The sequence below is a fragment of the Alosa sapidissima genome, chromosome 17 (genome assembly GCF_018492685.1).
Source record: "Alosa sapidissima isolate fAloSap1 chromosome 17, fAloSap1.pri, whole genome shotgun sequence".
In the NCBI taxonomy this organism is placed as follows: Eukaryota; Metazoa; Chordata; class Actinopteri; order Clupeiformes; family Clupeidae; genus Alosa; species Alosa sapidissima.
This window is the reverse complement of record NC_055973.1, coordinates 15,497,046-15,569,134: the sequence shown is the minus strand read 5'-3', so window position 1 is coordinate 15,569,134 and position 72,089 is coordinate 15,497,046. Positions and strand designations below refer to the sequence as shown.

Below are 72,089 nucleotides of genomic sequence, written 5' to 3'. Positions count from 1 at the left end.
CTCAGTTAACCTTTTTCAAACCTTTTCTAACAGGCTGGTTTGTGGCATATGGCCAGATGTGGCGGAAAATGACCCAACAAGATAGTCCTGTCACTTGCAAAATGACCATCATAAACTGTAAGTGAAAGTTTTTAGTTATTTTGAATATATAAACAGACAACTTCCAGTTCTTACAATTTATAATGCCAGTTTCTCATACAAGGATTAAACCTAAACATAGACTAAACATATATTTTCAATGGAGATCTTCATAGGCCTATGTTCAATCCATCTTGACATTGACATTAACTGTGACACTGACAAAAATGGATGAATTTTAACTTTCATGTTGACTTTAGTGTGTTATTGTTATTGTCACAGCTGACCCAAGCTCCAGCTACCCTGTCCCAGTTGAAGGGTCCCTTGAGAGTCAAGCTGGAGATGATCTTCAAACTACTGATTCATGCCCAGTTGACTTTGTATGGGAATAGAGTAGATGTAAAACTGCTCATTCATGCCCAATTAACTTTTTTCAAACCTTCTCTAACAGGCTGGATTGTGGCTAATGCCCAGATGTGGTAGAAAATGGCTCAAGATGGCCCTGTCGTCTACACAATTCCCTTCATGAACTGTAAGTTAAACTTCCTTTGAAGATACAATTTGGACAAATGGGTGAATGTTGAATGATACAACTTGACTTGAGTGTGTCATTATTATTGTCCCAGCTGAAGGGTTCCTCATCACTCAGGCTGGAGAGGAGCTTCAGGCTAATAAACTAGATTTTCATCCTGATGACATTAGTTTTTATAATTAAATATGACTTCCTGCCATGGCCAACCAATTGTACAGTAGAGAGAGAGAGAGAGAGAGAGAGAGAGAGAGAGAGAGAGAGAGGACGTGACCGTGGGTGAAATATGAATTGGCATGATATTTATTCAAAAAGGGTATGACAACTATTTTTTGGACACCATGGAACACCACCAAACCTCATTTCTGTGTGTTTTATTTTCTGTCCAAGCCACAATTTCTACAACCATTGAAATTCATAGATAAACACAACGTTGATTCGAAACATACATTTCAGTTATGTGAAATGGTAAAATTATCCATACCACCCAAGGAGGCAACAGTGCAAACCTACTCACTTAACTTAAGTACTGTATATTATTATGGGCCTAGAAAAGGTCATACACTATGCCATCATTTGAAATAATAAATAGTATCATATTAATTTAAATAAGTCAATGTATTTACAACCAGATAAAAATACCGAAAAATAGATCTATGGACACACAAATGTGCACTTCACAATTTTAACCAATCAGTTTTCCAGCCATGGCGGTCACAATCCAGACCCTTCTGTTGTTGACTGGTCAGTTCTGAATGCTGAACTCGGTGTTGGGGAAGTGAGGCGAGTCAGTAGTGTGGAGGCTGTGGATGCCCTCGTCCTCCTCAGGTTAGTCCTGAAAACGCAAGCAAACATAAAATGGTTCATATCATTATCAATATCTAAGTTTTTTAAATATCTAGATATGGCTAATATTATCTTTCAGAATAATATGGTATCTGTGGCTAATACAAGCTTTTGTTTTTTAATGATGAACTCAAAAGCTTCACTTACACAAATTCTTCAATTTTCCTCTTCACCCAGGGGGAGAAAAGATTGCAGCAAAAGTGCTCATTCTTAACTGTGGTCAGGCTGAAAAGATAAACAGAACAGTTCAGTGTCAGCACACTGGTTTACACCATAATCATTCAATAATATGCATAAAGTTGTACCCCAATTCCCCATATCTATGAGTTAAGTACAGTGGAATTGAACAGGTTTTCTTACATTATTGCACGGACACAGGGTTTGTCTTCCTCCTGTATTTTGAAACCAATGATGTTGTCGTTCACCTCTGCATTAGACACTTGCTTACAGCAGGACACAGGCTTTTCTGCACCTGCAGAACACGGTGAAACATCAGTCTGTGCTGCAGTGACCACCACAGTACCAAACAGAACAGTGCAATATCACAAATAGCAACAATAATGTAAACAATAAGATAACAAACCACAAATGATCTACAGTACCTGCTTTTCCCCAATTGACTAATACAACAAGGACTATGATACTGGTAGACTGCATGTTCATTGATTCTCTGGTCTGATCTGGAAATAGCACTTCTCAGAGGAACGTTTGGCAGGAGTATTTAAAGTCCTCAGAAAGCAGAAGTGGGCTGCAACCTCCTTCCAAAACATCCCCTGCGTTCCATTAACTAAAGGCGCCCACTACCCACCTCTTCTCTTTAACTTGGCATGAAGTGAGATCATTAGTGTGCTGCCTTGTAAATTGTGGCCAAACCAGTCAAATGGAGGGAGGAATTGCTCCACTCCTTGACATGATTCAGTCTTCCACTGAAGATCCTGAGCTGTGTTATGTTTACGGTCTGCTAGTGATGAAATACATTTCTTGGAGTAGTTAGCATCTCTGAGCACAATGTCAACACTTTTGACTCAAACCTCTTTTTGTCTTACAGTACATGTCTATTTGTTTAACATCCGGGAAGCCTTACGATTTTGTGAAAGAGGAAGGAACTGAAGATGTATAAAAATAACGTCTCATCATGCTCTTGGTGTCTTGCTTCTGAAATAAATTGTGGGGAATGGTGACACAGCATTTGTTACATGACATGACGTGTTGAGATGGGGAGAATTCCGTGTGTCTCTTTCCATTTATCCACGTGTCCTGAGAGGAAATGTCCCTCCATGAAATAGACTTCACTGTCCTATCTAAATGAAGGCATCCCCCGCCCCCCAAAAAACATGTTAATGTAAAGCACATTGCAACAAGTCTCTTTTTTACATTTTTCACGATTTTATTATTGTGGAATTTTTATGGTAAATTAATTTCATTGTTAGAGGGTCATTTTTTTGGCCCCCTTGACCTTGGGCCTGGTGAGCACTGACCTGTTTCCAAACACCCTTTCCCAATTATTTATTTTCCCATTTGTTTAGATACATTTCTTGTGTTTATTTTATTACAAGAAACAGGACATATGGCCATATGGACGTTTTGGGATAGTTGCCTTTCTTCAGTGTACTGATTTCTAGCAATTTTTTCTAGCAATCCCTAGAAATGGAATATTCATGTTGTTTTATCCAATATTAGTTGGAACCATGAAAATGCTTTGTTCATAATAAATAAGGAAATTGTCAGGCTACACTGATAAATTCCTAATGAACATTCTTGGCTGCCAGTAATATTTGGTGTGAAGCCCTGGGCTCTATTTTTCATAAATTACATTTAGGCTCTAATTGTAAGGAGGAGTGTGGGAGTGTTTGTGTGTTTGTGAATGTGAAACATTTGTGAAAAGTGACCATGAGCAAGAACTGTTTGAACCTGTGATGTAATTTTAGCAGATTGAAGCATGAACAGCAATTAGCAAACAACGAACCACCAAAAAGAGGAGACACAAGGTACCTGAGAGCTAACCCATTTGCCCATCACACTCCACACCTGTGTTTATGTTTATCCCACACGTGATGAAATCACTGCACTCGATTACAACGTCACTACGGCTCTGTGTTTATGTTTGTCCACACGTGATTACCCAATGCAATCATTTAGGTTTACTGGGCCACCTATTACATACTGACAATAGATACAGCTTGACAAAGTCTGACCATGCACCACAAAGCAGTAGAGTGAATCAAAAGGTATCTCCAGATAACTTGTTCCCCATGAGAAAATGTTCAGAATCTGAAGTCTAAATCATGATGCCATGTTTTTTATATGATACATAATTTCACAGGGCCTCCTAGTTTCCATACATCATGTCAGAAATCAAGGTTCTCGCCCTTGACAGGTGATTGACATGCTGACAAGTCAATCAGGGCCCTGGTCACCTTGTCACCTGCCATTTTGTTGATTTTGTAGTCATTGTGATGTAATCATGTTTTGTGCACAAAGGAGATGTTGTAATGGTCCTGTCCCCTACAGTACATACAGTGTTCTGAACTGTACAGACATATCACATGAGTTTTTAGCAGACAGTGCAAAAAGTTTCTACCACAAAGTGCTGTATAGGCCTTTCTAACTGTCCAGACATGATGAACGATGTGTGATGAATAGGCCTTTTTCAATGGAAATTTACCACAATACCCTCAGCGATTATCGAGAGGTAATCAAGAGATAAATGATCATTTAGGGCTAATAACACTAATCAATGAAAGCGATAAAAGTGATAAAAATGCCACAAAGGTTTTTTTTATAATTAAATATGACTTCCTGCCATGGCCAACCAATTGTACAGTAATTGATTAGCTCAAGCAAAGCGATAACCTCATGTCATACTCAATGGAATGGATGTGTCAGTTGGTGGAAATATTGCGGAAGTGGACAAGAACCCACTTCTGCTTTCTGTGGCTGTTAAATACGGCGGTGAGAGTGTCCTCCACTTCACATTCTCCTTCGTCAGGCCACAGAGCAATAACAATGCAGTCTTCAAGGACATTCATCAGCAGCCTGGCCATCATGGCTATCATTGCTTCAGTTGTCTGGCAAAGAGCAGGTAAAATTGACTATCTATTTCTTGTGTTTTTTAACAGAAGATACATGTATCATAATTGTTACTACTACTTTGTTATTGTACATGTTGTAGTACAGTATTTCTTGACAATGTGGTGGTCAGTGCAGTGTGTGTTAATTCAAACAGCAACTGATGTATTAATTTCACATGCCCTCTAGATGCGCAACCAGAAAATTTTGTGTCCTGCTGCACGAGAGTGTCTAATGCAGAGGTGATGGACCCAATCATTGGATTCAAAGCACAGAGGCCAAACAATGTGACTGGATGTGTCGCTGCAGTGATGTAAGAAAAATCTCCCTCTTTCAGCTATTTCACATAGATGGCTCTGCTAAGAAAGAAGTGATGATGAATGGACCTCTGGAGTTTCAAAAATGTCCAATAAATAAAATGAAACAGTAACCAGCAGTCATATCAACTCTGTGGTCTCCATCAGTGTTGAACTCAACCTCTTCTGTATCTCCATGCAGTGTTAAGACGGATAAAAATGAACAGTTTTGCTGCTCTCCTCACGCTAAATGGTTGAAACCCAAGATTATGGAGTTCTTGTAAGTAACCCCAATCATCTACTACATTTTTCACAAAATTAAATGATCAGTTCAGGATGTCTTAATGAGGGAATATAAGTTAATGACATTGAAGCCATCTAGTTTAGTTGCGGTGGAGGAGAATCTTTCTCATGTTGATCTCATCTTCTCTTGTCTGGAATAGGAGGAAGTTGGACCGCGAGACACAGACTAAGCCCTCACTACTGTCTCGTATCACAACGTCCAGTCAAAGGGCTTAAAGAACCAAGATGCAACTCACAAAAAGATATGGTTTACGATCTTTTTAAAATGTTTTTTTTTTAATGTATTTTTTTCAGATTCATACAGAGCTTTATGTTATTCAAGTGATTTATATCGCACAAATTGCTCATTTAAACGAACGAAGTCACGGGATTGCGATCACATCATGGATTTTAACCATGATAACTATGTTTCCTTGTTTTACAAGATGTTCATGTAGGCTGTTTTGTCTGACGCTGCTTTTTCTGACAGAGGTTTTTCGGAGACCTGATGCTTTTCGTCTGAGTTCCTTTTGCCTGATGCAGTTTTATCTGACACAGATTTTCCTAACCCTTTCATATCTGATTGTGTGAATTCTATAAACATGACAGAGGTTTTCCTGAGACCTGATGCCTTTTCATCTGATGTCTGACACCTGACTCTGATATCTGAGGATGCCCTAATATATACACCGTATATGTCAGATTATAATTCATAGACATCCACATCCAGTGGATAGCCAAGAAAACGGTATCTCTAGTGCTGTTCTCTTTGAACTGAGAAGTCTTTATAATATGATACTTAGCCTACTTCTGGATGCATTGTAGCAGGATTAATGGTTGGAGTTCCTCATGGACCTTTCCGGTCTGTCAATCATAATAAAAAACAATCAAATTGTCCAATTTTCCTGAAGCTCCTCCTTATTGTCCCACAAACAGGGATAATCAGTTGTCTCAAATTCCCTCTGCACGCAATAGGACACCGGCAGCGCTATGAGTCCCATGCGTTTCCCACCAGTGGAGCTAGTTGGCTAGTTCAAATGTTTGCCAACTTAATAAAAGCTTAACTCGTGTCACATTGTTCGCCAACAGCAACATCCATCTTATTTGTTTTCAAGTAGCATGGAATTCAAGCCAAACCGTTGCAACTCTGCCATCAATCATTATGTTAAGCCCACCTAACGACTCTATACACGATTTCATTGGCCTGATTGAGTTTCGATTTCTGGAGCTCACAAGCCAACGGAGAGTTGCTAGACTAGCCCTGGCAGCAAATCTAATTTGCTGCCGCTAGGGGCGCGTCTAGATTTCTAGGCTAATAAAAACCTTGTAGCTGTATAGACAGAACAAATGTATTGATTTTGTTAATAATTCTGGGACATAATAGTCTTGAAATAGTCATAACAATTCTTAAATCAAACTCTTTGAATCCTGCAGGTAAAACACATTTATACACAGTGGCAAAAAAACATCATTGAGTGTAAGTAAGTAAGTAAGCAAGCAAGGTGATAGGCTCCTAGTTTAATTCTGAGAGAGTCTGTGTGTGTTGCTTGGAAACGTTGCATTGGTCACCCAGCCAATCACCTGCAGGGTTCACATGTAGCAGCAGGATGAGGCCTGTTAGCCTCATCATGCAGTGAGGACCGTACAATAGCTGCACTGCAAACCTCACCTCTGACACTCTCATAAACACACAGACACACTGTCTCTTTCTCTCTTTCTCTCTCTCTCCCCCCCCCCCCCCCTCTCTCTCTCTCTCACACTCACACACACACACACACACACTCATACATTCACACACACTCACACACACACACACACATACACACACCAAGAAAGCTTCATCCAGTAAAGTATGCAAAAATATTTATTTGATGTAGAATACTAATGAAATGCTCAGGGCAGCTTAACAGTTGTAGAATAGTAGCTGACTAGCTGAACCATTTCTCGGCTGTCCACAGTAATTTAATATGGAGTCCCATATAGATTTAGGAGGACATTTTTCCAGGATCCTCTGTGGAGTGGGTTGAGTCGTTCAACTTTAGTCCGTACTCAATTTCTAAAAAAGAATGTCCCCTAAGGTACAGTCTGATTGTGGTGAGGTTGTTGTATGGGCAGGAATAGTGAATGGCTCAATTCAAGCTATTTTGTTTTGTTTCCCATTTGCAGAGCTAGGTCTGTCTGAACACTGTATTTTGGGCACAGTACACACACAGAACAGAGTGCTTGAGGTGCAGCTCACTGAATTTGAAGTTGTATAGGATGTTCAGTCACAGAGTGCACCTTTTAAGGTCTTCCTCCTCAATTTGAATAGTGTATTGATGTATAGTGACAATATGAATAGCACATTCAAGACTGGCAGTACAACAGTCACCCATTTTTGTCAATGTCACTATTAATGTCAATTTATTATGACCGCCGCGCAGCGAAGCGGTGGTCACATAGGTTTAGTCTTTTTTTTTTTTTTTCGCATGCGCAATTTTCCGTCAAGGATTCCCGGGACACTGAAAGACCGGAGTGCACGAAACTTGGTGGCCATGTAACCCCACAAGGATAGCATGGAAAACCATTGTTTTTTGTTTTGATCTGTAGCTCCCAACCCCCCCCCCCCCCCCGAAAGGAGGGTAGGACGGACATAGTTTTCTGTGAATATCTCGAGAACCGTAGGGTTTAGGAGGACCACCTTTTTTTGTATGTTGATCTTAAGGGGCCATGCCAACCCATTCCATAACCACTCATTTCATGAGAAGCGCCACCTAGTTAAAAATGAAAAAGTAAAAATGAGGTGTTGTAATCGCAGGTTTCTGTGACCTGACATGGTCAAAACTGCACAAAATTGGAAGTGTACGATCATTATGACACCCTCTAAATGCACGCCAAGTTTTGTGGAATTCCGTTCATGGGGGGGGGGGGGCATACAATAAATTAATCTATGTTACTTTACACCAACTGGCCTGTAGGTGGCCAGACACAGTTTTCTGTGAATGTCTCAAGAACCGTAGGGCCTAGGAGGACCACCTTTTTTTGTATGTTGGTCTTAAGGGGCCATGTCAACCCATCCCATAACCACTCTTTTCATGTACAGTATAGTGCCACCTAGTTAAAAATGAAAAAGCAAAAAATTAGGTGTTGTAATCACAATATCTCTGGCTGACATGGTCAAAACTGCACGAAATTGAAAGTGTAGGATCATTATGACACCCTCTGAATGCATGCCAAGTTTCTTGGACTTTCGTTCATGGGGGGCCATACAATAAATTAATTTATGTGTACATTTAGGGACTGTACACCAAAAGAGTTTTCTGTGAATATCTTGAGAACCGTAGTGCCTAGGATGACCAATTTTTTGCATATGTTTGCCTCCAGGGGCCATGTTAACCCATTCCAATGATGGTGATTCACTAGTCCCCTACAGTATTTTGAAGGAAGGAACCTGTTCTGTATGCATTATTGGGTAACACTTTATTTTAATGTGTCACTGTTACAGTGTACCTACCTAATTAGGTACAGTGGTACAACCTGTGTAACAACATGTACTATCAGGTACTATCATTGTACTTGCATTATGTATTTGTGGGTACCTACATATAGTTGTTACATTGTAATACTGAGTGCTTTTACAAAAATTTGCCAATTTGCCTACATTTTCATCAGCGGCAAAGAGCTGACCTGAGACCTGCTGGATGGGGTAAATCTAGTCATGATAGATTTGATATACAAACCATTCTTAGCTCCAGTCAAGGCCTCATTGTCTTCAGTGTACATGTAACAGCTGTGCTGCTACAACCTTGTTACTCTTTGATACAGTGGAATAAACCTATTTAAGTGTACCAGTTAATTACTTACATGTACATATGACATGTATGTTGTGTCTTCGATGTCTTGGAACAGGTCTACTAATTCACATGTACTGTGTGGTGTAACAGCAGACACGTTTCAACACATCAATTACAGGATGCATGACATCATCGACAGGATGTATATAATATGTACATGTAAGTACTTAACTGGTACACTTTATTTTAATGGGTTTATTCCACTGTATCAAAAGAGTAATAAATGTGTACCAACACAGTTGATACATGTACTACAGTATGTAGGGTAATGGCAGACAAGTTCCAAGACACCAATGACACAACATACATGTAATATGTAATTGTAAGTATTTAACTGGTACACTTCATAGGTTTATTCCACTGTATCAAAGAGTAACAAGGTTGTAGCAGCACAGCTGTTACATGTACACTGAAGACAATGAGGCCTTGACTGGAGCTAAGAATGGTTTGTATATCAAATCTATCATGACCAGATTTACCCTATCCAGCAGGTCTCAGGTCAGCTCTTTGCCTCTGATGAAAATTTAGGCAAATTGGCAAAGTTTTGTAAAAGCACTCAGTATTACAATGTAACAACTATATGTAGGTACCCACAAATACATAATGCAAGTACAATGATAGTACCTGATAGTACATGTTGTTACACAGGTTGTACCACTGTACCTAATTAGGTAGGTACACTGTAACAGCGACACATTAAAATAAAGTGTTACCCATTATTGTAACAGATGGGCTATGTTATTGGTAAAGTGGTTGAATAGCATGCTACACATGCGCACACACATACATGCACACACACATACATGCATACACACGACACGCACAAACATGCACATAAACACACATACACACACACTCTCACACACATGCACTCACACATACAAACACACCTACATACACAAACACACACACACACACACAAACACACACACACAAAAACTAACTGACATGCAGGCACACACACTCAATAAACACACACAGAAGCACACATATTTAATTTAAATAATTTAATTTGTTGTTCTTATAGAGCGCCAAGACATTACACATGTATCATGGCGCTTTACAGAATGTAGGCAATCAGAGAAAAAGGAAAGAAAGGAAGAAAAGAAAAGAAAGAGAGAGAGGCCCATGGGTAACAGGGGCGAGGAAAAACTCCCTAGAATTGGAGATACATATAGGAAGAAACCTCGAGCAGATCCACGACTCAAGGGCCTGACCCATCTGCCTAGGGTCAATACAGGACAGTAAGGTCTGTATACATGACAAATGCATATGATAGTCAGGTGTAGAGAATAAGATATGGTGTTAAAAAGCACTTTAGCTGATAGTTACAAGAGGTGGGGTGATTATGTATCTGGTTTGATAATTCATTAATCCTGATTTAGTGACAGAAAGTTCAAATAGTCCAGCGTTGGATTTGTCCAGGGGAAGGGAGTTGTCAAGGGGCATGTGGTGGGTCGGCAGACGGTCCAGGAATCCGGGCAGAATTGTCGTAGGCAGGTGATGGGTCACTAGGCTGTACAGGCCAGGAATCCAGATAGGGTGACAGTAATAGGGCAGTCGAGGATGGGACTTCAGGTGAGATGGGTGAGAGGAGGGCCAACACATGGATGGTTGACTGGTGATGATATACTTCACAAGTGAGGTATAGCTCACTTGTATAGGTATATACTTCACAAGTGAGGTACACCACCCACCTCACCCGCAAGGCGACCAAAATTGTGAGTGATTCAAGTCACCCCGCTCACAATCTGTTTGATCTACTGCCCTCTGGGAAGAGGTACAGAAGCCTGCGCTCCCGCACTACCAGACTCACCAACAGCTTCATACACCAAGCTGTAAGGATGCTGAACTCTCTCCCTCCTCTCCCCCCTCCACCCTCAGCTACATAACATCCTGGACATTGGACCCACAATGGCCGCCTGCACTACTCCACTTGCACACTTGCACACTTGTACACTTTACAACTTGGTGTTGTTGTCCTGAAAACACAACACTTCTGCTGCTCTTACATAACTTGCACCACTATGCCACTTTCTTTATTACTTAGGTCAAACAGAACTACCCAAGCCTTTATTGGCCTGACTTTGCACTAGTATTTTATTGACTGTCCATGCACAATTTCAACCAAATTTTGCTGCTCTTATTTTTTCATTATTATATGTGCCCTCTTATTTACTTATTTACTTACTTTTTTGTTTACTTGAATGTTATGTTTGTCTGTGGACTTAAATTGGTAAAATATGTCTTGTCCTCACCGTGGGATAGTGAGAAACGTAATTTCGATCTCTTTGTATGTCTGGAACATGTGAAGAAATTGACAATAAAGCTGACTTTGACTTTGACTTTGACTTTGACTTTGTAAGGGGAAAGAAAGAGAGATGTAGAGTGGGTTAGTATTACTGAAAATCAAAATGGTTAATGTCAATAAGTAATCAGTGGTACTATATATTGTTACAGTATATCATAGTGAGAATAGGCAAGAGAGGGAGAGTTGAGAGAGAGAGAAGGGGAGATGGGGGGGTTGTACTGCGTGACACATGAAAAGTCCATGACAGCACTATGCTATAGCAGCATAACTAAGGCATGGTGAGGGGTAGTCGGCACCAGCGCAGGTATGGTACATATACACAAAAACAACCACACACTCTGCACACACTCAATAACAAACAAAAAAAGGAACAAAGCAGGAAATGAACACAATTTTACAAACGTGACTTATTTTTGTGGAAAAAATGTCCTGGACTGGGTGGCGGTCATATTTTGTACCGATCTGCGGTACATCTAGTTCATTAACAGTTGTTACATACTTGCTTATCTTTAAACTTGTTGTGCAATTGGATTAAAGGAAAAGCCTTGATTTAATCCAGGTTAAAACTTAATCCTTGTTGGTGCAACCCACCCATGATGTTTCTGTAACGTGGGATATTTGATACATTCTCTGATGAGATGTGCCCACATCCTCTGCTCTCAGATAACAGAGTTGCCTGGGGGATTTGGGGGTTTCCAGATGAATGCCATCTATATTTTAATATGTTAAGTTATTTTTAGATATAAGGGGAAGAATACAGATTCTCACTTTACTTTTGCCTTTTCTTTATTTGATTAATTGTTTTATCTGGTGTATTTGACATTCTAACTTTTTAACTTGTTAAGTTTAAGTTTAAGTTTGTTATTTTGCTAAGCTTACTTTGTTGTTGTTCTTTTGTTACATTGTTACAGTATATTGACCTATCTAGTTCTACCTTACATTCAATGTTAAGTGATATTGGTCTCATTGGTCTGGTTTGTCTCTATTTATGATTTACTGGTAATAAATTGTTAATTCACCCACCATTTATATATTTCTTCTTGTATGCCACTACTATATACAGTAGTTGATAAACTACTTGGTAGTTATTCAAGGTCGATTTCTTAATTTCTGTCTGTCTAATGTTCAATGCACGTTTAAACTTTTGATGGCCAATGCAATTCTCATCCTGAGGACACCTTACACATTCAGAATCCAAGGAATGGAAACTCAGACACCTAGATGCTTCTGTTCTGTGTCATCTTCAAATGTCTTCACTCCGCATGCAGTTTGTTTCTCTGCAGTCCTGACATGTTTATTTTGGAGGGTTATATGCTATACAGTGCAGTTGCAGATTCTCTCTCTCTTTTTCTCTGTGTGACGTGTGTGTGTGTGTGTGTGTGTGTGTGTGTGTGTGTGTGTGTGTGTGTGTGTGTGTGTGTGTGTGTGTGTATGTGTGTGTGTGTGTGTGTGTGTGTGTGAGAGAGAGAGGACGTGACCTTGGGTGAAATATGAATTGGCATGACATTTATTCAAAAAGGGTATGACAACTATTTTTTGGACACCATGGAACACCACCAAACCTCATTTCTGTGTGTTTTATTTTCTGTCCAAGCCACAATTTCTACAACCATTGAAATTCATAGATAAACACAACGTTGATTCGAAACATACATTTCAGTTATGTGAAATGGTAAAATTATCCATACCACCCAAGGAGGCAACAGTGCAAACCTACTCACTTAACTTAAGTACTGTATATTATTATGGGCCTAGAAAAGGTCATACACTATGCCATCATTTGAAATAATAAATAGTATCATATTAATTTAAATAAGTCAATGTATTTACAACCAGATAAAAATACCGAAAAATAGATCTATGGACACACAAATGTGCACTTCACAATTTTAACCAATCAGTTTTCCAGCCATGGCGGTCACAATCCAGACCCTTCTGTTGTTGACTGGTCAGTTCTGAATGCTGAACTCGGTGTTGGGGAAGTGAGGCGAGTCAGTAGTGTGGAGGCTGTGGATGCCCTCGTCCTCCTCAGGTTAGTCCTGAAAACGCAAGCAAACATAAAATGGTTCATATCATTATCAATATCTAAGTTTTTTAAATATCTAGATATGGCTAATATTATCTTTCAGAATAATATGGTATCTGTGGCTAATACAAGCTTTTGTTTTTTAATGATGAACTCAAAAGCTTCACTTACACAAATTCTTCAATTTTCCTCTTCACCCAGGGGGAGAAAAGATTGCAGCAAAAGTGCTCATTCTTAACTGTGGTCAGGCTGAAAAGATAAACAGAACAGTTCAGTGTCAGCACACTGGTTTACACCATAATCATTCAATAATATGCATAAAGTTGTACCCCAATTCCCCATATCTATGAGTTAAGTACAGTGGAATTGAACAGGTTTTCTTACATTATTGCACGGACACAGGGTTTGTCTTCCTCCTGTATTTTGAAACCAATGATGTTGTCGTTCACCTCTGCATTAGACACTTGCTTACAGCAGGACACAGGCTTTTCTGCACCTGCAGAACACGGTGAAACATCAGTCTGTGCTGCAGTGACCACCACAGTACCAAACAGAACAGTGCAATATCACAAATAGCAACAATAATGTAAACAATAAGATAACAAACCACAAATGATCTACAGTACCTGCTTTTCCCCAATTGACTAATACAACAAGGACTATGATACTGGTAGACTGCATGTTCATTGATTCTCTGGTCTGATCTGGAAATAGCACTTCTCAGAGGAACGTTTGGCAGGAGTATTTAAAGTCCTCAGAAAGCAGAAGTGGGCTGCAACCTCCTTCCAAAACATCCCCTGCGTTCCATTAACTAAAGGCGCCCACTACCCACCTCTTCTCTTTAACTTGGCATGAAGTGAGATCATTAGTGTGCTGCCTTGTAAATTGTGGCCAAACCAGTCAAATGGAGGGAGGAATTGCTCCACTCCTTGACATGATTCAGTCTTCCACTGAAGATCCTGAGCTGTGTTATGTTTACGGTCTGCTAGTGATGAAATACATTTCTTGGAGTAGTTAGCATCTCTGAGCACAATGTCAACACTTTTGACTCAAACCTCTTTTTGTCTTACAGTACATGTCTATTTGTTTAACATCCGGGAAGCCTTACAATTTTGTGAAAGAGGAAGGAACTGAAGATGTATAAAAATAACGTCTCATCATGCTCTTGTTGTCTTGCTTCTGAAACAAAGTGTGGGGAACACAGCATTTGTTACATGACATGACATGTGTTGAGATGGGGAGAATTCCGTGTGTCTCTTTCCATTTATCCACGTGTCCTGAGAGGAAATGTCCCTCCATGAAATAGACTTCACTGTCCTATCTAAATAAAGGCACCCCCCGCCCCCCAAAAAACATGTTAATGTAAAGCACATGGCATTGCAACAAGTCTCTTTTTTACATTTTTCACGATTTTATTATTGTGGAATTATTATGGTAAATTCATTTCATTGTTAGAGGGTCATTTTTTTGGCCCCCTTGACCTTGGGCCTGGTGAGCACTGACCTGTTTCCAAACACCCTTTCCCAATTATTTATTTTCCCATTTGTTTAGATACATTTCTTGTGTTTATTTTATTACAAGAAACAGGACAGCCTTTCAAATTCACTTTTTGTTGTCTAATGGCCATATGGACGTTTTGGGATAGTTGCCTTTCTTCAGTGTACTGATTTCACCCGTTGCTCTTTACCATTTTTTATTTTTGGACAGCTTAACTGTGGACTCTGAATGACTGTGAATAATATTGTAAAACTGCATTGATGATGTCATTCCAACTACTGTACTAAGTATTGCTTCTTAAAATGACCATATATGCTCTCAAAGCATGTGTGGAGTCTTGAACTATTTATAGTTTGCATTATGTCAGATGGTAAACTGTTGTCTATAATCATCATGACTACTTCCTCATTTTACTCTAAGAAATAACAAACTGAAAACATCAAGTTTAAGTAGTTTATTGTCATGTACATAAAAGGAATTATAAGTAATGAAATTGTTGTGCTCAGGAGAATAAACTAAAAGTAGTAATTGAAAAGGTATTGTGTGTGTGTGTATGGGAGGGAGTGGTGTGTGTATGTGTGTGTGTGTGGGGGGGAGGGTCATGTGGGGTGTGTGGGAGGGGGATGTTTAAATGGTATGTGGGGGGGGGGGGGGTGTAATGGTGCGTGTGTGTGTGGGGGGGGTGTAATGGTGCGTGTGTGTGTGTGTGTGTGTGTGTGTGTGTGTGTGTGTGAGGGATTATGGCGTAATGGTGTGTGAGTGAGAAGGATGTACCTGTTAGGGGGTGGGGATGGTTGGCAAGTGGCAAGAGAAAATAAATAAATAATTCATTCAATTCAATTATTAATGATAAAACAAATAAACCTTGACTGAACCTACTGATGGATGCCTTGCTGCTGTCATATAAGTATAAAAAGCTATTCATCCTTTCATTGAAATGTTCTCATCTTTGCGGATAGAGGGTCCTTCTTTATTCAGAAAGTCTTCATCTCAAACTTGGTATACTTACTCATTATAAGTGCTTGATGAACTGATAGGTATTCAAGGTCTTAAGGTCTAAGTAGGATAGTCTGCCGGGTCTAGTTTGAAATTCTCAAGAGGTATAGCAGAGCAATGTGGGTAATAGAGCCGTCCCACCCCTTCCCTGAGAGAGCAGGAACTCTGGCAGTAAGTTTCCCATTCATTTCTCCAATTAATGTCTGGACAATTGTAGCCTAATGTATAAGTGAAATTGTACTTAAATCTTGCGAGTGAAAATTTCTTATTTGTGAAAATTGTTCTACAGTTAGATGGTTGCTTATTTCAAGTATTTTCACCTAAATATATTCCTTTGACAGGTTATTTATCTTGCTTATATTTTGTTAAGACAATGGATCTTTGAGCTCTCACTGTGGCATACAGGGAAGCCAAATCTAATCAAGTGGCTGCAAACCTTTTATATTGTACCTCAAAAACTAAAATGGAGCTTAATAAACTTCTGCACAATATTCTAAAAATGTTCTTTTTTTAGTTGTTCTCAACCAAAAAAAACAATCAAACAGGACTGTTGTGTGGAGGTTACAGCGCAACCAGGATAATGTTTGTTCCCTCAACATTTAGGGAACGTTAGGCTTCTGCACAACCCAGAGGGAACGTTTCCTAAACGTTTGCTTTTGGTTTGGTTCTAACTAATCTTCAGAGAATCATATGCTAACGTTCCCGAACGTTCTGTTTTATTAGGGATGCATGAGAACTTTGCACTTTGCCCAGCATTTGCATTAGGGCCTTTGATCCTTATAAACAAACCCTTTTAGAACATTAATCATTACCGAAATATAATGCATGATCACACAGCACAACTTTAGTTTTTTCTTCTTTTTATTTTGTGGTCAAGGACACATATTCTTCAGTCAATGGTAAATTGTACACCGTGTAAAATATGAAAATCATTACTGAGGTACAAATCTTATAGAGCATCTCATGGATGAAAGAATGTTTCTCCAGTACACACCATTTCAAATGTGAAATAAATTAAAAATTCTTAAAAGAGTGCAATACAACTTGTATTGACACACATTATTCATTATCAAAATACTATCTCATCGATCTAACCACAGCATATGGGTCAGTTTCATAAATTCTGGTCTTGAACACTATACTTTTTGTGTTGTAATAAATTAGATAAATAAATAATTAAATTACACATTTGACCATATAAATCACTTGAATAATATAAAGCACTGTATGAATATGGAAAAAAACATTTTTAAAAGATAAACCAGACTGGTCATCTGGTGAGTTGCATCTTGGTTGTTTAAGCTTTTTGGCTGGACCTTGTGATACGAGACAGTAGTGAGGGCTTAGTCTGTGTCTCCCTGTCCAGCTTCCTCCTATTCCAGACAAGAGAAGAGAAAATGAGATCAACATGAGAGATTCTCTTCCACCGCAACTACACTAGGTGGCTTCAGTGTCATCACCTCATATTCCCTCATTAAGACAATCAGGAATTATTCATTTGAATTTGTGAAAATGGCATTAGATGATTGCGGTTACTTACTTGAACTCCATAATCTTGGGTTTCAACCATTTAGCGTGAGGAGAGCAGCAAAACTGTTCATTTTTATCCGTCTTAACACTGCATGGAGATACAGAAGAGATTGAGTTCAACACTGATGGAGACCACAGAGTTGATACTGTATGCTGCCATTTTATTTACTGTATGCTGCCATTTTATTTACTGTATGCTGCCATTTTATTTAACATTTCAGAAAATCCAGAGGTCCATGCATCACCACTTCTTTCTTAGCAGAGCTATCTATGTGAAATAGCTGAAAGAAAGAGATCTTCCTTACATCACTGCAGCAGCACAAAGTTTGTCTGGCCTCTGTACTTCCAATCCAATGATTGGATCCATCACCTCTTTTTTAGACACTCTCGTGCAACAGGACAGATACTTTTCTTGCGCATCTGGAGGACATGTGAAATATCAGTTGCTGTTTGAATTCACACAAACTGCACTGACCACTACATTGTCAGAAAATACTGTACTACAACATATACAATAACAAAGTAGTAGTAACAAAGTATGATATCTTGTGTTAAAAACCACAATGAAGAGATTCAATTTTACCTGCTCTTTGCCAGACAACTGAAGCAATGATAGCCATGATGGCCAGGCTGCTGATGAATGTCCTTGAAGACTGCATTGTTATTGCTCTGTGGCCTGATGTAGGAGAATGTGAAGCGGAGGACACTCTCACCGCCGTAATTAACAGCCACAGAAAGCAGAAGTGGGTTGTCATGCACTCCTGCAATATTTCCATTCTCCTTGCTGCCACCAACTCATACACCCCTTCCATGAGTATGACGTGAGGTCATCATTAGGTCTGCTTCAGCTAATCAATTACATGTGGTTGGCCAAGTCATATGTAATTATAAAAACTAACCTTTAAGGGCACTTTTTATCACTTGTATCGCTTTAATTAATTAGTGTTATTAGGCCTAAATGATCATTTACCTCTCTATCGCTGAGGGTATTAAAATATGTCAGTCAGTCAGTCACATGTGATCATTTGAGACACTATAATGTTGACCACAATGAAAACAAAATTGATAACTTATGTAGTAAGTCACTTTTTCTTTTTAGCAAGTTGCCTCCATCAAAGGGACTGAATTAATTAATTTAGATTTATTTCATTTAGATTAGTCTATTCCTTTACGGAACGTTCCCTGAAAATGATTTAAAAAAAAAAAAAAAAACGAACTGTCGAGTCCCTTTTTTTGCGTTCGCAGAGAGGCTGCCACAACCTAAAAGGCACAATTATTGAAAAAATAGTCTGTAATCAAGTTACCACCTTCTTAACATTAAATGGGTATTTTGATTACTTTCAGTCAGGTTTTCAGACAAATTACAGCACTGAAACATCTCTTAAGGTTTTAAATGATATACGCCTCAATACAGATGCAGATATACGCCTCAATACAGATGCAGGCAAAACATCAGTCAGAGGGCCCTATTATGACAGTTATCATCACTCGTCAAAAGCTTATTCAAATTTAGTAGGATGTCCAGTCCACATTGGGAGGGTTTTCGTCGAGCGCATGGCGCAACAAGGTGTTCCTAGGTTTTTTTAATCAGTCATGGGTGTGTTTGGGGCGTAACATCATTTAAACCAATGAGAATGACATCTGTCATTCCCTTTAACGGCGCAAAGTGCGATGTCAAATAAATGCATCGGTATTTTGACATTCAACGGCGCATTTGAAGGAGGCTGCTTGCGAGACCGTGGGCCCCATCATGACATTCTAAAGCGCATCGTCACTCGTCAAAAGCTTATTCAAATTTAGTAGGATGTCCAGTCCACATTGGGAGGGGTTTCGTAATCAAACGTCGAGCGCATGGCGCAACACGGTGTTCCTAGGTTTTTTTAATCAGTCATATGGGTGTGTTTGGGGCGTAACATCATTCAAACCAATGAGAATGACATCGGTCATTCCCTTTAATGGCACAAAGCGCGATGTCAAATAAATGCATCGGTATTTTGACATTCAGCGGTGCTTTTGAAGGAGGCTGCTTGCGAGACCGTATGGAATAGTCATTCCACTAAACCATGCTTTACCATGCTAGCATAGCCTTCACGCGTCTATTATTTGAACTCACTGGCAAAGAGAAACTAACTTCACCAAGGTGTCAGTCAACGACAAGACAGTTATACGCAGTTACTTTCACTATTAAATGACAATGGGTTACTATCGAAAACACAGGCTGAAAAAACCAACACTTACCCAAATATTGCTCAAATGACTGAACAAAACATTTATCCTGCAGAAGAGTTGCTTATATCTTGTGACAGTGCGTCTTCAGCTGTGCTCCATGCGTGTCTCTCGCCTCTCCCCTAATCACTTTTAACCGTCATTGCCAATTTGCAAATGATGGTGAATAATTACTCATCATGAGATGTACAGTATTTCGTAATATCTTTATTCTAATTATGTTTCCCATTGTAATCGTGCAATTTGTAATGTTTTGCATGGACATGCGCTGGTGTGCGTTCATGTATAATAGAAGGATGGTGCATGCACCTGCCAATATGACCGTTGACAATGCGCTCTTAAAATAACATAAACAACTCGCCAAAGACTTCTGACCAGGTGTACAATAGCGATTTTTAGACAATGTGCCAGGCCACACCCCTGAGTGCATTGTTTAAAAAATAAACGTGCAAATTACGGAATTAAACTTTGCGCCGGTGGAAAATGAGTTTTACGCCATGCGCCAGGGTGCAAAATACAGCCCCTAGTGTTATTGGACCTTAATGCAGCCTTGACAAAATTAACAATTGGATGTCTCAAAATGTTCTTCAGTTGAACAAAAAAAAAAAAAACTAATTATATTTGGATTTAGTGACATTTAGTGACAGTACACTCATTTGCCTGTAGATGGCAGTGTGCACACATATATACACACACACACAGGCACGCACATACTATCGGTATTAGAACGGCCGATACATAATTACAAATTCAGTAGGATTAAAAGAAAGCCAAATATTCATCATCATCATCATCATGGCTGCATTTCCAGTATTGGCGATACGTAGTCGTTTGTCCACTAGATGGCGCATCGTTGCAGTGAGACGTAATTTTGTTGGAAGTTAAGTGGGTTGGAAAAACAATGGACGCTTCCTACAAGGACTGTAGTTTACCGCAGAGAACGTCTAATAAGGATAGGACAATGTTCACATGAAATGTAATTCCCATTTCTTCTTGAAGCCGAAATAAATCTGAGAAACATGGACATGCTTGGTTTTTACTGCAGGTAGGCCTATGTTAATCTTATAATATCAATAAGGACCTATAGGTACAATAATGTTACCGTTGGCGTTGGTTGAGTGATGGAGGCAAATTTGATTGCATTTGTAGAAAACTATAAATGCGGTTATACCAAGCAAATTGATAGCAGCACTGTAATTGTATCTTTCGACTGTCATTTGTTGCACGTGCTACAAAAATCATTCTGTGCAATGGAAGATTTACCAACGTTACACCGGTCTGATACAGTTTTGCCTATACATGCGTGAGACTGAGACGCCTGTTTATTTTGTTTTAAGTGCGTGCATGGTGTGAGAGGGGAATCGATGTGCTTTGATTACAGCTTGGTAGTTGTAGTCTTGTGAAATTAAAAAGCACGTGTGTGTGAAGTATCCAAACAATGACACCTTCATTTCATTATGGCTGCTTTAGCAACACACCTTAAGCTACTGTGTAGTGGGTCCCATTTAGAAGTGGCTACTTCATTCGCGCTTTCCTTGACTCATGGAGCTGCTTGAATGTTATTACAATTTTTCGCCACGATATGACAGTTTAAGTCCGTTTGATACTGTAAGGCGTAAGCCATTGGTTTCCAAAGGAGATTTTATTTGTGTCGCCAGCATAGCCTATTGGCAATTTATGTTGTAAATAGGCCTACCTTATAATCCTACCTGTAGCTTAGGGAAGCTAACAGCTTTCTATTAGGATCTAGTTTGTTAGTTACCGTTTTGTCATAACTCCCTGATGCATTTTTGCATTTAGAATAGCCAGAGCGTGTATATCTCAATCGGAAAATTAAACAATATCGGGTGCCTATGGACTAGGCTGGGTGAACCCAGCCTGATCTGCCCGCTATTTATTTTTTGATTTCTTAAAAGATTGAGCTTGGTCTGATGAAAGCCAGACTAGCCATGGACCTCAGTTACACAATGCAAGGGAACATGAATCAGCCTATATTTGCACTAACAATAACGGACAAAAGCTCTTCAACTTTGGCCCGTTAAAATGTGTATGAACAGTCTAGCGACGCATTTCATCAAGGCCCATTTGGACATGTCAGTTATTTGCACCACTGGTTAGATGTAAAACAGCATTTCGTTTCAGACTACTGTTACTTAATTTGTGCATTGACAATAAAATATTACATGAACTAAAGATGACTAAAATCTTATGTAGAAGAAGAAACATTCACAAAAAATCCATCCATCCAAAAATGACCTTTTGTTTTTGATAGCTGTTGAAAACGGCATGGAACTGACAGAGATGTTTTTGTTTATAAATACATAAAAAATAAATAAATAAATAAATAAATAACATTATGCTGATACCTTTTGCTTTTCCCAAATACAATGTAGCCTACAGGTGTAAGTGACCTTTCATCAATCCAGTTGCAATGGATGAACTGTGATGAACTGCCCTACTTGTGATTGTTTAGAGATTTTAAAGGTTTTATAACAATGCTACATCTTCTTTGGCTATTCTACAATCTATTCACCTTTTCAGCACCAGTAGGCTACTTTCTGTGCAGCCGCACACACACACTCAGGCATGCCAAACAAGCATACACAAAAGTTTCAAGAGTGGGGGATGGAGTAAAATATGGAGACAAATTGAAGTGTGATTCATTTTCGCGGAACGGCTGTACAGGACTGAGCGGCGGTCATATGTTGTACCGCTATGCGGTACATCTAGTTTAGTGTGTTGTTTTGGGGGAATTGGTTGCCTACATAGACTATAAGAAGACTACTTTATTTCAAATGACATAATAATGTGGGGTTTTTTTTTTATCTGAACATGGATAATTGGCTGTTTAGACACTGTTTGAAAGTTGCTACATGCATTCAGCGGCAACAGACTTATTTTCAAAAGAAAATATTAAGAAATTAATTTCTAAAAAATGTATAAAATATTAAAACTAATTCTAATATGGACGTTTGTGGTTTATCTAGTTGCAGATACATTTTAGTGTGTAGTGTTTTTTGCAGTCCTTATACCTGCTCTGATGTCATGCCTATTCAGTACTGTTTAACAGGCTGACTAACCAGGGTTACACCAAGCAAAAATGTTTGATAAGAAAATTAATGCCAATGTGTACAATAAGGGCAACCCATCTTCAAAATTGGCAGGTGAACTATTGTATATTCCAGGTGTTAAATCAATGTTAAATTCCAATTTTCGGTGACCTACAGTAGGCTACACAGATTTCCTTTACACGAGGCCACACCCTGTTTAATGACATCATGTAACTGCTGTATGCTGCTGATGTCACAAAGCCACAAATGTGACATCATACAGGGCCTTACTGAAAAAAGTCCATTTCAGTTCAGTTTTAGTTCATTAGGCTGCAATGCAAGCGACCAGAACTGGTGAGCCTACAGCCTATGATAAAATGGGATGATATTTCAAATGAAAAGGTATGTGGAACAACTTTCAGGAGCTAGCTTTTTAATTCAACACAATTAATGTACTTACCAGGCATGGACTGGCCATCGGGCGTACCGTGGGCCGACGCACATTTTTGGGCCGGGGCTGTCAAAATTTAATAATAATTTAAAAAAAAAATATCCACGGTATTTGAGACACGAAACGCGGCGAATTGGTTGATTTCTTGACGGACATTGGGCTAGTCCAGTGACATCTCTCAGCCCTCCCCATCCCCTCCAAATTTTGCCATTGGAGCTCTCTGACCGCGGAGAGAAGTGAGTTTCAGTCTGTGAAATTGTGAAAATGGATAGTAGGCCTAATAAACCACAAAAGCGCAAGGGCGCCGCACAGAAGCTGCGAGACAAAAGGCTAAAAAGCCTACATGTGGACGCAGCAAAATGTGTCAAAATCACAGATATGTTCACCCCAAGGTCGACTGTTACAGCGGGTGCAGGGCCGTCGACATCGAGTGCACAGGCTGAAGGAGTGGAACACAGCTTTGATGTGCAGTGTAGTAACACAGAGGAAGGCCAAGTACAGGTGGATTCGGAGGATGTGGAAAGAGAGAGACGTTAAGGAGGAGGAGGAGAGAGACGTTACCCAGCAGGGACAAATTGAGGAAGAGGTCAGAATAGCTACTGTAAATGTTAGCAGAATGAAGAGGGATGTTTCATGCAGGGAGGGCTGTTGTGTGTGTGTATTTGAGCGTTTCTCTGCAACATGCATCAGTAGCAAAGAAGTCATTTGCATTTTACATTGCGCTATTCGATTGTCGTCGAATAATAAAATAAGTTATCCACAACAAATCAACGAGTGGTCGGCCTCAGAACGCACTCAACTTTTTGAGATCTGAAGTCAGTCATGATTGGTCGAAATTGTTGTCAATCTTGATGCAGTACAACAAGCAAACCTATCACATTTCTGTGCGCATACAGGCAGGTACACACAGGGACGGATTAAACAAATATGGGCCCCTGTACACAATATCAAAAAAGGCCCCCCCTCCCCCTGACCGCGACGCGCGTTTGCGCGTGCAGCCAGCGCTTCTCTCTTTGCTGTCGCTGTGCAGGCTGGTGCACAATTGCACACAATGAAAATGTAGTACATTATGTCATATATTATAACTCAGGCCCACACAGAAATGAATTCCAGCAGCTGTTTTTATTATTAGGCTGTAATCTCCCTTTGCTGTCCAAACAGTCTACAGCAACATTTTTCACTAAACGGACCGGACACAGTTGTCATATCTGACGGACCGGTAGCAGGGACGTTGATAGTATTTTGTGAGAGGTGGTGCTGATCATATTACAGGGGGTTCGGGGGTGTCTCCCCCTGGAAATTTTCAAAATTCTGGCTGTTAAATATACCCTTTTAACGCAGTTTGGAAGGGGCATACAAACTTTAACAGAGCAAGCAGGGCCCGTTTTCTGTCTGACTCAGGTGACGTGAACATTGGCTACCTGTATGATAAGGTTTTCACTTCACTGCTGCTTGACACTACCTTGCGTGGAGACATATTTCACGTTAACAGTGGAGATGTTAGCAAAACTATAGCGTTTGGTAAATGGAGATGCAGATCATCTCCCTAATTAATTTCTTTGCGCAACAGCCCACATTATGCGCTCACTCCAGCGAGACGAGTGAAATAAGTGTAGGCCTATCTGTCATCGGCATCGCCATAGGCTATTTGCTACGATATAAGCTACTGTTAGGCCTACAACAAGTCGCGATTTATTAGGCTATCCAATCGCTATGCTGTTTTCATGATCATTGCAGGAATCCACTTCATTCACCTACCCACGAGTGGGTCAGTTTCACTTTCGCAAACACGCATACACATTAAAATGAGCACTCATAGACTACCACTTCCACCTAATCTTATGCCTCTATATTCTATGAATTAAGAACTATTTATTGATCAGGAAAACATTTAGTTTATTTTTCTTTCGGTCCGCGGTTCCATAACACCATTCAGTTGTGCCGCAAATTAACAGACAGAAGCACCGGGCATAATCTAGCCTAAATTCATGGCATTTCTTTTTTTAATCCCAGGGCCCCCATTGGCTGAGGGCCCCTGTGCACGTGCACACTTGGCACAAGCCATGATCCGTCCCTGGGTACACACACACGTAGGCTACACACGCACACACTCAGAAAGACACTATGACAGAATTTATGATAGCCTGTAACAATGAAAATGTTTTGAGATGTGTGTATCTTCACTTAATAGTATGTGGGGAGATTGTAGGCTAAAAGTGTGTAAATGCTCAACATATGAAATAATTGATAACCACTTTCACTTCAAGATGGGAATTGTGGCACTGTAGCATCTCTCCCAAGATGAAAGTCTCTGTAAGTAGTGAAAGAGCGTATACATTTTTTTAACATGTTAAACCCTTAACAGCTCTTCCATGTAGGCTACTGCGCTTTATTTTTACTTTTTGAAACACAATGTGCGCATATATCCTCTGGTATGTCGTGTGCCTCAGCATATCGTATAAATAATCATGGTGGGCCACCATGGCCAAAAATGCCAGGCCCAGCCCTGGTACCTACTATGGGCTATTTAGTAATCATGACCACACTAAATCCATATCAGTTCAGTTAAATTAAACAACATGGCAGGAGTGAGCATGGGGTTAGTAATGGATATACCATACCATACCATATAATAGTGCCATATTGCTTTTACAACATTTCCATTTACAACTAATCGAGTTTTAAAACATTAAATTAGGTTTTCTAATTTATATTTCGTTCATCCTCCATCCTCAAAAATAGATCCAATCTGATAGTGTTAGCATCAGCTGTTGCCAAGCAACCCAACACTTGAAGCAGTCTCTGTTGTATAATATATAGCGCCTCTCTACCGTGACAGTGTATGCGCCCCGTCACAAGAACGAAAAAACATTCTTAGACTTTGCTAAATAAGGTTTTGATGCATGGCCTCAAAGCTTAGCCTCGTGTGACCATCCTGATCTTGCGAGCTCCATTTTTCCACTCGTAAATCAGTCTGGCTTCTTGCAATGGAGAAAACTTGGATCCATTTGCCAAACGAATGGCCAATCAGTGTTGGTTTTGAGGCGGATTGTATTTTCGTCGACGCTCTGTTAGTACATCATCATACGCTTTGTTGATACGATTGGTTTGGCCCATCTATCACCAACATAGGTGGTGATAGATAGATGGTTTATCCAATCAGCTAACCAGTATTTTCACCCCTTCCCAAAAGTTCTCCAACGGGAAGTTTATGGAAGAATATTAGACTCAAATGTTTTGTACGTGTGTATCACGTTTTGAAACTGTAGAAATTATTTGTAACTGTAAAAATGATCCGTACAAGTAATTGTCAAAATTACAAATATGCCCTACACTTACAAATCTATTTTATGGGTACGGATCGGTTTTACAGCTACAAATCATCCTACAGTTAAACATATTTTACCATTACAAAAATATTCTACAATTACAAATCAATATTCTACGCACAAAAAGTTGTCCTACAGTTACAATATTTTCTGCAAGTGCACAGACTTTTGCACCACCTTAGGGATGAGAAGCGTCTCATACTGTATGTATTGTGTGTGTGTATCAGGAATTGTAACTGTAGAAATGATTTGTGATGACAGTTGTAGCGTACTGAAAAACAAACAAACAAGATATGTTTATTTACACCCTCTGTTCTCATTAGAGCACAAGGTAAATATCTAAAATACTGGTAATTATCAGAAAATAAGTCCCTTCAGGTCGAAGCAAAACCCCTCCGCTGCGTGTCAGGGTTTTGTTCTCCCTGTCGGGACTTATTTTCTGATAATTACCGGCGGACAATACATTATCCCTTACTTAAAAATAAAAATCTGCCTGGCTTCTATGGGAATTTAACATAGGGGTATGAATACTTATGCACCCTGTATTTTAATGAAGAACATTTATTTATTTACGATACATTATTCATTCACAAAGAAAATTGATGTCCTTTAAGGTTGGATTTTTCCTCATTTTTTTAAAGGCATTAAGATCCATTTCCAAAAGATGAATTTTTTTATTCCTCTTTTTAGTCAACTTTAGCATGGTGCTGAAGACTTTTTATAGGCACTGTACATCTGTAGCCTATAGGAAGTCTACTTTATTATATAATATTTCAAAAGAAATAATATATATATATATATATTCAGCGCCAAACATTGGGCAAAATGATTGATAGGAAAATGAATGCCAATTGTGTACAACAAGCACTGGCGCCTTAATGCAGGGGCTTACCTGGGCTTCAGCCCAGGGGCCTCGACCAATGAAGGGCCTCCTAATACTAATAATGATAATCAATAATAATAAACGGCCGTGTCCGTATTCGCGGGGTCAGTCATAGCTTCTGGAGCTATAGCCTAATTGAGCACATCGCACTGCTCTACAATCATGCAGAGGCCCCCTTTGTCTTCTCTTCTAAGTGTAACAAAATGTGACAAAACTTAATAAATCCCAACGGGTGTGTAGAGGAGCTAGAGGAGAGGCTGAAACTGACTGACAAACTTACAAACTCTGGAGATAACGTGGGTAGGATTGAAGCAACGATAAATGAATGACGTGGATTCCTGTAACTGTCCCTGAAAACAGAAGGCATAGCAGGTAAATATCGTAGAAAATAGCCTGGCAATGAAAGGGCTTTAAAAACATGTATTTCACTTGTCTCACTGGAGTGAACGCAGGACATGGGCTGTTGCGCAAAAAAAATGAATTAGTGATCTGCATCTCCGTTCACCAAAAGCTACGTTTGTGCTAACCCATTCGCACAAATAATAGCCTATGTTATGTTTTCTCCATTGTTAACGTGAGATAGCCTATGTCTCAATGTAGGGTAGTGTAGTGATAATGCATAAGGTAGCCACTATGTTCACGTCACATGAGCCAGTTGTTCTGTAGGCTAAAAGTATTTCTGTCCCTCCCAAGCTGCGTTAAAATGGTGTTAAGTGGACAGAATTTCAAAAAACCTCCTGGGGAAACCCCCGAGACGAAAAACACCTGCACTTTTGAAAAGCTTGAAACGTCCATATGTGTAGCTTAACCCATCTTTTACTGTAACTTAGCCAGCCAGTGTTGTAAAAGTTCAACACTTGTTTCGTGCAGTGGGTCTTTTTGATAAGCAATGTCATGGGTAGGCTGTCGTGATTAAGGAGGGCTTTCTGTTCCTGTTTATGTAAAGGTTTTACATAGACTCAATAATGATAGGCTACACTGCATGTTAGGCTATTAACCAAAAGCGCACGTTATGTAGGCTAAATAGGCGGGTCAGATTGCGGCCCGGGTATCATTTAATCATAATTAATATTTGCGATTTGGGGGGGGGGGCTTAAAAACGTATAGCCCAGGGGCCTCAGGTGGTATTAAGGCCCCCTGACAACAAGGGAAGCAACCATCTCTGAAATTGGCAGTTGAACTATTGTATATTTCAGGTGTTAAATCAATGTTAAATTCCAATCTTGGGTGACCTAGACAGATTTCCTACACGAGGCCACACCCTGTTTAATGACATCATGTAACTGCTGATGTCACAAAGCCACAAATGTGACATCATACAGGGCCTTACCAGAGAGGGTTAAAGCGGAGCGAGAGGCGCAAACGTTCAACAATTTCCGCGTTCGATTATTGCAAGGGGGAGGGGGGGAAATCCCCCTTTATGCAGACCAGAGTAAACCCTCGCTGCACTAATGTCAATGGAGACTTGTGGAATTTTACCAATAAATTGGTCATTATGTCTTTCTGGATTTGTTGAGGGTTTTTTGGAAAATTTTGTCATAATCTGTAAGTGTTTGGGATCATTTCAAGCCTAAAAGTGTAATTTTTTAGCGTTCGGATTTGTAATAAAATAACTTAATATCAGACCATGCTGCTGCCAGTTACTGTCCAGTTGTTAGCATGCTAGCTAGCCTCTTAGCTAAGGTAACATTTTAAACGGAGAAGTGTAATTTCTTTGAAATGACAACTAGCTGAATAACATTACTGACATTAGTTAAAGTGGATAGTTTATACTCAAGTGAATTTGCAACAGTATATTAAGTTTAAGCGAAGTCCTTCAACTACTAGTCACTTGTTAGCGCATAGCTGTATTGCCATAGCTACTCCCATCCACTTGTATAGCATTTTAAGCTAGCGTTAGCTAGCTAGCTAGCTCAGTTCACATGACTAATTAAATTATTCATATCATGTCCTAAAGAATGATTCATTGGTATCATACATGATTATAGACAATAATACTGTGAACACAATTATGTTTATCTGTTCTTATTGCTTATTAAGAGAGAAAGTTTATTTAGTGACGTAAGGTGACACTCCCACTTATGCAGACCGGAACTGTCCCGTTTTGCTCCCATAGTAACGAATTACGTTGCTCTATCTTGCTAGTAGAGGATCTTTGGCCTTACTGAAGAAGTCCATTTCAGTTCAGTTTCAGTTCATTAGGCTACAATGCAAGCGACCAGAACTGGTTAGCCTACAGCCTATGATAAAATGGGATGATATTTCAAACGAAAAGGTATGTGGAACAACTTTCAGGAGCTAGCTTTTTAATTAAACACAATTACTCTACTTTCTATAGGCTATTTAGTAACCATAACCAGACCAAAATCTATTCTGTTAATTTAAGCAATAAGGCATCTAGACATGTTTTTGTCAGACTACATTTGGACTACCGACTGGAATTAACTGTGGTCTAATTCCAAACTTAACCAGTCAAACGGACTTAACCGTTACATAATCCATACCAAAATGCGAGCAACAAGCACTGATTGGCACTCTGAGGTAGAACGGTATGTGGAACAACTTTCAATATCTTTTCAATTGGGTTCCCACAAGTCATGGGATTTTGAAAAAGTCCATTTAAGACAGGCAGGGGATGTGATAACTGTTTTGAGCTAAGTCAGGGAATATCAGGGAATTTTGTGCATTGTTCAAAATTGTGTTATAATATGGATGTTTTTTTGCCTGCACAGCAGCACAAAGGCAAACTTTTTTTGTACATTAAAGGTAATCAAAATTCAGCTTTTTAGTTCATAAAAGTTCCCAATTTCATATTGAGAACCTTTACTGTAAGCTTAATTAACCTACAGACTGTATGCTATTTAATTATCACAACCAAACCAAATTTAAACTTAGAAATTAGAGTTTGGGTGTGAAATTGAAAACATACATTGCAATATCTTTGGTATTCCACAAATGGTTACTATGGCTAATAAGTGGTTTCCAAGGTGATCCTAAAGTCATTTGCATTCATTTTTTAATGGGTTAATTTACTTTATCATCCGGAGAGAAAAAATACTCTTCTAATTGGCTGGCGGGGTGGCTTTTAATTCTGAATAACGGGACACCTATGAAGTAGATCTGGTAAAAAAAAAGTTTAATCGCCGTTCCATATCAATGCTTATGAATGGTAACTATAACAACGATAGTAGGAAGACGGTTGAGCCTGGAGGCAGGCTTCGCAACAATGGAATCAACTGTAAACAAGCTAACGCTCCATGCTATCGCTGTTATAGGGCCAACGAAAGTTGTACAACAAGCTGAACTAGTGAGCTTCTTCTTAAACGGAACCGCGTGTTTCCTTTGCTTTACAGTGGCAACTGGGTGATAAGCGGGGATAACGGCCTTCGAGGTGTGTCCAGTTATACGGAATGAATTAACTCGGCGGAGGTGCGCGTCGGGGAGTTCTTTGCCCCTCGCCCTCGTCCATTAATTCCATATAACAGGACACCTCGGCAGACGTTATCCCTTACATAATTGATTCTATTTGCTGGGCTGTTGCTGTCAAAGATTATGTGGGTTGCGTTAGAGTGTTCTTACAGTTGTAGAGGGATGCCATGGAGATTACTAGAGTGCAGATGTGGTCGTCAAGGCGGTCACTAGCTGTGGTCATTGTGGTGGATATAGGGCAACAGCTTGGACCAAAGGCATAATATGTCCTTGACATGACCATTTTAAAATGAATTTGAAGATTTTAACAACAATCTATTTGCCTTGAAAAGTTCTGCGTGCTTTAAAGGCAGTAGATAACTGCATGTTTAAAATAAGGAATCTATTGTCTTTCAGAAGATAATGGATTCTAATGAGGATGCAACTGCACCTGAGGAGAGAAGCATCACAACTAATGATGGTTAGATTTCTGAATCTTTCCCTTTCCATTATAACTTTACAATTCACCTGTTACAATAATAAAATGTGTTAATCTTCTGTTATGTTATTCAGCTTATCCATCTGCGGTTCAGCCAGCCTCCACAGAGCCCACAGCAACAAAGGCTCACATGGGATTCCATCAGCACTTACTTTCCACCTCCAGGATCCAGATGGAGATGATGCCATTTTATGAGTACATTATGGATCTCAGTGAGGAGTAAGTTACTCTCCTTATGTGTCCACAATGTGTGTATCATTAATGCCATTATTTAATTTATTTCACACACATACTTTTTCTAAAGTGACTATATCAACCCCAAGATCTTGCTCTAACAGGTGCTTTACAACCACAGTAACACAGTCAATAATCAATTTGAATGTTTTTCTCTGAAGGGAATGGGAATCTTCTGCTGATGCTATGAACAACCCTGTAAGTATGATTTGTCTTAACTGCTATGTTTTTTCCCTAATCTGAAATCTTGTGTTGCAGTGTTGAGACAAAATCAAATGTTTTCTCCCCATTCAAAACAGGTGACAAAGGCACAATTTCTCACAGTGTGTGTAAACGTAGCTAAACATGTTACTTTGAGTGCACTAAAAATCATCATACCAAGCCTTGCCAGAAGCCTAGGAGAGGACTCAGAACTGTTGAAGGCACCAGACGAGAGCCAGGATATCATCGAAGTTAATAAGGGGGTATTGACCAAGGTCATTCATAAAGCAGGTAGCAGGTCATCTCTAAGATCCTGTGATGAGCCACCCATGAGCTCACACAGTTCTTCTGGAAAGAGGTATGTTGTGCCAATGCCAATGGCCTGGCAGATTGATAGAGGTGATAGCCGTACCTATTTATGAATTTATGTATTTCTGCTTGTGCTTCTATGCTGTATAAGCTTTTTAAATGAAATGTTTGAGGCTGTAGGGCATGTTATAGGCTAACTACCAACTATTGTGATCTTTTGAAGGTCCAGCACCTCCCTGCAGACTACTTTAGTACCCCAGCATGGCATCACAAAGGAACATATCCTGCACAATGTCCAGAGGAGTCTTACTAAATTGAATGAAGCTGGCTTGACTCCAGCTTCAGAAGAATGGATTGACACCATTGTGACAGAAGTCACACATACAATAGCTTCAACCTTTACCGAGACCAGGCCAGATCTGCAAAACTCATCAAGATGTGCACTTTCACTTCAAAAGACCAAGAGCATTGAACTGATGAAAAATATTTCTTTGAAGTTGAAATCATATATGGATCAACAACATAAACCCTCAAAAACCCAGGCTTCTTCTCTTGTGGAAGACAATTCCATACTGGTCTCAACTACTGCAGAGGCAATGGCTACCATCATACACGAAATGGAAACATGTTTGGATGGAAATGAAAAGAACCATACTGCTAAAAAACTACTAACGACCATGAAGAGGGCTGTTAAAATTCTGGCTTGCCAAAGTGTTTCTTCAAACCATATTCCTGCTCTTGATACTGATGACCTTGGTGAGCTTGACGTTTGTGAGGAAGAAAAGCTTGGCCAGAACAGGCCAATGTTCAAGTATTATATTGGAGAGGCTCACTAGTGACCAATTCTGCACAAAAGCAAAGAAGGCTATCAGTGATTTTCTCACTGAAAAGGTCAAAGCTGTGCATTCCACATCCTCAACTGGACCTTGCTTTTCATCTAGGTCTGTTCTTGAAAGTAACATCAATATGGATGATGAGGATCTTTTCTCTAGCCACTCTCCTCATTCAGTTTACTCTGTTGGTTCTATAATTGAATCCACTGAATGTGCAAGAGAATCATTTATAAATGAGGAAACAGTGAGTGAAACCCTATCTGGCGAGCCCTCGGTCATACCAAATGCATCCAAGAATAAGATTGTTGAAGCGGCAAAAGGGCTTTACGACAAAGTCCAACTAAAGTTAAAGGAGTTTTTGAAGAACCCACTGATTCTGTGGCGCAAAGGCATGTCAACCCCTGATATCGAAACAATAGAGGCCATGCAGGTTATGGATGTTTTTTCTGCTCAGCACTCAGGTGTGCAACCAACCAGTACTTGCAGTGAGCAGTTGCAGCCCCGTACCAGGCCACTGCTCAGAAAGGTACATAGTGATGGCACACATAGTGTGGCTTTAGGTGAATTTTATTTGACCCAGACTCAACTTGATGAATGCACAAGAGATGCCTTGAAAGGGGTCCTTACCACCCTCTTGTCCAAGGAGGCTGAAGAACCATGTTTACCTTCCAGTGCCCCTGCTGACACATTTGTGGAAAAAGTAATTTTCCATCTGGACGATTTGATCTCTTCAAGCTCTTCAATGACCTTAGATAGCAGCAGTGATCACTCCAGCAAGTATTCATTTGAGAATATCACAAGGACTTCTTATTCAACAGGCAGAAAGTCCTCTTCTTTGGCATGTCTTCAGAAACTGTCTTGTGAAGTGTTTCAAACAAATGCTCTTACGGCTGTAAGCGAAGCCGTACTTAAAACAGTCAGAAGTCATAATTCTAATGGCACACTGGACCAACATTATTTGCCAGAAAGGGTTCAGGTGAGCTCCTTCTTTTTCCTTCCAGTGGAAACAGAGGTCTCTGACACTAACACAGACACCCCTAATGTAGATGTAGAGTCTGCTGCATCAATCATGGTAAATCAGTTTGTGACTGACCTGCAGGGTTGTGTCGAATCTATGCATTCAATCAAGGTGGAATGTGACAAGCCACATAAGGGGAATTTCTTCACTAAAGCTTCAAAATTGTATCAAAATCTGCAGAACAAGATGGAAGAGTTTTTAAAGACCTTTCAAGGGAATAGGCTTGGACAAACTAGTAAAGGAACCTACAAAAGAGCAAAATTCCAACAGTGAGTGTGAGCATCCCCTTTCAGAAGAGCACAACATCCAGAAGTGACTAATGTGGTGCAGAAACTTCTGGATGCCACAGACACCCCTGATATTCCAGCAAGCCCATGCACTGACATGAAAGAATGCATTGATAAGGATATAGAACCTTCAGAAAGCATCTCTCAAACAACTGAAGATGCTGATGTGAAAATCTGGTCCAAAACTTGCAAAACATTCCAGAGCTTCAGGAGAAAACTAAAAAATGTGTTTGCCAAGTACCACCTCACACACTCCAAAGTTGAGGAAAAAGACAACGCAGAAGCCATTAGCAAGGTGCTTGGTTTTATTCTGGAGGAACTTGTTGATTTGGATTATTCAGGGGAACAGATAACAGACAACATTGGAGAGGAGGATGACCAGTTAATGAAAGAACCACAAAGGTCAAATTCTTACTCATCCACTGCTTCCAAAAGCAAATGATCAAAATTGAGGTCTTATCTGGTGCAGTCCTCAGCCTTAGTAAGACACCTGCTGAAGCACCTCCTGTGCGACATGTTTATAGTGACATGAATGATATGGATGAAAATGAGTCCTCTCCTATCTCTCGTGATTCAATTATTAACATTGTAAAAACCATCTCTGCTGAGCTGGTGCAGAATGACTCTCTCCCACCCACTCAGGATCTTACCTCAGTGGGGGAAAGGCTGGATAGATTGCTATGTAATGAGAGACTCAGCTCACTCTCCTGCAATCTTTGTAATCTGATTCACCATCTTTACATCAAGGACCAAAAAGGAATGACGGCCACAAAGTCTGTCTCTGATTCTCTTCTTTTGAACTTGGGACAGAGTGGCAAATTCCTCAAAAAAGATATTGTCAGACAGTTTGTTCAGGTATATGCTGAGGAGACAGTGAAGCATTTTTTCCTTCCTTGCTTCAACATTCCATCACCTTGGAAAATGGACGTTGGAGCAGTTTTCCAACATGCTTCATCCTCTGCATCTTGCCCCAGTTTTCTACATTCTTTGTCTGAAATAGTACCCCAAGGTGCCTCGAGATCTCCTTCACAAATACTGCAGAGCACATTACAAGATCTTCCTACAGTCATGACAAGAAATGTGATGAACCTGCTAGACTCTGCAAACAACAGAGGAATTAGAGGCCCAAACAGACCAGCAGCCATTACCTGATAGTATGTGTCTTTTTAGCAGACCTTCTTCAGGTGATCCGACACAGATTTCAGTGAGCGAGGATATTATTATGGGTTCCTCTTATCCCTCTCTGAACCCAATGGATTCCACCTCAGAGGATTACTCCAACCTGGTCTCTATATTAGTCATTAGACTACTTTCTAAAGTGAAGGACCAAGAGTCACTCACTGACAATATGTTGGACATATCTAGAATGCTAATTGACAGGATAACCAGAGAAATTGATGCTGCCTTTTGCATTGCAAAAAGTAAGGCATGTCCACATGATGTGAGAATCAGAAAAGTCTTCAAAGCCATTTACAATAATCTCTTGCATGAGTTTGGCGGTAAGGAGATTCTTCTGAAGGTGATGATGTCAGAGGATCCTTGCTTTGAGAAGTGTCTGGTCACCTCCCTAACACGTGAGTTCATGCAAACCACTGATACGCCAAATCCAAAGGAAGAGAAGACCAAGAAGCGGACACTTCGGTTCCTACCAAAAATGTCCAAAATCAAAGCCTTTGTTGATATCAGTCTGAAGGTAAAATACAGTATCTTTAATTGACATAGCCTACTACAATTACTGTTTACAATTACTGTTTTGTTCAAACCTTAGACAATTACCCTTATGTCATTTCATTGTATGCTTATTTGTCAGAAATCAAAGTCAGGCAATGATAGAAAGGCGCAGTCCACCAACATGGATCAGAACTTGATCATGAACATGGATCCGATCTCTGCTCATGCTGATCCAAGTAAGACATTGGTCATTGTTGATAACAATTTCTAATTTTGCATACAAAATTACAAAAACTACAGGATGACTAAAATTATCATAACTTTTGTATTTCATAGCTGTCCTATGTGCAGGCTGCTTACCTTGTGTTGCACCAGTTGCCTCGAGCCGCACGACTACATTTGCTTTACCAGAGAAGAAACCTCGCAGGGGCCTTTTCTCCAGAATCATTTCCAGTTTATCCAGAAAATCCCCAAAGATATGCCCAGAGGCACTTCATTGATATTCCAAGAAACATATTTGCATTGCATTGTATTGCTAAAATGTTACTATGTATGTGTGGACTAATTGGTGTCACGTATGCTGTTCACCACACACAGGGGCTCAATGTGACATCCAAGTAGTGTATCACTCTCCAATTGTTTTTCAAAGAATTAGTTAACAAAGAAGACATTATTTAAAATACAAATAGAAATCCATTCAATGGGCATTATCCTCTTTTAACAGAAAGCAATAACTAGAGTTTCACTGCTGAATGTAATCATTTATTATATTCAATAAAGTTTCCCTGATTTCGGTCAGGTAAGTTGAAAAGGGATAAGAGATTTCTTTTGGGTTCTTTTGTCTCCCATCAGCGTAAAGCTCTGCAGCCTAGTTATTGGGTTGTAAATGGGCTTGTAAATTAGAATCTGGCCATGTTTTTGACAGACCAAAGTTGCACACCCTCTGTTCTCATTAGAGAACAAGGTAAAATACTCTGTTCATCCATTCTCTTCCGTCTCTAACTCCAGAGCCAAGTTCAGTAATTTGTGCAGCCTACTGCTTTTCTATAGCCTTTTCTATAGCCTATAGCCAATTTAGTGTGGTTGTCTATGTGGTTCTCAAAAGGAATGAAATGCCCGCACTCTGCTAAAACTCCCATATATTTATTGTGTTGCAACGTTTCGACCCGGCTGGGTGTTCCTCAGGCAAAAGAGGAAGTACAACAACATGCCCATTAGATCCTGTCCTGTCCACTCTTCTACAGTCTATCTCACCCGCTGTTCTACCAGCAGTCACACATGTATTTAATGCTTCACTCAGTTCTGGAATAGTTCCTTATTCTTTTAAACAGGCTAGGGTTACACCTCTGCTAAAGAAAAGTACACTTAATCCAACTGAGGTGAAGAACTACAGACCTGTCTCCCTTCTTCCTTTCTTGTCAAAGGTTTTGGAGAAAGTGGTCTTCAAGCAAGTTTGTGACTTTCTTCATCAGAATAATCTACTAGACCCTATGCAGTCTGGTTTCAAGAGTGGTCATTCTACTGAAACTGCTCTTCTGTCTGTGACTGAAGCATTGAGAGTAGCTCAATGTCATCAGTCATCAGTATTAATTCTACTAGATTTATCTGCAGCCTTTGATGCTGTTAACCATGACATTCTCCTTTCTATACTATCTGAACTGGGAATTTCTGGAAAAACTCTTGACTGGTTTGAATCGTACCTTAAAGGGCGTTCTTTCAACGTGTCTTGGCAGGGACAGGTATCTAAGTCTCATGACCTCACCACAGGTGGGCCTCAGGGATCAATATTAGGACTCTTGCTTTTCTCTATTTACACCACTTCCTTAGGTGATACCATTCGCTCCCATGGATTTGACTATCCCTGTTATGCAGACGACACTCAACTTTACCTGTCTTTCCCACCTGATGACTCTAGTGTTTCCCACCGGATTTCTGCATGCCTTAAGGATATTTCAGCCTGGATGAAAGATCGGCACCTTCAGCTTAATGTCTCAAAAACAGAGTTTTTGGTGTTTCCAGCTAAAACAGCTATTCCCCAACAGATTAACATCCAGCTTGACTCAACTGGGCGTTGTAATTGATGACTGACTTAACTTCTCTGAGCATATAGCTTCTATTGCAAAATCATGTTGGTTTATGCTTTACAACATTAGGAAGATCAGACCTTATCTGACACAAGATTCCACACAACTTCTTGTTCACCATGGCCATCTCTAAACTGGACTATTGTAATTCACTATAAGCTGGCTGTAACAAGATCATTACAGCTGATTCAGAATGCTGGAGCACACCTGGTCTTCAATCAGCCAAAGAGGACACATGTAACATGTAACTCCTCTCCTTGTTACTCTCCATTGGCTCCCTAGTAGCCAGAATTAAATTTAAATCTCTCACTTTGGCCTATAGGACACTAACTGGATCTGCTCCTAGTTATTTTAATTCAATAATCAAGCCTTACATCCCCAACCGCCCACTGCGGTCTTCTGGTGAGCGTCTGTTGTGTCGACCAGTTATGAAAACTGGGTCTAATTCCAGACTCTTTTCTTCAGTGGTTCCATGTTGGTGGAATGAATTGCCCAGTGCTCTCCGTTCCTGTGGTAGTTTTGTGTCGTTTAAGAGGGGTCTAAAAACATTCCTATTCAACATATACTTAGTTGTTTAAGCTCTTATGTTTTATGGTTTGTATAATGTTGTTTTATTTTAATTGGGCTGTTAATTAATTTGACATTATTGTTTATTATTGATATTCTCCTTAATGTAGTCTTGGCATGTCATTGTTTTTATATTATTGATTGAATGGACATTATTGTTTTATTATTGCCTTTCTCCTTTTTTTCCATTGCTTTTTTATTAGGCTATTGATTGAATTGATATTATTGTTTATTATTATTGTTAACTATTCTCCTTATTATATTTGACCTACATTCTAATCTGTTCCCTGTTCAATTTTAAATATTATTATATTGTTTTGTATTTATGTGTCGCTTTGGACAAAGGCGTCTGCTAAATCCATAGCCATAACCATAACCATAACCATAACCCAAAGCCTTTGATCAAGCCAACCCCAAAAACCTTTTGTCAATCACGTGCATGTGCAACCTTTTGTCACGCCACATGATGGCGGTGATCAATCATTGTTGACAAGTTCTTCTCTTGACACAATCATTGAAGAGAGCTACTTTAACATAATGCCAGCGCCTCACAAGACAAGATACGGCTGGAGAGAGGGCTCACGTGAGGCGACGAAAGGGGGATCACTAAATGTATTTTGCAAAAGTTGGTACGGCGGTGGTGCAGCCTCGAGTTTTTGTCTTTGCCACTGCTCGGTTTGGATTGTCTCCACTTTGTTTTGTAGTGTTTATTTTTTAAACTACAGTGCGCCACTGGATAAAATAGTGTTTGTACCATTAACGACACACAGTTCAAATCGCCCCTAGTACAAAACTGCACACATACACAAAACATAAACACATACACAGCAATAAACATGAAACTAAGTGCAGGTGTGTTTATGTTTGGTTGCAGTCTTTGCAGGGGTGGCCCAAGGCAGGCTTTCAAAAGTTTCACAAGAAGAGTGGGTAGGGGTAAAGGACAGGTATGGCAGCTATTAGAGTCATTATGTTAACAATTATTTAAAAAAAAAAAAAAAAACACAATCACACTATAGCAGTGAAATAAATGAAACAATAAAGTGAAAAAGCTGTTTCAATGTTTTATTTTGCAAAATGTACTGCATATATTTACAATAGCCCTAATTTGAAGGGTGGGCAATATTGATGAGTCCACTCAATACTCCCACATGCAACACGATAGCTATAGTTCATGTAAGAGAACTTTGCTATAGATTGGGCCCCATTATCATTATAGGAAATATGTAGCACGTTTTCCACTAAGATAGCTTGAATCATTTTCTTTCTAAAACACTGCAGTGGACTAGCCTGGAGATTCCAGACCCAAAGATTAAGGGTCTGGCCACGAATAATGTAATAGCCCAACTCGAGGGGCTGTTTAACCCGCCTATATCAGATACACATATGTGATTGGTTCCCCGTGATGCAAGGAGCAAAAGTTATGTGCATCATTACTCGTTGCCAGAGTATCTCGCTGAGCAAATGCTTCCGCAAATGCTTCCCGCTGATTGTGCATTATCATTATATAAATAAACCATTATATTGTAGCATTTAGCACTTGATTTTCACCTGACATAATTCTTCTCAAATGTGTTCAATTTCACTTAAATTATAAAGTAGAAGCATATAATTTACCGCAAACATCATCCCAAAAGAAACTAAGTAAAATGTAAAATGGTAATGTCTGCCGTACGTATAGGTTGGAGTTGGGGATAGCCTTTGATTCGCATGGCGTTGGGGATAGGCTTTGATTCATCCTTACATGGCTTGCCTTTCTGTGGGAGAGAGGTGATATTATTCAACTGTGTTTTATTTCCTTGCCTCATATGACAGCAAAGAGCATTGTTGTCCTTTCAAACATCACAGACTTGCTGCCTGGTGAATAAAGTTCTAACCTTTTTTAATTTCTTTATTACATCCCGAACCCACTTTGCTCGCTTTGGTACACAGCACGCCTCTTTTCCAACAAAAAAACTGTTGAATTAAATACACATTAACATCATTAACTTAACTCTTTTTAAACAGTGATAACAGAATAAACAATTACAAGGGATTGACTGCAAATTAAAGGATTTTGAGGCAGTGTGTTTACAACTTACATGACAGCAGGGACACATTCTGAGGAGATGACGCACCGATTGATCTTTTCTCGATTCAAACTACACACAGGACTTACTGCAGTACAGCATGACACAGGTTTTGGATCAGGATTGGATTTGTCCGTACCTTTGATGCAAAGCAAAAGAAAAGAAGTTAAGAAATGCACTATGGCTGTCCACAGAGGGAAAACAGAAAACAGACTGAGAGAAAACAGCTTGGCATCAACATTGGCAGAAAGACAAAACAAAATGAAAACAAAACAAAACCCAACAGAAGCATAACATACAGATGAACATGTTTACACTCACCACCCTGTATGCAGCTGGAGAGTAAAGTAAGCACACAAAACAGGCTAATCATCTGATGGAGAGCCATATTCAATGATGCTGGACTTTTCTCAGACCGAAAAATGTGATGATACACATGTCAGGACTTCCCTCAAATCTCAAGCATTTATAAGCAGAACACGGAACAGCTGACCACTGATGCAAGCGCTCTAAAAAGGGGAGGTGTGTTGCCCACTCTGTAGTTACATACACAGTTCTGCGCTCACCATTTGTGTGTTAATCACTGCGAGTGGGTTTGACCATAGCAGTCTGAATTATTTGATGATTTTAGAAATGTTCTTTATGATTTTTAGAAAAATCTCATTTACATTTTGGACAATACAGCTGAACAGTTCATCACAACGGTCATCACTACGTTCATCATTATGAGGTTTCACTATTTTTAGGAAAACTAGAACACTATTTAGAATGCCTTACCCAGCTTTTTATATCAGGGCCCAGTTTCCCGATAACTAATACATGTATGCCCTTATGAAGGTTCTCTGTGATTGATCTCACTCTGTTTTGGTTTCTCGAAAATTCATGTAGTGTGAATGCGTGTGGACTGCTCTTAAGATGTTCTTAAGAGGAGTTCTGAAATATCCCCTAAATATATCAGGTGATGTCACGTCACATCGGGCATTTGAACTTCATACTTAATTGACTTGAATATGAAAATAGAAAAATTCTGATTTTGGTCAATTTGTCCTCACAATCAGTACTCCTTTTCAGAGTCTGGTATAGATGTTGACCCTTTTTCAATGTTTTTCTGCACAGAACCACTTACATCAAGCAGAAAAAATAGGCGTCCCTTCCATTCTCTAGCTGGGTCGCGGTTGCAGTGTGGTTTGAGATACACCCTATACGAACGGATATGAGGGAAGCAGTGTGGCTGCTCTAACCTGTTAACACGGGCGCTGAATAAAAAACAATTTACAATAAAGAGAGAACAACTGTTTAAGTATGAAAGAATGGCCCAGTCACCATAAAGAGTAAGACATGAAATCTTTCAGACAGACTTTATATCGATACCATAAATAATTTATTTAGCATGCATTCAGTTTGTAGCTGTTCAGTCTAAATGCTATAGCCTACCTCTACCTTTAAGTTAATTAATCTAATACTGTGCACATCTACAGCGGGGGAAATAAGTTGAATGTGTCAACATTTTTTTCAGTAAGTATACTTCCAGTGAGGCTAATTGCATGACATTGTCAGCAGACATTAGCATTAGGTACAAGGATACAAGGATAATCCACACAAATAACAGAAAATCCAAATACTGAAGTCAATAAGTAGAGTTATGTGTAATAAAGTGGAATACAATGTGTTATGATTGGTTAATATTAAATTCAAGTGGTGCTCTATAATGACTGATTAGTATGGGTAGGGTAAGTGTGGACATTAAGGAGTCTCATCTCCTGGATAAAGTGCTGAAAGTATATCTAGTGTGGCCAGTGCCTACCCATTGTATAGCACTGTTGTCTAATCAATTGTGCAATCTACCCCACTATTTGGTCTTTTTTTGCTGGCATTTCTACTGATCTGCTCATTTGGAAAGTGCTACTGTATGCTATTGTGTGGTCATTTTGAAACACTTTGAAAAATGTATCAGCAGTTTTCATCGAAAGTTGTGTGCAGCAACACAGAGTCTTATCAGTGTGTTGATCCCTCCCCAGGTGTTAAACTCAGTATCTCTGTGTTGATCTCTTGCTCAATTTCAATTAACAGGAACAAAAATACATATATTTTATCACCTTTGACCAAAACACTGTGTGGTTGTAAATATACTTACAACATGGATATCTCCATGTTTGAAGGTAGCAGAAAATGACTGAGTAACACTTATGTTTAATTTCATGCATTTGTCCAAAGTGACTTACAGCAATGGGAATAACATTTAGGCTATTAACATTTAACCCTTGTAAGGTGTTTATATTTGTGTTACTCAGCCAATATTCCCAGGTCTGGTGGACCCACCACATTATTAGGCTTTTAAATCAATACAGCCATAACAATTTGCAAAAAATACTTATCAGATGTTTGCTTTAGCTCAATTATGATATAGACATCATTTATAGTTCATATTTGGCAATAACCCCTGTAAAATCACATTTACAATCATATGAATGATTTTTGTTTTTTGTGAGAAAATTAGAAAATTCAATTATAAACAGGTCGGCAGATGATGCTGTATATGGGACTGAAATTCATCCTGCACCACCTTGACTCCCCAGGGATGTATGCCAGAATCCTGTTTGTGGACTTCAGCTCGGCGTTCAACACCATCATGTCTGAACTCTTAAGCTTACCCAGTTCTCAGCGCCTGCCTCTACCTGTCTGTGGACCATCAGTTTTCTGACTCACAGGCTGCAGTGTCAGACTGTGGAGCATCTCATCCAAAACCAGGTCCATCAGTACAGGCGCCCCACAGGGGTGTGTCCTTTCCCCACTGCTCTTCTCCCTTTACACCAGGGGTGTCCAAACTTTTTGACTCAAGGGCCACATTGGGTTTTGAAAATTGGCCTGCTGGCCTCAAGTTTACTCACTTTACACTTATATTGGTTTCTGTGGACAGTATTATGTTTTCTCCAAGGATTTCCAAATATTTGAATGACTCTACCTACTCCTGTATATGCAGCTGATTATCAGGGCAGAGGAAGCAAAATAGTTGTATTACCTAGTTATTGCCATGCATCAGTTTAGACAGGGTGCACTTTTCAGTGTATGCTTCATTCTTCTTCATCCAATAAGCATGAACAAAAAAGATTACTGATCCAAAACCATACAATTAACTGCCAAACCTATTGTCATTTATATGGTTTTGGTTCAGTATTCTGTTTTGTTCATTTCTAAAGGGGTGCCATACTTTTCTCAGTGACTGTACATATGTCAATTGTATCATGCAGATTTTACAGGTGGCAACAAAATAAAGTTATCCTACAACTAATTTTGATACTTTACATGGATGGTAGGTACAGGACATGCTTTGAATTCATTAGATTTAACAATACAGTGTCAGGGACAGATCAGATGGCCAGAGACTTGACACTTGACTTATCGCGTGACAAAAGACTTGAGACTTGACTTGACCTTGCCCCTCAAAGACTTGAGACTTGAGTTGGACTTGAGCTCAAAGACTTGAGACTCAACTTGGACTTCCAAAAAATGACTTGTGAACATCTCTGGGAAATGCTATATCACTTTGTGGCCACTTCCTTCCTTTGAGTCTTACTCACACTACACCACAATAACAAGTTGAATCGTTGATAGAAGGCATGATGGATTGTGAGAAAGCTCTCAGAATGATTTTTACTCTGCATGCTTCTAAATGGGGTAAAGGGGTAAAAATACAGCACATGTAGGATTTAGTGTCATCTAATGATGATGCTACCAATTGCAAATAAATGAATACCTTTCCCTAAACCAAGCATAATTATGTGCTGAAAAACATTATGAATACTATATTTCATTTCTACCAATGGACCAACTTCAATTTTCCATATTATACTTTTCCATGAGTCATTGCATTCACCTCTATTGTGTGTAGTGAATTCATGCACTTCTTTGTGCTGTCATTCAGCTCAGGCTACTGATGGCTCACGCTTGTGTTTCACAGTAAAGTAACTACCTTACGTTTATTGACTCTGCTGATGTCTTCCCCGAATTGACCACATATTCATGTCTTCCCAGAATTTATCACATATTCATGTTTTGCCATTTGACGACCACACGTTTTCAAAATAGCTATGAAACAGTTCATTAACACCTTCATTATTCAGTGTGGCTGTAGGTGGCTAAGTTAAGAGGGGCAAACATAGTCTAAAACATGCCCCCACAGCATATTTCCGGCTAACTGCGTTAGCCTAGTAGAATAAATCGAGTACTCGGTAACCTCAGCAGCACTGGCTAAAAAACACACGCTTCAAATTTTTTTTTTTTTATAACCTTTCGAAACACTTTTAACATTTACAATACTTCGATTTGTCTGTAGAGAACCATGCAAAAGCGTCATTCTATTTTGAGCATTGTCAGTGGTGAAAAATAGTTTGTCGAGTTTGTTTTTGACGTGTGTCTTTGCCCTTTGCATTTGCATTGTAAGGCAATTTGGTGTTAATGCTCTAAAACTGCACCAATTAACGTAATTATGGTCTAAACAACTGTTTGAACCTGTTAACTTCTAGAAATAGACCCCTATGTGTTTTTGCTCTGGAACATTCCTTTAAGGACTGAAGTAATACATAAATCATGAATTCATCATAATTCATGTGCCCTTACCGTAACATGTTTTTTTTATTTCACCATGTCATGGGTTTTCCCAGATCCCTTCACAACCGGACAGACATAGAGGAGTATACAGACACTGTAACCTCTTACATCACCAAGTGCATCGATGATGTGACCCACACAAAAGACATCATCACTCGGGCTAACTGGAAGCCATGGCTGACAGGGGATGTCCTCAGGCTGCTGAGGGCCAGAGACAAAGCCTACAGAGCTGGGGATGAAGCTGGCATGAAAACAGCGAGAGCCAACCTGTCCCGTGGCATCAAGGAAGCAAAAAAGGAATACACTCACAAGATAACCACCCACTTCAAAGACAGTAGGAACTCACAAAGCCTATGGCAGGGCATTCAGGCCCTCACGGACTACAAGCCCGCGCCACAGAGCTGTGAGAGCAACATCCCTCTGCTCAACAACCTGAACCGCTTCTTTGCTCGCTTTGAAGCACAAAACAGCACCTGCCCACAGAAGACCCATCCCCCTCTACATGAGCAGCCCCTGTGCCTCTCTGCCGACAGCGTGAAGAGGACACTTGCTGCTATCAACACCCGTAAGGCAACAGGTCCAGACAACATCCCAGGTCGTGTGCTGAAGGACTGTGCAGGGGAGCTTAAGGATGTCTTCACAGACATCTTTAACACTTCCCTGAAGCAAGCCATCGTCCCATCATGTTTCAAAGCTGCCACCATCATACCTGTGCCGAAGAAAACTGCTCCATCCTGCTTCAATGACTACCGCCCTGTGGCACTGACACCCATCATCATGAAGTGCTTTGAGCGGCTTGTCATGTCACATATCAAAGCCATTCTCCCCCCCACCCTGGACCCCTTCCAGTTTGCATACCGAGCCAAGCGGTCTACAGAGGATGCAATCTGCTCTGCCCTCCACCCAGCCCTCACCCACCTGGAAAAAAGAGACTCATATGTGAGATTGCTGTTTATAGACTTCAGTTCTGCATTCAACACCATAATACCACAACAACTCATCTGCAAACTTGACAAACTGGGACTCAGTACCTACCTCTGCAACTGGCTACTGGACTTCCTCTGTCAGAGGCCCCAAGTAGTACGTGTTGGCAACAATACCTCAAGCAGCATCACACTGAGCACAGGGGCCCCCCAAGGCTGCGTGCTCAGTCCGCTGCTCTTCACCCTGCTGACGCATGACTGCACTGCAACCTACAGCAACAATCACATAGTGAAATTTGCTGACGACACAACTCTGGTGGGTCTCATCACCAAGGGCGACGAGACTCAATACAGGTTGGAGGTCGACCATCTGACCACGTGGTGCAGGGACAACAACCTCCTGCTGAACGTCAGCAAGACCAAAGAGATTGTTGTTGACTTCCGGAGAGGTCACACCCAACACCTGCCACTGACCATCGACGGTGCTGTGGTGGAGAGAGCGAGCAGCACCAAATTCCTGGGGGTGCACATCAGTGAAGACCTCTCCTGGACCACCAACACTGCATCACTGGCGAAGAGAGCTCAGCGCCGCCTGTACTTCCTGCGGAAACTCAGGCGAGCAAGTGCTCCACCAGCCATCATGACCACATTCTACCAAGGCACCATCGAGAGCATCCTCTCCAGCTGTATTGCTGTGTGGGGCGGAAGCTGCACTGAATACAACAGGAAAGCCCTGCAGCGCATAGTGAACACAGCTGGAAGGATTATTGGTGCTTCACTCCCCTCCCTGAAGGACATTTACACCACCCACCTCACCCGCAAGGCGACCAAAATTGTGAGTGATGCAAGTCACCCCGCTCACAATCTGTTTGATCTACTGCCCTCTGGGAAGAGGTACAGAAGCCTGCGCTCCCGCACTACCAGACTCACCAACAGCTTCATACACCAAGCCGTAAGGATGCTGAACTCTCTCCCTCCTCTCCCCCCTCCACCCTCAGCTACATAACATCCTGGACATTGGACCCAAAATGGCCGCGTGCACTACTCCACTTGCACACTTGCACACTTGCACACTTGTACACTTTACAACTGGTGTTGTTGTCCTGAAAACACAACACTTCTGCTGCTCTTACATAACTTGCACCACTTTGCCACTTTCACTTTGCCACTTTACTTAGGTCAAACAGAACTACCCAAGCCTTTTATTGGCCTGAATTTGCACTAGTATTTTTATTGACTGTCTATGCACAATTTCAACCACATTTTGCTGCTCTTATTTTTTCATTATTATATGTGCCCTCTTATTTACTTATTTACTTACTTTTTTATTTACTTATTTACTTACTTTTTGTTTACTTGAATGTTATGTTTGTCTGTGGACCTAAATTGGTAAAATATGTCTTGTCTTCACCGTGGGATAGTGAGAAACGTAATTTCGATCTCTTTGTATGTCTGGAACATGTGAAGAAATTGACAATAAAGCTGACTTTGACTTTGACTTTGACTTTGTACATAACACTGTGTCAAACTGCCGTACATGATTTTGGCCCTTATCTTCCACGGAACTGCACAGCAGTAATAAAAGACACCATAGTGATACACACAGTTTTAAAATGTAGTCAAATTATTAAGATACTGAGTGTAATAATGTATAACCTCAATGGACCATAACTTACATTATAAATAATTTAAATAAGCTTGGATTCACTGAATACTTCACACATATCTGCCAGGCCAACAACTTCAGGATTCAGGGTTACGGCACTCATGAAACACTAACAAGCACACTGAAAATTCAGACCATAAGATTAGCAAATAGCAGGAACTGCGCAGCCAGGACTAAGCAACAAGTGCAAGAAGAACAGGAAATGACACATTAGTGTGGTTGTCTATGTGGTCCTCAAAGTGAGGGGTAGGTCCCTTGCAGTCAGACTCTGAGGAATGGGAGAAACTCAGACACCCAGATGCTTCTGTTCTGTATCATCTTAAAATGTCCTGACTCAGTGCGCAGTTTGTTTCCCTGCAGTCCTGACATGTTTCTCTCTCTCTCTTTCTCTGCTGTGTGTGTGTGTGTGTGTGTGTGTGTGTGTGTGTATGTGTGTGTGTGTGTGTGTGTGTGTAAGTAAATGGGTGTGACCTTGGGAGAAAGGATGGATACCACTGGATAAGGTGGTATTTGTACTATTAACCCCACACAGCTCAAATCTCCCCTAATACAATACTGCACACATACAAAAGACGTAAACACGTACACAGCAATAAACATGAAACTAAGTGCAGGTGGGTGTATGTTTGGTTGCAGTCTTTGCAGGGGTGGCCCAAGGCAGGCTTTCAAAAGTTTCATAGGAGAGTGGGTAGGGGTAAAGTAGAGGTCTCCTCTTTCCCAGATAAATCCAGGAAGGGTATGACAGTTGTTAGAGCCATTAGTGGATGGAATCCACTATCTTGAAATCTCCTGGCTTCATCATTATTATAACCTTTTCTTTCTACCTTTTCAAAAATGAATTTGGCTCTAACCTCTTTACGTACAGACATGTTGAAATAGCCGTTGTGTAGGTCTGGAATTGGGCAAGAGAGTTATCATTTCAGTGAAAAGTTTGAAAAATGTTGAAAAGTTTATACTTTTTGAGAAATAGGGGATTAAAAATGTAAAAAAAAACATGTTTTTCTATCAACCATGGTTACAACATCACAAAGGGGGCTCATTTAGAAGGGTCGTAAAGTAATCAGGTGCAGGTCCACCTGCAATGTCGGCTTCTAAGCATACAATCTGGAGCTCCCTAAACTATCCTGTAATGAATCGCTTTCGACCACACTCAATTCTCTTCAAGAAAGTTTACGTTCTTGGTGTCTGCTTCGTCCAACAAACTATGACAAAAGGGACATTTTCCTACCACACCCAATGTAAGTTACAATTAATTTTGTGTTTTTTATTCATATGGAGTGTGTGAAGTCTGTTTAAAATGACTCGGCTAGTCAATGAAGTAAGCAAGCAAGCTGGTGTTACCTGTCATCGATTAGCAACAAACTCGTAGCTGCTATTGGTTAGCAACATGCAGCTGCTACGTCTAGAGAGGACATTAAGTTTAACTCTAGCTAGTTTTTTTTCAGGAATCTCCCCACCAACATTAAGCCAGCAGCTTTCCATCCACTATTGTATTTGCATTTCTAGTTTAAAAAATAAAACACAATCACACTATAGCAGTGAAATAAATGAAACAATTAAGTAAAATAGCTGTTTCAATGTTTTATTTCGCAAAAAATTACTGAACATATTTAGCCCTAATTTGAAGGGTGGGCAAATATTGATGAGTCTGCTCAATACTCCCACATGCAACACGATAGCTATACTGTATGTTATGGAAGAGAACATACAGTAGATTTACACTAGCATTTAGCACCTGATTTTAACCTGACATAATTCGTCTCATATGTATTTAATTTCACTTAAATTATATTGCCATTTATTTAAGTAGAAGGATATAATTTACCGCACACATCATCCCAAAAGAAACTGTGTATAACTGTGAAGTCTGGTAATGTCCGCCGTAAGTATATGTTGGCTTATAGCATGGCGTTGACGATAGGCTTTGATTCTTTCTTACATGGCTTGCCTTTCTGTGGAAGAGAGGTGAGATTAATCAACTGTGTTTTACTTCCTTGCCTAATATGACAGCAAAGAGCATTGTTGTCCTTTCAAACATGACAGACTTGCTGCCTGGTGAATAAAGTTCTCACCTCTTTTAATTCCTTCATTACATCCCGAACCCACTTTGCATTCTTTGGTACACAGCACGCCTTTTTTCCAACAAAGAAACTGTTGAATGAAATACACATTAACATCATTAACTTAACTCTTTTTAAACAGTGATAACAGAATAAACAATTACAAGGGATTGACTGCCAATTAAAGGATTTTGAGGCAGTATGTATGTACTACTGTAGTTTACTCCAACTTACATGACAGCAGGGACACATTTTGAGGAGATGATACACCGATTGATCTTTTCTCGATTCAAACTGCATGCAGCACTTACACTAGGACAGCATGACTCAGGTTTTATATCAGGATTGGATTTGTCCGTACCTTTGATGCAAAGCAAAAGAAAAGAAGTTAAGACATGCACCATGACTGTCCACTAAGGGAAAACAGAAAACAGACTGAGAGAAAACAGCTTGGCATCAACATTGGCAGCAAGACGAAACAAAATGAAAAACAAAACCCAACAGAAGCCTAACATACAGATGAACATGTTTACACTCACCACCCTGTATGCAGCTGGAGAGTAAAGTAAGCACACAAAACAGGCTAACCATCTGATGGAGGGCCATATTCAATGATGCTGGACTTTTCAGACCAACACCAAGAAATGTGATGATACACATGTCAGGGCTTCCCTCAAATCTCAAGCATTTATAAGCAGAACACGGAACAGCTGACCACTGATGCAAGCGCTCTAAAAAGGGGAGGTGTGTTGCCCACTCTGTAGTTACATACACAGCACTGGGCTCTGGTACCATGTGTGTGTTAATCACTGCGAGTGGGCTTGACCATAGCTGTCTGAATTCTTTTATGATTTTAGAAATGTTCTTTATGATTTTTATAAAAATCTAATTAACAGTTTGGACAATACAGCTAAGCAGTTTATCACAATGGTCATCAACAATACACCAACACTTTAAGGTGTTGTTTTCACACTACACTGGTGTTAGTGTTAAAATAAAATATTAAAAAGAACACTGCTTTCTTTGACACCAACAGCAGTGTAGTGTGAAGGCAACAAAACTCACTGTTGAAAATGTCTAATAGTTAACACTACTAGGTCTAAAAACCAATAACACTATCATGTCAAATTTCCCCATACCCATCTTATCTAAAATAAAAGACAAACGGCAGAGATTGTAGAGAAAATGACCTTTGTATTAAACACATTTTTTGACACATTTTTTGACGTGCTATCCCACCCCTGCTGCCTGTCTCAATTGAGGGGGAGACAGTGGAGACAGTCTGCACTTACAAGTACCTGGGGGTACATCTGGACAATAAACTTGACTGGTCTGCTAACTCACAAGCACTCTACAAGAAGGGTCAGAGCAGGCTTTACTTTCTGAGGAAGCTGAGATCCTTCAATGTATGCAACAGACTCCTGCAGATGTTCTACCATTCTGTCATGGCAGTGTGCTTTCCTATGCTGTGGCATGCTGGGGAGGCAGCATTAGGAAGAGAGATGCTGGACGCCTTGACAGGCTGGTGAGGAAAGCTGGGTCTGTTGTTGGCACAGAACTGGAGACTCTCACTACCACTGCTGAGAAGAGGACACTGTTCACCCCGTGCACCCAGTCTTTGACAACCAGAGAAGCGCATTCAGCTACAGATTCCGTGCAATCCCATGCAAGACAGACAGGCTACGGAGGTCCTTTGTCCCCAGGGCCATCCAGTTGTTCAACACCACACAGAAGGACACCCAGAAAGAGATCATCATAGGTGACTGGACTGCATAATCAACCTTCCCACACCTGCACACTCATCTGCACATAGTGACACTTTGAGACACCTGACACTTGAACACTTTTTCCAGTTATTGACTGCTTTTTAGCTGCTCATGCTATGTACCACTCAGCTATGGCACATGTGATGAACCACTATTTTCTTCTCATTACAACCACAGCTGTGTGTGTGTGTGTGTTGTGTGTGTGTGTGTGTGTGTGTGTGTGTGTGTGTATGTGTGAGAAATCTGACTTTGGCTAGATGTATGTAAGCGTGTGCTGTATGGTGAACATATGTGCAATGATGTGTGTAATGTCTTTGTGTTTTTCTATTCTGTATTTATGTATGTATGCTACTGGACACCTTAATTTCCCTCGGGATAAATAAATGATACTCTACTCTACTCTACTCTACTCTACTCTACAATGCAATGCACATTTCAGACAAAACTGCAGTAGGGCACAATATACTGTACATTCTTTCATCACTGTCAGGTGAAAACTGCTTGTCATATGGTCTATATCAGATCAGCCACACAAATTACACTGAACACATCATCTACCTCCTCAATGCTGAATGCAAATGTAACAGGTGAACGTTTTCAAACCTCAATATTATCAACTTTTGCTCGGATTTCTTAGACTTGTGGACTCTCTTTTGTAGTGCCGACGTCAATCCCATAGACTGTAGTCTGAATGAAGTTGTAGAAGTTGCACAAGGCCTCATCATAGGATACAGTAAAAAGGAAGTGGGCCTTAAACAGTTTGTCGAAGGCAGCCACAGCTGTCTGCTCCACACAGGGAATGGCCTTCTGATCGAGGATGACATAAAACTTCTGAATACTTCTCTTCTTTTCTCCAACACAGAGGAGGGAGGGCTGTCAAGGAATGTCACCATGCTCATCCCCATCTAAGAGTGTTGGAGGGGAAATTAGTATTTTGTATTTGTTTATACTGTACACCAAAGAGGCAGAAACATCATTTTTCAACCTTCCATTAGCTGGATAGGCATCTAAACACTTCTAAATGACATGGCACTTTAAAAGCAGAGTTTTTTTGGGATCTATTGAATGTCTATTCAACCAAGCGGCAACGTACATAAAAAAAATAAAATAATAATCTCTCTTATATTGTCTTGGTGTCCTGGATTACAGTGCCACCATAGCAGTCAATACATATCACCAAATCATTTTATGAGCATCATTTTATGTAAACAATATACTCCAACCATTTGGTCACCAGATTGCAACCCTAAATATACAATGAATATTCAATGATGGATGAAACAAGATGAAATATCCCATGTCTTCACTAAGAGGTGTTTTCTTTTAAAGGGGCATGCCTATAAATGTTATCCCCGGCCCCGGCCGTGGCATGACTGGCTGGGGCACCTGCACGTACGCCGGCGACCCGGGTTCGATTCCCTCCCTGTGGTCCTTTCCAGATCCCACCCCGACTCTCTCTCCCACTCACTTCCTGTCATTCTCCACTGTCCTGTCACATTAAAGGCATAAAAGCCACCCAAAAATATGCAAATAATTAAATAAATAAATGTTATTCCCCAGAGTCGGATAAGATAATCATGACACATGATCATGACACCCTACTCGTCACTGTGCGTGCAGTAACTCAGTCTAATGCTGTAATATATAATAATAGTCTCTGTACTTGTACTCTGCACAATGACAATAAAGTGGAATTATTATAATATAATATAATATAATATAATTATTAGAAATTCAAGTGGTGCTCTATAATGACTGATTAGTATGGGTAGGTTTAGTGTGGACATTAAGGAGCCTCATCTCCCTGGGATAAAGTGCTGAAAGTATATCTACATGTAGTGTGGCCACACTGCAAAAACGGCTACAAAAAATCTAATAAAATCTAACCAAGATTATTAATCATATATCTAAAAAAACTAGTTTGTATTGTTTTCAGTATAAAGAGACTTACCCAGTGCTTTCTTGTGAAATCATTTGATTTAATTTAAGACAGTGTGTTAAGCAAATTTATCCTAAAAACAAGCAAATTTGACTGCCAGTGCATTAAGTAAATTTGTCTTGATAAAATAAGTCAAAGTCTTCTTAATTTAAGTCAAAATTATCTTTCAAGAAAGCGCTAGGTAAGTCTTTTCATACTAAAAACAAAATAGATTTTTTGATCTTATAAGATTAATAACACTTGGTTAGATTTATTTTGTTGCAGTGTCAGCGCCAATATCCCTATTGTATAGCACTGTTGTATAATCAATCGTGCAATCTACCCTACCCAGTAACATTTATTTATTTATTTTTTGCTGGCTACAGCAGCTTTCATCCAAAGTTGTGTGCAGCAACAATAGTCTTATCGGTGTGTTGATCCCTCCCCAGGTGTCAAACTCATGATATCTGTGTTGATCTCTTGCTCAATTTCTATTAAGCAACAGGAACAAAAATACACATATTTTATCACCTTTGACCAAAACATAGATATACTTACACCATCGGTGTATCCATGCTTGAAGGTAGCAGAAAATGAATGAGGAACACTTATGTTTAAGATTTTATTAAGGTTTATAGCATTTATTAATCTACATTTATTCATTTGGCTGACACATTTGTCCAAAGCAACTTACAGCAATGGAAATAACATTTAGGCCATTAACATTTAACCCTTGTAAGGTGTTCATATTTTTGTGTGGGAATAACAGGTGCAGAAAGACAACATTCCCGCACACAGACATCCACACACACACACACACACACACACACACACAGCAGGTCCAGCTTTTCATATCAGGGCCCAGTTTCTCGATAACTAATAAATGTATGCACTTGAATGAAGGTTCTCTATGATTGATATCACAAATGTTTTGGTTTTTTGATAATTCACGTATGTGTGAATGCGTGGACTGCTCTTAAGATGTTCTTAATAGGACTAAGGGGAGCTGTCCATGTAAACAGTTACAAAATATCCCCTAAAGATATCAGGTGACGTCACGTCACAGCAGGCATTTGAACTTCATACAGGGTTACATGCTAATGGCTTGAATACGAAAACAGAAAAAATCTCATTTTGGTAAATTTGTCCTCACAACCAGTCCTCCAGAGTCTGGTAGTAGATGTTGACCCTTTTTCAATGTTTTTCTGCACAGAACCACTTATATCAAGCAGAAAAAATAGGCGTCCCTTCCATTCTCTAGCTGGGTCACGGTTGCAGTGTGGTTTGAGATACACCCTATACGAACGGATATGAGGGAAGCAGTGTGGCTGCTCTAACCTGTTAACACGGGCGCTGAATAAAAAAAAAATCACAATAAAGAGAGAACAACTGTTTAAGTATGAAAGAGTATAAAGAGTAAGACATGAAATCTTTCAGACAGACTTTATATCCATACCATTGAAATAATTTACTTAGCATGCATTCAGTGTGTAGGTGTTTAGTCTAAATGCTATAGCCTACCTCCACCTTTGAGTTAATTGATCTGTACACACCTTCAGCGGGGGAAATAAGTATTGCATGTGTGAACATTTTTTTCAGTAAGTATACTTCCAGTGAGGCTATTTACATGGAATTGTCACCAGACGTTAGTATTAGGTAATCCACACATATAAAAAATCCAAACATTGAAGTCAAGTAGTTATGTGTAATAAAGTGGAATACCATTTATTATGGTGATATTAGAAATTCCAGTGGTGCTCTATAATGACTGATTAGCAGAGGTTGGAGTAAGTCACACATGTGCAAGTCACAAGCAAGTCTCAAGTCTTAACCTTCAAGTCTGAAGGAAGTCCAAGTAATTTTTTGTGACAGTCAAGCAAGTCAAGTCAAGTCATAGCTTTGGTCAAGCAAGTCAAGTCAAGTCATAGCTTGGGTCAAGCAAGTCAAGTCAAGTCATAGCCAAATCATTGAAATTCATGATGATTTACCCATGTTTTCATTTTAAAATAAGCTACAATAGGCTAGTTATGAACTGCTGGAGTTTTATTTGTAATAAACAAATAGACATTGCATTCATTCAAGCCACATAGTCTAGGCCTACTGTCACCTGCAGGGGGCGCTACTCGCCAACACTGCCACACCTTCCCTGAGGAGCAACACGTTCACCACCCCACAAATGGACCAGAGAACAGATATAGAAACAAATAATTATTTTATTAAGAGTTAATTACTAAAAAAAGGAGATGGGGAGAGTGATAAATGTTACAGCAGGCAACAGCAGTACAGCAGGCGGGGGGGGGGGGGGGGGGGGGGCAAGTCAATGTTCCCAAGCAGTGGGAGGGCGTGGAGCAGTGCCACCTGATGGTTCAATAGGCACTGGGGGTATGGGGGGGGTGGCTGCAAGAGCGGGGGCCACTACTGCCGTAGTGGAACGGGGCGTCGATGGGTAACACGGCAATGTGCAGAAGAACAGCACACAGGGCTCTGCTTAACAGGGCGGCATCCAGAGTAGAAGAACGCCGCACAGGACTCAGCTAGATGGGACGGCGGCAGGGCAGTCGCTAGGGTGGAGGGACGGCATACAGGGCTCTGCTGCAGCAGGCAACAACGGGAGGGCGGGAATGACGTAGAAGAATGGCATTCAAGGCTCAACTCTCCAAGCGGCGGGCGGTTACACCCGTAACCTCACTACATGCATAGAGCGTTACACCCCGCCGGTCTGTCGGTCAATCGGACATTCATACATAAGGGCACACAGGCCAAGACTCACGGCAGCCAGCCAAGAGTTGTTAGGCATTCACAGAGGGTCGAGAGGGAGAGCAATAGCTGACGTGGAGCTGACGTGGAGACACCTCTTCACAACGGATGGGTTAGTCACGTCTGGAGCTGGACTGAGAGACACACAAACTGGAGAGGCGGGCTCATGCACACACACGGGCACTCCCAACAATATGGTTAGGCCACCTCTAAACACATCAGACAGGGTATTAACACTGCACTTCAAGCTTAGAACGTTGACACTTCAAGCGTAGAACATTGACACACATATGGCCAAACGGCCCAGGATAGGAGACTCGTGCGTCCGGTTGCCAATGACAACCCTCCGGTTCGTTCCTGAGAGTCCCGTCGGCTCACACACATCAGTAGGCATTCAAGCACGTCCTCCCACACAAGCACCGCTGCAGCAGCTCTACTCCACAGGATAAACAAAGCATCAATAGCACTGCACACTCACGTTACGTATCCGGCTCTTATCAGTGTTCACGTCGCCATACACATTCAACATTCCCAGTACTTGGGAATGACGTAGCTGAGCATCTCCCGGTTGTTAACGTTACTCAGTCCTTGCTTCGTTATCCTAAGCGTTGTTGCTGCTGTCAAATGCCGTGTCTTCACCCTCCGCCCGTCTGCTTGTTACTGCCGTATCTGCGGTTTATAAAGCACTCCAATCCACATAGTCACCAATCGTGAACGTGATAGAATCATTACATACAGCTGTAAACAATTAGCCTTGCCACGGCCTCAGGCCGGTTTGTTTACTATGCCGGGAGGCATTGTACTGCACCGAATTCGGTCCCTCTTACTACCTTCGGCAACTAAAGTTCCTCCCCCACCAAACATTGTCACCCCGTGACACTCTCCCCCACCACTGGGTACTAGTCCCTAGGACCCTTGCTAAGTAACCCAAGTACCGTACCTTTGTGGGGGCTGCCCTTGGTTGGACCGCTGGGGTCGTCTAGGTGGGGGTGGGGGGTCTTCTTCCCATTGGCCTGGATTTCCGGGCACCAATGCCTATGCCATCAGTGGTCGCCCCGGGGCGTCCGGCTCACCCACGGGTTCTGCATTGGCCAAGGGGTAGTTTGGGCAAGGATGGAGCGGACCCTATAAACTGTTAAATTGGGCCCTTGGCAGCTGATGACTACATGCAGTGTGCCCTCCCAGCAATCACTGAGTTTGCCCTTACCCTGGCGTCGACTGTCCTGGATCAGCACCCTCTCTCCGGGCAACAGAGGGGCCTCTTGGGCGGTGCGGTTGTACAGCCTCTTGTTCTTAGCAGCCGCTGACCCCAGGTGCTCATAAGCATCACGGAGGTGTTGGTAGTGTTGGCTTACCCACTCCGTTGTGCTCTGCACACCATCGGCCCCAGATGCCCCTGAAATCAGATCAACTGGCAAGCGGACATGCCTCCCAAACATAAGGTAAGTAGGGGCATAGCCCATCGTGCTGTGGACACTATTATTATAAGCTTGAAGAAGTGCTGGGAGAAATTCTACCCACCGGCTTTGGTGTTCCACCTCCAGGGTACCGAGCAGGCCCAGGAGCGTCTGGTTGAACCGCTCACACTGCCCGTTACCCTGGGGGTGGTACGGGGTGGTGTGGGTCTTCCGGCATCTGTAGAGCTGACACAACTCCTGGATCACTCTGGCCTCAAAGGCGGGCCCTGGTCCGAGTGCAGGATTTCAGGACATCCAAAAGACTGGAACACAGTAGACCAGAGGACTCGAGCGGTGGTGGCGGCTGTTTGGTCGAGAGTGGGAACCGCCCAAGCATATTTGGTGAAGAGGTCTGTTATCACCAAGGTGTTTTGATACCGGTCAGCTGGGCGAAGCATGTGAAGAGGGGCACGAGGAAGCATAGGTACAAGTGGGGCTTTGGCATCAGACTTGGTCTTGAACAGGATGCAGCGTTGGCAACCCTGGATGAACGAGGCAACCGAACTCTCCATCCCTGGCCAATAGAAGTTACGACGAAGCAGCGACAATGTTCGTTCTTGCCCCTGGTGCCCAAGCTGGGTATGATAGGCTGTCAAAAGAGGCTGGACTTGGCCCTGGGGCACCACAACCTGGGTCACCTGGGCGTGTTTGGCAGTGTCGAGCACGGCTCTGCAGATGACGCGCTCTCTGAGGTACAGTCTAGTCCACTGGCTCAGCAGTCGTCTCCCAGCAGAGGAAAGGGACCGCCTCACGTCAGCTGCGGGCAGTGCCTGATGCCCAAGGTGTTCCCGAACTACCACGAGGTCCTCCTCCCGCCCTTGCAATTCTTCCCAATGGGTCGGGTCCCAACCCCAACTGGCCGGAATGGGTTCTGGTCGGGTCCCGGGTGCTTCCACTACCCCTACCAAGAGGCGCTCTTCTGGCGGGACGACTGGTGCTGATGTCCCCTCCCCTGCAACAGGATACCTGGAAAGCACATCAGCGTTAGTATGCTCCCGGCCAGGACAATGTTGGATCTGGTAATCATAATTGGCCAGCTGCTGAACCCACCTCTGCTCAACCGCCCCCAACTTAGCTGTTTGGAGGTGGACCAGCGGGTGGTTATCAGTGACCACAGTTACCTTTGTGCCCCACAAATAATCCTTGAACTTCTCGCACATTGCCCACTTCATGGCGAGAAGTTCAAGTTTAAACGAGCTGTAGTTGGCATCGTTCCGCTCTGTGGGGTGGAGGCTCCTGCTGGTATAGGCGATGACCTTCTCTGCTCCCTCCTGCTTCTGGGACAGGACAGCCCCAAGGCCCAAGTTGCTGGCATCTGTGTAAAGAATAAACGGCTGGGAAAAATCAGCGTAAGCTAAAATTGGGGCTTGGAGGAGCTCAGCCTTCAGCTGCTGGAAAGCCGCCTCGCACTCGGGGCCCCAGGTCACACTTAGGGAAGTGCGCTTGCGAGGGCGCCCAGTGCCTGCCAACAATGCATTAAGGGGCCTGGCTATCTTGAAGAAATCCTTCACAAACCTCCTGTAATAGCCGACAAACCCCAGGAAAGCCCTCACCTGCCGAACTGTCTTGGGTGCCTGCCAGCCTTGGACGGCCGCCACCTTCTCTGGATCTGGAAAGATGCCTTGGTAGCTAACGCAGTGGCCCAGAAACTTCACCTCTTTCCGGAAGAGCTGACACTTTTCCAGTTTTAACTTCAAGCCGTACTTCTCCATTGCCCGAAACACTTCATCCAGGTGCTGGAGGTGGGACAGGAAGTCGGGGGAGTGGATGATCAAGGCATGTCATCAAGGTACACGAGGGTGGAGTCAACCAGCTGCCCACTCAGACAGCGCTGCATGAGCCGCTGGCCGTCTTCTCCCGATCATCCTCTGCAACCTGCACCTGCCAGTATCCGCTAGCCAGGTCCAACGTAGAGTACCACGTTGTTGTGAATTTAGAATTATTTTCCAATTAGGCCCTGACCTTATATTACTTTACAGTCCTGTACTATGGATGGACTTTGGATGGAAACCCCTAGTTTGAAATTACAGGAAGTAGAATTGTGTGTGTTGTTTTCCGCAAATCTTTAAGTTCCTGTGTGTATTCTGCATGAGATTCATAGTAAAGACGTTACGTTGAAAACACTCGCTTTGTTCTTTCACTATAAGATCATTACATTTTGGTGCCGAAAACCCGGGACTGCAGACTGAAGATTACAGTAAGAATCGACGAAGTGGAAAGCTAGACGGTAACGAACTACAATGGCAGAAGAATTGGAACGAATGAAGCGAAAGCGCACAGTGATTCGCGCCGCTACGACCAAGGTGTTAGATCGGATGGAAGAGGAATGCAGTAAGGAGAAGGCGGACTGCGACAAGCTTCGGGAAATGATGGCTGTATTGTCAACCAAAGAGGAAACTTTAATGGACTTGGACAAAGGAATGGAAGAAAGAACCAAAACGGAAGAGTTGGGAACGGAATTGGAGGGTATGTTGGAATATGAAGAACGCATTGTTACCCTGAGATCCCGCACAAAGATTCTCATTGACAACGCGCGTGATGAGCGAGGGGATAATAGTGGAGCGGCTAATCAAAACAGAAGAGCTGTGAAACTTCCTAAATTAGAGATTGAGAAATATGATGGAGAAATTAGCCAATGGCTTGAATTTTGGACACAGTTTGATTCAGCCATACACAGGAATTCTAACACTGTGCAAAAGAGAGAAATTTAGTTATTTGAAATCCTATTTGAAGGCATTTCATGCACCATATGCAGTCGTAGACACCACCAGTCCATCTGTGATCGAGCCGAACCACAACCAGATATTAACAAGTCTGATGCTGTTTTGTCCTCTATATCCAGTGAGGTGAAATGCAACGACCGTCGCCACAACACTGTATTGCTTCAGACTGTCAAGGCACAGGCAGAGGGCCCAGGTGGACAGAGTATTGTGCGATGCTTGCTGGATGGAGGAAGCCAAAGAAGCTTTGTTCATGAGGGGGTAGTCAAAATGCTTAAACTGCCAGTGGTGAAACAGGAGACACTACACCTTCATACTTTTGGATCTACAGAGCCACTGACAACAAGGCGTAACATTGTGAAGGTGCTACTGCAGAATGTGAGTAACCCGCATCAGAGGATTGAGATTGAAGCAGTCGAGACCCCTCAAGTGTGTGCTGCTCTCATCAGGGTCTCTGGTGAACATGTGCAAAAAGAATGTCAGAGAAAGGGCTTGTATCTTGCTGATTTTACACAAGAAAAGGCAGGTAGCCCAGAGTTGGGAGTGCTAATCGGTGCAGATTTTTATTGGCAAGTAGTATCTGTCAAAGTTGAGAGATTAACAGAAGCTTTAGTTGCCATTGAAAGCTGTCTCGGATGGGCTGTTCAGGGACCAGTGTCCTCCTCCAATGTAACCGACACAGCATGCATGCAGATTTGCACAGGAAGGGACATGCAAATGTCAGAACAGCTACAGTCCTTCTGGGAACTGGAGTCTTTGGGAATTGTTGAGCAGAAGTCTGCAAGCAACGATGAGGTGGAGGCTCTACAGTGCTTTGAACAGAGCCTTACATTTAAGGATGGACGCTATCAAGTTGGCTTACCATGGAGGCCTGACAAGCCTGACCTCCCAGACAATTTCAAAGTAGCAAATAGGAGATTTGAAAACCTCCAGAAAAAATTCAGAAAGGATGTGACATTGTACAGCCGGTATAATGATGTAATCCAGGATTACCTGCAGCAGGGTATCTGCGAAGATGTGTCAGAGAGTACTGGACAGGGAAAGGTGACATACTACATGCCACATCATGCTGTCCTGCAAGAGGACAAGACAACAACAAAATTAAGAATCGTCTTTGATGCATCTGCCCATGAAGAGAGCTGTCCATCTCTAAATGCCTGTCTCCTAACAGGGCCAAACCTCAATCCGAATCTCCTAGACGTCCTGATCAAATTCAGACTGCACAAGATAGCCTTTACAGCAGACATCACTACCCAGTGGGCATTTGATGTCAATTCAACATCAATATGACATCAAACATTGACGTCAAAATTATGTCAAAAAACAGGTCTAGAATGAAAGTTGTATTGACGTCAATGTACTGATGTCAATTTGATGTCAAGATTTTGACCTCCGCGATGTCGTTTTGATGTTATTTTGATGTGATACTTTGTTGGCATTTGATGTCAATTCAACATTTATTTGACGTCAAGATGTTGATGTCGTTTTGATGCTATTCTGATATCATTCAATGTCAAGCTTTGATGTCAATTCAACATTTATTTCACATCAAGAGGTCATTTCCATGTCAAGCTTTGTTGGCATTTGATGTCAATTCTACATCTATTTGATGTCAAGATGTTGATGTCGTTTTGATATCATTCAATATCAAGCTTCAATGTCAAATAAACATAAATGCGACAAACATTGATGTCAAAATTACATCAGCATTTATTGACATATATTTTGATTATTTGTGCAGAATACAAGTACAAAGACAACAAAATGCAGTTTGTGTCTAACTAGAAGTGCAAAAAAAGCAGAAAAGTGATATACAAAGTATAGACAGGTGGTGCATAGACAGGACAAGACATAGTGCCGTGTAGACAGTAGTATACAGTTGGTTTATAGAAGGTGGTTTAGAGTCATATAAATTAAATAGATAGATAGATACTTTATTGATCCCCAAAGGGAAATTCAAGGGTCTCAATAGCATACAGACATCACACACAACATGCACTTACAGCATAAATGGTAAACATAAGTATAAGTATAAACATATAACTAAACTCCACTGTACAATAAAGACAGTAGAAGATAAGAAAGATAAGAAAACTAAATACACTATATAAATTAAATTAAGAAAGTCCAATGTGCTTGAGGGTGATCAAGCATAAGACGCTTGTAGTGACAGGGCCGGGACTGGTAAGGTGCTAAATATGTGCAGTGTATTAGTAGTCATCTTATAAGGGCGGAATAAATATGGCTAAATATGAACAATGTATGACAACATGTACAATGTAGTAACAAGTAATGGAATGTTGGAGAACACAGAGATCCAGTTGAATGGAGAGAGACAGAGAAAAGGTTCCTTTTAACAGGGTTCCTACACATTTTCTATTTCAAAATCCCATACTTTTTCCATCCTTTAATTTACAAACTTCTTGGTAGATTTTTCTGACCATTCTCGACAATGCTACTCCAAAACCAAACGTTTGTCTCAGCATCCAGGAATCGTTGAGCACCTACATTTGTGCTTTAACATTGATGGTGTGCCACTTTTAAAATCCTCCAACTTCCAAATGTGGCCCATACTCTGCAACTTTCACAACTTTGCTCCTTTCAATGTGGCCATCTACTGTGGAGTTGCTAAACCAAATTCAGTGGAAGAGTACTTAAGTGACTTTCTCCAGGAGTTGCAGCAGTTACAGCAAGATGGCATTGTTCATGGAGTCAAAGCACTTCAACTGTCTGTGAACTGTCTCCTGCCAGGGCATTCTTTAAGTGCATTAAGAACCACAACAGTTACCATTCTTGTGAGTGATGCACTATCAGAGGCACCTATGACAGAAGGTTTGTTCTTGGGGCCAAAGAGCCAGGTGCGGTTCCAAGGACTGAAGACTGTTTTGTTTAGGCCAGCGCTGCTGCCACTCTGCCTCCACCGTACTGCTGCCACCTGTGGACAAGGAGGAGTGAGAGTTATACAACAAAATTAGTTATTAGTAAGCTTTCCTGCAGATAGGCCTAGCAAATGAAGACAAGGATGCAGTGAGATTCTCCATGGACCTCCTGCTGAGGCTAGTGAAGCAGAGCCACGCATAATGCGAATGTGCAGAGTGGTGTTTGGAGTTTCACCAAGCCCCTTTCTGTTGGCTGCTACAATTAGAAACCATCTTAGGCAGTATGAGAAAGAGCAGCCACATACAGTCAAGGCCTTGCTAGAATCCCTTTATGTTGATGACTTCATCTCCAGATCAAGTGATGTGAACGAGGCATACTCAATCACTACAACGGCAAGGGAGATCTTGTCCCATGCCCACATGAATCTTTGCAAATGGGTCACCAATTCAGCTGAACTTCAGGCAAAATGGACTAAAGGTGAGATGGAATGTGCAGCAGACCCAGACACTACCGGGGGGGTACTTAAGGTGTTAGGGCTAGTCTGGAGAGCCGAAAAGGACAACTTTGTGTTCGACTTGGAGGCCTTAACAAATATACTGAGAGACAAGAAAAACACGAAGAGAAGTGTAATTCAGACTGCTGCCCGTATATTTGATCCAATAGGTTTCCTTGCTCCATTCACTATACGTGTAAAATGCTTGTTTTAAGAATTGTGGGAGAGGGGCTTAGAATGGGACGAGGAGTTGCCAACAGACCTAGCTAAGAGATGGAAATCAGTGGTGTTTAGAGCTGCCACAGCTCCATCTAGTGGCGATTCCAAGATGGTACCACATTGAAATACCGCAAAGACCCCAAGAAAACACACTGCATGTGTTCTGTGATGCAAGTGAAAGAGCTTACAGCGCTGTTGCATATTTGCGAGGGGAAAATGAGGATGGTGATGTTGTGACCAGCTTTGTTGCATCAAAGTCTAAGGTGGCTCCCTTGAAGAAGATAACTTTGCCAAGGCTTGAGTTAATAGGGGCTTTAATTGGTGCAAGGCTGGGAAATCATTTACTAAAGCCGCTGAATATGGACAAGAGTCAGTTAACGATGTGGACAGATTCCATGATTGCTTATCATTGGATACGTAGCACTGCACAGAGATGGAAGCCCTTTGTGGCAAATAGCGTGACTGAAATACAGAGCCTTACTAATCCTGAGTCCATTGTACCCATTGTAATGGCAAAAACAATCCTGCGGACCTACCCACAAGAGGGCAGAGTGCACAGAGTCTCATAAACAGTGAGTTGTGGTGGAGGGGACCTTCCTCCTCTATGGTAGCCGCTGAACCACCTGTAATTGATGAACCCTCCATAACCAACGAAGCATACGCAGAACTAAGGACAGGATCTCATGTTGCTGTTGAATTAACTAGTGCTGAACAAGTTGAATTGCTGTTGGACCTTACAAAATATAGCAGGTTAAAAACTGTACTGAGAATCACAGCTTGGGTGCAGCGGTTCATTGTCAATGCCCGCTCACCACAGAAACGAACAGGAGAACTTACTGCAGAGGAGCTCATGACTGCCGAAACATACTGGGTGAGGATGATCCAAGAATGCAGTTTCAACCAGGAAATAAATCAACTGAAATCAGGGAAAAACATTGGAAGAGATTCAAAAATCAGAGATCTGGAGCCATTCTTGGATGCAAATGGTCTTGTCAGTTTGGGAGGGAGGTTACAGCAATCCAAGTTCAGTTTTAGAGAGCAACATCCATGGGTGCTACCCAAGGCACACTGATACTCTGAGTTGCTGGTTCAACACTGTCATGAGGAGGTAATGCATGCTGGGGTGAGGGATACTCTAGTGCAGTTGAGGGAGAGGTATTGGGTTTTAAGGGGGAGGCAGCTTGTTAAGCAGATTATAGGACATATCAAATTATATATATATTTGCAGAAGACTCTAGGCAAAACCAGCTCAGCAGGCAACAGCCCTCTTACCCCCGAGATAGAGTTACGGAGTCCCCACCATTTCAGGTGACCGGGGTCGACTGTGCTGGCCCATTGTATGTCAAGGCTAATGGTCAACTGAGAAAGGCATTGCTTTATTTACATGTGCTGTTACAGTGGCAGTACATTTGGATCTACATCTTCCTCCAAGCCACTTCCCTGTAAAGACTCACAACTCAAGTGTGCGGGCAGTGTCTCACTCACCTCTCCGTCCACTTGGCTGACCTGCATAACGCCCACTTCCACCACTGCTTCACCCACTTGGTCCAGCCTCAGGTCTCGGTCTCCCCGTACTTGCTCTGGGCCCACCGCTGTGACTCGGGCCAGCCCCTGGTGGCGATGGAGTTGAACGGGGTAAGGGTGAGTGTTCCTTACCCTCACAGGTATCCGCCCCCCTTGTACAGTAGCAAGGGAACGAGCTACCTCAACAGCTACCTCGGAGCTATTGATATGGGGCTCTACCAGCACCCAGTTGTCCCGCCCATAGGTCCGGGCAGGCAGCCGTGCCCATACTACCGTCTCACTGCTGGGAGGCATAGAGATGGCAAAACGACAGGCGACACGCGCCGTATCCTCCCGGTCCATCTGCACTCACCTGGATTGAATACGGCGGCAGTCTGCAAAAATGTTTTCCCATTCCCCACTTCCGGTGGTGTGGCCGAGCGGTCTGGCCTGGTTCTCCTCATCCTTGAAGAGTGCTTCCCAACAGATCGAGATGACATTCATGCCAAGCAAGGCACGGTGGGCCCCCAAGCATTGGTCCTTTACGACCACAGCCCCTTTATCTGGCACCCTGACGCCTCGAACGTGAAACTCGGCTACAATGTAGCCGACATACGGGATGTCCAATCCGTAACGCAAGGTGAGCCACGGTGCCTCAGCCCCCGGTAGTTTCTGTACATCAAATAATTCATCACATAAACTTTTTTAAAGCAAGGTAACTTGTGAACCTGGCATTCGACTGGATGCCCATTAATATGTACAGTAACTACCGGGCACTGACCAACTAATACATGTTTAGAAATGAGCGAGGCGCCATCTTCAGGGTTTCCGACTACTTGCCCCACAGTAGCCGGTAAAGTTAAAAACCCCCATGTGAGGCGCGGCTGGTTCCACAGTGCCGACTGACATGCCCTGCAACACCACAACAGAGACATATTGGCCTACCCTGCTCGTCCCACTGCAGTCTGGAGCCAGTGGGTCGGTTCTGGTGTCGCTGTGGGCCACGTCCCCCATCGGCATCAGCCCTCCCTCGTGGCGGTGGACTCGTGGGTCGTGCTCGACGGAGCTCCTCTAGGAGTTTCTTGGAGAGCTCATCCATCTGCTCCTTCACTTCTGTCATGATTTCTGCACGCAGCTCACGTTTCCACTCTGCTTCTGAAGGTGGGGCAGGAGGCCGTGTAGCACTGGAGGTTGCCACACATACGGGTGCTTCCATCTCCGCAGCGTGATCTCGTTTGAGTGCGATGGCCTCCTTCCGAATCTGTTCGAAGGTCAGCTCGGGGTTTTGGCAAAGCTGCAGCCTCAAATTCTGACGGACGGGGCCTTCCCTCAGCCCCAGGAGGAACTGATCGCGCATCAGGACTTCATCCCTGCCCAAGCCATGGTCTTGTCGTCGGTACAAACGGGTGGCTAGCTCCCGCACCTGCAACGCAAAGGACCGCAACGTTTGTCCGGGTTCTTGTTTGCAGTTGAAGAGCTGAGAACGCAACACAGGCACTGGGGTATTATCTCCATACAGCCCTTTGAGATAGTCAAACACCTCCGCCGCAGAACTGCGTTTGTTTTCCGGCGCCGCTTTAACTTCCCTCTTAGCTTCAGCCTCTAGGGAGCCTAACACAAACCTCAGTTGCTGTGCCTCGTCCAGTCCTTGCAGATCCGCCAGGTATTCTATTTGTGCCTTCCAGTCTTGAAAACTCACGTACGATCCGGGTCCACCAAACCTCTGCGCCCAAAGAGTTCCCATGAACACCGGCATTACCCGGGGGCGTTTCTCAGAGCCTTAGTCTTCAGCCATTGTGGGGGAGAATAGAGTTGCTCAACTCAGGGAAAAAAATCCTGCCGACTACACCAAATGTCACCTGCAGGGGGCGCTACACGCCAACACTGCCACACCTTGTTCCCTGAGGAGCAACACAAAGAATTATTTTATTAAGAGTTAATTACTAACAAAAGGAGATGGGGAGAGGGATAAATGTTCCAAACGGCCACGGGCCGAGAACAGCAGGCGGGGGGGGGGGGGGGGGGGGGGGTAAGTCAATGTTCCCAAGCGTTGGGAGGGCGTGGAGCAGTGCCACCTGATGGTTCAATAGGCACTGGGGGTATGGGGGGGGGGTGGCTGCAAGAGCAGGGGCCAGTGGAACGGGGCGTCGATGGGTAGCACGGCAACGGGACAGGTCGCTGGGGCAGGGGAGATGGCACACTGGGCTTGATGGGGCAGGGCCGGTAGGGGCGTGGAAGATGGTGTACAGGTCTCTGCTGGGCGGGGCGGCCGCAGTGGTAGAAGAACGGCTCACAGGGCTCCGCTGAGCGGGCAGTGTCCGGGCATAGAAGAACGGCGAACAGGGCCCTGCGTGGCGGCGTCAGGGCAGTCGCTGAGGTAGAAGAACAGCACACAGGGCTCTGCTTAACAGGGCGGCGTCCGGCGTAGAAGAACGGCGCACAGGGCTCAGCTAGATGGGACGGAGGCAGGGCAGTCGCTGGGGTGGAGGGACGGCATACAGGGCTCTGCTGCAGCAGGCAACAACGGGAGGGCGGGAATGACGTAGAAGAATGGCATTCAAGGCTCAACTCTCCAAGCGGCGGGCGGTTACACCCGTAACCTCACTACATGCATAGAGCGTTACACCCCGCCAGTCTGCACACAAATCACACGTTAGGAGAGGAGGGTGTGTTCACACAAAACATTCCCACTACAAGCGTTAACACAAGTGGAGGTTGCACAGCACAATCGGACATTCATACATAAGGGCACACAGGCCAAGACTCACGGCAGCCAGCCAAGAGTTGTTAGGCATTCACATGTAGTTTCCACAGGGGTAGCTACCAGGATGGAATTACCAGAGGGTCGAGAGGGAGAGCAATAGCTGATGTGGAGCTGACGTGGACACATCTCTTCACAACGGATGGGTTAGTCACGTCTGGAGCTGGACTAACACACAAACTGGAGAGCGGGCTCATGCACACACACGGGCACTCCCAATATGGTTAGGCCACCTCTAAACCCTCCGGTTCGTTCCTGAGAGTCCTGTCGGCTCACACACATCAGTAGCACGTCCTCCCACACAAGCACCGCTGCAGCAGCTCTACTCCACAGGATAAACAAAGCATCAATAGCACTGCACACTCATGTTACGTATCCGGCTCTTATCAGTGTTCACGTTGCCATACACATTCAACATTCCCAGTACTTAGCTTGACGTAGCTGAGCATCTCCCGGTTGTTAACGTTACTCAGTCCTTGCTTCGTTATCCTAGGCGTTGTTGCTGCTGTCAAATGCCGTGTCTTCACCCTCCGCCCGTCTGCTCGTTACTGCCGTATCTGCGGTTTATAAAGCACTCCAATCCACATAGTCACCAATCGTGAACGTGATAGAATCATTACATACAGCTGTAAACAATAAGCCTTGCCACGGCCTCAGGCCGGTTTGTTTACTATGCCGGGAGGCATTGTACTGCACCAAATTCGGTCCCTCTTGCTACCTTCGGCCCAACTAAAGTTCCTCCCCGACCAAACGTTGTCACCCCGTGACACTACATCTCAATGGTTTATAGAATAAGATGAAATGTATATGAATAAAAATAAATGTATTTCAAGTAGACCTATTATAAAATAGCCTATTATTGTTTCAATATACCTCAAATATTAGGTAGCCTAGCTACATCAAATCATGAAAATATATTCAAACAGTTCAAGTTACCTGTCCTGACCGGTCACATCCAGGGAACCAATAATGTTGAAAAAGTGAACTAATCAATCAATCAAACGCTGCCGCCGACGTCACTGCCAAACTTTGACAAGCACGACAACTGGGTTTTAGGAGGGTTTAGGACCGTCAATGCTATATCATATTATACATAAGCCTAACATGTAAAATTAGCTACTTTTCTATGCTGATTGCTGGCAGTTAGCTAGGCCTACCTTCTGTTGTTAGCCTACTACTAGGCTGTAACGTATGGAACAGGGAGGGACGTGTTTAAGAGGGAGGGAGAAAGAGAGGCGCTTACTTTAGGTTACATTGGCAACATTTCGCTATATATCAAGATTAAACTTAGACAAGAAAATGTTTCACTTTGCCATTTCACACATTTTAACCTAATTATGGAGTTAACTAAAAAGCATAATAGATTCAAAGCCAACTCTTAACATGCCTCAAATTTGACGTTAGGTTTCTAACACGACTAACTTCGGATGAAAATCAACATGGTGGTGGCTATGTCGCTATTTTCCACACTTGCAGACTGCTGTTCATTTCTCCTTTGACTTGTCAGATACATCATCTGTGAAGCCAAACATTATTATGTTTTGGTATAAACGTAGAGCCTTCCATATTTGCAAGTTAGTCTACCTCAGTCTGTCTCATTTGATCTGGCACTTGCTGTTGGTCTGTCGCGGACTTCCGGCTTTGCAATGTAAGAGGGCGGTCACGTTTAGGGACAGCTCCCACATATTTTACAATTTAAGTGCACTACTTCGACGTTTACCCTATTTGACCGTATTCATTATCTTGAAAGTGAACTTGCCTACATTTTGAAACGATTCAACTGGCTCACAATGTCGAGACAACAGCGACAAGGAAAAGATTCTACAACTCAAGCAGCATCTGCAGCTAAGATGGCGGAGTCGCTAACAGTGACTAGCCTGGTGCAGGAACTTGAAAAACTCAAAGAAAGTTTGACCGGAGAACTCAAAACGTTCCTCACGACATCGCTAGAGACCTCCCTTACACCGATACGGACGTCTCTCGAAACCAAAAGACTCTCATAACCAAAAGATAAAGACCATTGAAGATACACTCACCACCCATAGTGACGAGCTAGCCGAAATAACAACAAGACTGGATCAGCTTGAGAAAGCCAATGCTGCACTTGCATCCAAAGCGGAGGACCTTGAGAATCGTTCCAGACGACAAAATTTAAGAATCGTTGGTTTACCTGAAGGTCTGGAAGGACGTTCACCGTTGGAATTCATTTCGGAACTTCTGCAAACAGTCATTGGAAATAATGTTTTCCCTACTTCTCCAGAGCTAGACAGAGCGCACCGTACACTAGCTCCAAAGCCGGCCTTGGGACAACGTCCGCGAGCCATCATTGTTAGATTCCATCGCTACGAAGACAAGGAGCGTGTGCTTCGATGGGCAAGCACCTAAGCAGATTTTCTAAAATCGTAAAGTTAACTCCTTAATATCTATGAAAAAAATAAAAAGTCAAGTCATTTCAAGTAATTTGTCTCAAGTCTAAGTCAAGTCTCAAGTCATGAATAGCAAGTCAAAGTCAAGTTGAGTCTTTTATACATGTTGATCAAGCAAGTCTCAAGTCTTAAAAAATGTGACTCGAGTCAAGTCATGTGACTCGAGTCCCCCATGTCTGCTGATTAGTATGGGTAGGGTTGGTGTGGACATTAAGGAGCCTCATGGGATAAATAAAAGTGCTGAAAGTATATCTAGTGTGGCCAGCGCCTACTTGCCCATTGTGAGCGAGCGGACTTTCAGTAGAGAGTAATAAACACCCTTCAATCTAAGCTGTGCTAACGTCAGAGGGCGGTCAATGCTGATTCATCATTAGTGAGACGCGAGAACAGCTGCAGGCGATTCCTGTCAGCATAACAATAGAGTCTGTTGCTGAAGCGTCAGCATAAGTGTCAGCCCTCGTTTCAGCCATCCTCATTTACGACGAACGCGGTCAAGACGAGCAAGTTTACCTGTGCAAGTTCATGGTGACGCCTCTCCATCTCTCTGACCACTTCTTCATCCAGTTCAACATCAGCCTGAGAGAACAGCCTCTGGCTCCTCAGCCGATAGTCACGTTCCACCGCAACATCCGGAACCTGTCTCCAAACCACTTTTCCTCGGTGGTTGCCTCCGGTCTACCTCCACTCAACACCTTCTCCTCTCTGGAGGTTAATGAGGCCATAGACTCACTCTGCTCGACACTGAGCTCGTGTCTAGACGAGCTGTGCCCTCTAACCACAAGGCCAGCTCGATCAAAACACTCTCATCCATGGCTAAATGATACCCTCTGATCGCAGCGCACCAAACTCAGAGCCGCGGAGAGGAAATGGCACAAATCCAAACTAACTGATGACCTCAAAAACTACCAGACACTCCTAACCTCCTTCTCATCCAGCATCACTGCTGCTAAGACGGCCTTCTACAGACACTCGAAAACTTTTCTCAACCTTCAAATCGCTACTCAACCCGCAGCTGCCTCCTCCTCCATCCAGCCTTACTGAGGATACCCTTGCCTCATTTTTTACAAACAAAGTGGCGGCAATCAGCAGTCAATTCTCTACATGCCCACACAACGCATCAGACTCAGATACCGCACTCCTACAACCTCCAGGGGCTGCTGGAACATCTTTTTCAGCATTCGCACCTCTCTCCGAGAGTGAAGTATCTAGACTCCTGACATGTAGTCGTCCTACCACATGCTTGCTGGACCCTATACCTACGAGCCAACTTCAGTTCATCAGCCCGACCATCGCACCAGCTATCACACATGTGATCAATGCCTCGCTAACCTCTGGCACATTTCCAACAGCGTTCAAAATGGCCCGGGAAACACCGTTACTTAAGAAAACTTCTCTCAACCCTGCTCAAGTCAAGAACTACTGCCCTGTCTCACTCCTGCCTTTCCTATCCAAAGGTATTGAACGAGCAGTCTCCAAACAGGTCTCTAACTTCCTTTCACAGAACAACCTTCTGGATCCAAATC

The 72,089-nt window shown here is 42.0% G+C and overlaps 2 protein-coding genes and 1 long non-coding RNA gene across 8 annotated transcripts; 1 reads left to right on the top strand and 2 right to left on the bottom strand.

Annotated features, from left to right (window-relative positions):
- Window positions 1–17,048: 17,048 nt before the first annotated feature.
- LOC121688201 (C-C motif chemokine 2-like) lies at window positions 17,049–17,968 on the bottom strand. The gene is made up of 4 exons (XM_042067650.1): window positions 17,877–17,968; window positions 17,599–17,713; window positions 17,304–17,381; window positions 17,049–17,136 (listed from the first exon to the last, which is right to left on the bottom strand). The coding sequence occupies exons 1-4, from the start codon at window positions 17,950–17,952 to the stop codon at window positions 17,061–17,063; spliced, it is 345 nt and encodes a 114-aa protein (XP_041923584.1). The 5' UTR covers window positions 17,953–17,968; the 3' UTR covers window positions 17,049–17,060.
- A 4,924-nt stretch (window positions 17,969–22,892) lies between these two features.
- LOC121688192 lies at window positions 22,893–43,526 on the top strand. 6 transcript variants are annotated; one of them, XM_042067634.1, is made up of 9 exons: window positions 22,896–22,971; window positions 23,427–23,606; window positions 31,058–31,121; window positions 31,214–31,358; window positions 31,535–31,571; window positions 31,673–31,932; window positions 32,107–35,714; window positions 35,832–35,928; window positions 42,986–43,526. In XM_042067634.1, the coding sequence occupies exons 1-7, from the start codon at window positions 22,939–22,941 to the stop codon at window positions 32,717–32,719; spliced, it is 1,332 nt and encodes a 443-aa protein (XP_041923568.1). In that variant the 5' UTR covers window positions 22,896–22,938; the 3' UTR covers window positions 32,720–35,714; window positions 35,832–35,928; window positions 42,986–43,526. The 6 variants fall into 6 exon arrangements, with proteins under 6 accessions (XP_041923572.1, XP_041923568.1, XP_041923569.1 ...); XM_042067635.1 differs by lacking the exon at window positions 42,986–43,526 and adding an exon at window positions 36,029–36,549 and having other exon boundaries at window positions 31,061–31,121; XM_042067633.1 differs by lacking the exon at window positions 42,986–43,526 and adding an exon at window positions 36,029–36,549.
- LOC121688211 lies at window positions 39,392–39,817 on the bottom strand. The gene is made up of 2 exons (XR_006024527.1): window positions 39,574–39,817; window positions 39,392–39,530 (listed from the first exon to the last, which is right to left on the bottom strand). It is a non-coding gene; the product is annotated as an uncharacterized LOC121688211 (long non-coding RNA).
- Window positions 43,527–72,089: the final 28,563 nt, after the last annotated feature.

Excerpts from the sequence above, each read along its gene's own strand:
- LOC121688201 (XM_042067650.1), bottom strand. The coding sequence starts at position 17,952 with ATGCAGTCTTCAAGGACATTCATCAGCAGCCTGGCCATCATGGCTATC. Across the intron at positions 17,714-17,876 it reads AGTTGTCTGGCAAAGAGCAG|ATGCGCAAGAAAAGTATCTG; the intron begins GTAAAATTGAAT and ends CATGTCCTCCAG. Across the intron at positions 17,382-17,598 it reads CTTTGTGCTGCTGCAGTGAT|TGTTAAGACGGATAAAAATG; the intron begins GTAAGGAAGATC and ends ATCTCCATGCAG.
- LOC121688192 (XM_042067634.1), top strand. The coding sequence starts at position 22,939 with ATGATAAAATGGGATGATATTTCAAATGAAAAG. Across the intron at positions 31,572-31,672 it reads CTGATGCTATGAACAACCCT|GTGACAAAGGCACAATTTCT; the intron begins GTAAGTATGATT and ends CATTCAAAACAG. Across the intron at positions 31,933-32,106 it reads CACAGTTCTTCTGGAAAGAG|GTCCAGCACCTCCCTGCAGA; the intron begins GTATGTTGTGCC and ends GATCTTTTGAAG.